This window comes from Anoplopoma fimbria, chromosome 22, assembly GCF_027596085.1.
Source record: "Anoplopoma fimbria isolate UVic2021 breed Golden Eagle Sablefish chromosome 22, Afim_UVic_2022, whole genome shotgun sequence".
Taxonomy (NCBI): domain Eukaryota; kingdom Metazoa; phylum Chordata; class Actinopteri; order Perciformes; family Anoplopomatidae; genus Anoplopoma; species Anoplopoma fimbria.
In genome coordinates, this window is record NC_072470.1 from 4,370,999 (window position 1) to 4,441,235 (window position 70,237).

The 70,237-nt window shown below is 40.6% G+C and overlaps 5 protein-coding genes and 1 non-coding gene across 8 annotated transcripts; 4 read left to right on the top strand and 2 right to left on the bottom strand.

Moving 5' to 3' along the window:
* The first annotated feature begins 4,282 nt into the window (after positions 1-4,282).
* LOC129111620 (sodium/myo-inositol cotransporter-like) lies at positions 4,283-10,771 on the top strand. The gene is made up of 6 exons (XM_054623643.1): positions 4,283-4,485; positions 6,165-6,341; positions 8,037-9,011; positions 9,128-9,323; positions 9,455-9,582; positions 9,670-10,771. The coding sequence occupies exons 3-6, from the start codon at positions 8,372-8,374 to the stop codon at positions 10,767-10,769; spliced, it is 2,064 nt and encodes a 687-aa protein (XP_054479618.1). The 5' UTR covers positions 4,283-4,485; positions 6,165-6,341; positions 8,037-8,371; the 3' UTR covers positions 10,770-10,771.
* A 5,963-nt stretch (positions 10,772-16,734) lies between these two features.
* On the top strand, positions 16,735-33,792 carry LOC129111619 (ATP-dependent RNA helicase DDX3X-like). Of its 2 annotated transcripts, none has more exons than XM_054623641.1 (18): positions 16,735-17,045; positions 18,193-18,244; positions 19,232-19,288; positions 19,573-19,776; positions 20,034-20,136; positions 20,404-20,532; positions 20,897-20,996; positions 21,101-21,236; positions 21,356-21,453; positions 22,163-22,261; positions 22,358-22,518; positions 22,679-22,823; positions 23,037-23,181; positions 24,749-24,930; positions 25,152-25,269; positions 25,381-25,534; positions 25,615-25,739; positions 25,856-33,792. In XM_054623641.1, exons 1-18 carry the CDS (start codon positions 17,001-17,003, stop codon positions 25,933-25,935), a joined length of 2,133 nt encoding a protein of 710 aa, XP_054479616.1. In that variant the 5' UTR covers positions 16,735-17,000; the 3' UTR covers positions 25,936-33,792. The 2 variants fall into 2 exon arrangements, with proteins under 2 accessions (XP_054479616.1, XP_054479617.1); XM_054623642.1 differs by having other exon boundaries at positions 20,040-20,136.
* A 53-nt stretch (positions 33,793-33,845) lies between these two features.
* LOC129111624 (dTDP-D-glucose 4,6-dehydratase-like) lies at positions 33,846-37,072 on the bottom strand. The gene is made up of 12 exons (XM_054623649.1): positions 36,884-37,072; positions 36,446-36,512; positions 36,275-36,343; positions 36,020-36,110; positions 35,768-35,916; positions 35,567-35,665; positions 35,419-35,478; positions 35,182-35,225; positions 34,907-35,072; positions 34,772-34,827; positions 34,582-34,679; positions 33,846-34,493 (listed from the first exon to the last, which is right to left on the bottom strand). Exons 1-12 carry the CDS (start codon positions 36,928-36,930, stop codon positions 34,399-34,401), a joined length of 1,041 nt encoding a protein of 346 aa, XP_054479624.1. The 5' UTR covers positions 36,931-37,072; the 3' UTR covers positions 33,846-34,398.
* A 1,223-nt stretch (positions 37,073-38,295) lies between these two features.
* Positions 38,296-44,247, top strand: gpr180 (G protein-coupled receptor 180). The gene is made up of 10 exons (XM_054623647.1): positions 38,296-38,522; positions 39,389-39,532; positions 39,638-39,732; positions 39,856-39,961; positions 40,326-40,506; positions 40,873-40,922; positions 41,030-41,187; positions 41,314-41,511; positions 41,610-41,687; positions 42,148-44,247. The coding sequence occupies exons 1-10, from the start codon at positions 38,381-38,383 to the stop codon at positions 42,301-42,303; spliced, it is 1,308 nt and encodes a 435-aa protein (XP_054479622.1). The 5' UTR covers positions 38,296-38,380; the 3' UTR covers positions 42,304-44,247.
* Positions 44,248-44,929: 682 nt separating this feature from the next.
* Positions 44,930-45,011, bottom strand: trnas-cga (transfer RNA serine (anticodon CGA)). The gene has a single exon. It is a non-coding gene; the product is annotated as a tRNA-Ser (tRNA).
* A 2,751-nt stretch (positions 45,012-47,762) lies between these two features.
* Positions 47,763-52,699, top strand: LOC129111823 (cyclin-Y-like protein 1). 2 transcript variants are annotated; one of them, XM_054623947.1, is made up of 10 exons: positions 47,763-48,574; positions 48,702-48,776; positions 48,893-48,927; positions 49,564-49,667; positions 50,068-50,103; positions 51,111-51,162; positions 51,255-51,374; positions 51,458-51,624; positions 51,712-51,874; positions 51,994-52,699. In XM_054623947.1, exons 1-10 carry the CDS (start codon positions 48,415-48,417, stop codon positions 52,108-52,110), a joined length of 1,029 nt encoding a protein of 342 aa, XP_054479922.1. In that variant the 5' UTR covers positions 47,763-48,414; the 3' UTR covers positions 52,111-52,699. The 2 variants fall into 2 exon arrangements, with proteins under 2 accessions (XP_054479922.1, XP_054479923.1); XM_054623948.1 differs by having other exon boundaries at positions 49,567-49,667.
* The last annotated feature ends 17,538 nt before the right edge of the window (positions 52,700-70,237 follow it).

The window sequence follows — 70,237 nt, forward strand, 5'->3', positions numbered from 1 at the left end:
GAATCTAAGAAAGAGAGAGAGAGGTCTGATTGAAGCGTCTCTCTCTTTTCAGTTCTCTTTACATTGGACAGAAATTCTGGACAACCCTTATCCCCTAGAAATGAAAAATAATTTGAGAGGAAGAGGATAAGTTTTACATTTAATCACGGTGTTTTCCGCAAAAACAGAGCCCTTCTATTCTATATTATTCTATTCTATTCTATTCTACCTCGCACCAGTCTTTGTAAACATTTTTACATTTAATTGCATACATATAAGAACTCTCCCCGATTAGGACACATTGCATTTATATAAATAAGGATAAAAATAAGAATTAGAATAATAAAATACAAAAAAAATAACTAAGAAGGTATTTAAACATAAAAGGACAAAACAGAAAAATATAATACACTAAAATACAGTCCGAGTATGGCTCAGATTCCTCACAATAAAACGTGTTAATGTCCTTCACCTTAGCCTCACACTTCCATTGTCTCTTCAATGTCACCGTTTTTAACACGTTTTCTTCCTCGTTATATAACGTACATTTTTCGGAGCCAAACTTGCTGTTAAATCTTTCAACTATCTTTCATTTTCTCCTAGATGATGTTAAACCCTTCAGGATTGTACATCATTTTAATCAACTAAAAGTTTAATTAAAGAGGGAACACTAAGCTAACAATCCTGCTAACTGACAGTTCCTCCAAATAGTGGTTTAGATAATCTGCCTGCTTGTGTTTCTTGACGCTCTTTTTGCTCCCAGATCTCTGCACAACGTAATCACACTGATGCAAATGACGGACAAAACTGTAAAAAGTAAGAAAGTGAAGTTATCCTTGGAGCTGATCTTTAAAGAACCTCCCTATCATCTTTATTCACAGCTCTGAGAGGAGCTTCAACCGCGCTCAGCTAAATATTTACTCTGAATCAGGGTTGTTATGACCATAAACAAGAGATAATCTCTGAGTGTGTCTGTCTGAGGCCAGACAGCGGAAGATTAGTGGTTTCCTTGAAAGAACCTCAATTTGAAGATCTGTTCTTTCCGCTTTGTTGATGAGGCCTAGACTCTTAACAGCTGGTTCCAGAGCAGTCCTTATGTGGAGCTTTTCAGGTATGTTCTTATAGAGCAGAATGAATGAACTATTACTGGATTACTTTCATACTGAAGAAAACTTAAAATGTGTTAATTTACAGGCAAGTTCTGCAGTTACTGTATGAGGAGGGACTTTGTTCTATTATGTCTAAACATGTGTTCCATGTCAACGTGTGCAGATTTGACAGAGTTATTACTTCAGAAATAACTATTTATAACAATCGAAGCATCTCGCTCTTTAATTCTCACTGTCTCTCAGCCAAACACACACACACACACGACACACACACACACACACACACACACACACACACACACACACACACACACACACACACACACACACACACACACACACCTAAACACACATTCATTCATCAGACCATGTGCTTCATCCTGTCAGCGGTGTGTTTGCAGAGGTCACAAAGCCATGTGTGGTTCTCAAGTTTCTCAGCCGCCTCTCTGCGCTCTCACATACATATCACCATAGCAACAGCTGTGATTTATTGCCCTTGGCAACATCAGACTGTACATATGCATTACAATATAAGCAGTTCAGGACGAGAATGGCTTAAAGTTGCTTGAAAACATTGCTGACTTAATCATATTTTAGCCGCCACGACATGATGTTATGGAGAAATATAGCAATATTGATTTTTGAGGTTTATTTTGCAGGATTTCTGTTGCATCAAACATCTAGAATGAACTTTTACATTCTGCTTTTAGTGAGCATTTTGCAGACATATTAAGTGTGATATATATTTTGCTGATATGCTTAATATAGCTTATCTCCCCTAAAATGTAGTTTACTCATGAAATGTAATTCTTAAATAGGTGCATACAAAAACAATGATATAGCATTTAGATAAATCAGTCTGTGAACAAAATATACATACTAACAATCAAACAGGATGTGTTTTGCACATTGCACTATTATGCTAAGATACATAATCAAAGCGATGTATAGCCTCTCTCTCACACCAGCGTGACTTTTGGTGTTTCTCAAAACTCAATCAAATTTTTCATTAACCCCGGGGGAATCACCTACACACACACACACACACACACACACACACACACACACACACACACACACACACACACACACACACACACACACACACACACACACCAATACACACTTCTTGATGATGATAAACATGTTGGAAGTGATTTTTCCATCTGCCTTTCCTTCCTTCCACCATCTGCCATCGCCAGCAACTCTGGGAGCTCCGGCTCTGTTTGCGTTAGAAGAATAGCGGCCTCTTCTCCTTCTGCTCCTCCTTCTCCGCTTTCTGCTCCTCCTCCTCCTCCTCCACCTCCTACTCCATCGTCTGTGTGCTGCAAAAACATATCCCTTAATCCAAATCTGGCAAAGTGGCACCAGGGCTTCCCCTCATACTCTATTTGCTTTGTACAAATACCTTGTTTGATTAAACATTTATATAGGAAAGTGCATCATGGAATCAGAATAAAGTGCAACAACATAGCAAGTTATGAACAAACCAATCCAAACTGGTGCTTCCAACCTTGTGTGGCAAAGACTTCCCTCTGCAAAATAAACTCTTCAGCCTCTAAATACTGTTTTAAAGCCCCAAAAGTCGTCGTGTTTGGCTGTTTGTCTCCATCTGTCAATCATCTGAACACAGAAGTGTGGTAAACTCACGGGCACGCTGAGGGATGAGATTAAACATAGTCTGTAAAAACTGCCTTTTATCTGATGTTCTGGTTTCCCTCAGTAGGGATACCCGTTTGTGTATATTTGATTGACAGTGTGGGTTCTTGAAATTTCAAGTTTCACGACAAAAGTGGTCTATTAATATTTGATGGGTGAAGAAAAGAGGCTCGCTTCTCTTTCGTAGTCTTTGTGAAGAGAGATTTTCAGTTTGAAGGGAAGAGGGAGAGCAGAAAAATGTTTTAGAGCCATGAAGACCAGAGAGGAAGAATTTACATTAAATCTGGTCATCATTTACATACATTAAATAAACTAAATAATGTACAGTACAACAGGACTGTTGTGTTGTAACATGTGTAACGTGACGCTGTCGGATTAGTTCGTGGAAGTTGATTGATGGAAGAGACACTTCAGCTCTTTAAATGAATGAAACAGGAGAATTCAGAGGAGAGAGATGGAGGTGATGTTTGTTCAGTGGAAGAGTGGCGCCATCCGCAGTTTAAGACTTTAAACAGCACTTTGTTCCACAATGAATGATGAGAAGCTGATATCTGACTTGTACTTCACAACTTATACTGTCTTTGTAAGAATCAAAACAGCTTCAATGCTCCTTCCTGATGTGGATTCTGCAAGTTTTGATTAAATAATGGTAAGAAATCCATGTTATCAAAAGCACAGCTAAAGGGGTTAGGTTTTCATTTCAATTTAAAGTTATAAAAACATCTAGCTCCTAACAGAATCATACAAATAATTTAGTCCATCACAAGGAAATGTAAATATGTGTTTGACGTGGCTCACATTAGTATACACAGATGTAAGAACACTGAGGCTGGTAATCCTAAATTTATCATTTTAGTTTATTGTGTTCAGTGACCAGCGGCTTCCTGGATGGCAGAAAAAATGTAATGTAGTATCTGAAACACTGCATTTAAAACAGTTTATGCAAAACATATTTGACTTGCAGTGAGATTGGAGAACTGTCTTTTGAAGACAACATTATATAAACAAGTCTCAGCTCCTCTTCCAGATCAGAAGACTCCCTGTCTGAGTGGAAGCAATAGGCCGTCAGTATTACCTCACGCTGCTACAACAGTTATCTGCAGCGCAGTGAGGACCCACATTGTGTCTTTATAAAAGAGATCTGGTGCAGTTAAGCTCCACATGTTGATCTGAGTTTGACATGCATGCAGTTTGAACATGAAGTCAGTTCCCGATCATCTGATCAGAAATGCCTTCAGATGAGCTCCTTCCCTGTTTTATGGGTAGAAGTGAATATAAGTCCTCTTTTCTTTCTGCTATGTTTAGTTTTTTCTTTAAATAGCAGAGTGAAAAGTGCCCCTCTGGATTGCAATGAGTTGTTTGATAGTGTGAACATGTTACTGTTCTGCTGTGGAGGTTAAGGGGAACCAGGTGACGCTGATACTCCTTGATTAGTAACTGCATGCAACTGAGAAACATCAGGACACCACTGAAAGCATAACAAAGCTTGCACTGTCATTGAGAAGAAATAATCAGAAGAGTTGACAAGTTTTATAATTATGTTTTTTTTTTTATAGCAGCAGCTGACGGAGGATTTGAGAGAAAGCAGCTGCTCAAAATGACTGAAAATAAACAGAAAGTAACGAGGAGCCACTGTCCTCCAGAGAGGAAGGACATTCAGCCTTAATGGAGTCTGGTGAAGGAACACAATGATGCTGTCACTTTGCCACCATGAAGGACAGTGGACTTCAAAAACATGGTGAGTACTTCAAAGAGTTTGGCCTCCATTCTGCTGCTTTGATTCCTGCACATTAGCCCCATCTAGTGGCTGAATAGAGTTACAGCAGCAATGTTCTGTAAAATACAGGACAGTCATTTTTAGAGCTTTAAAGGAGCTGTATTTGACAATTAAAGCATCAATAGAGCAGCAAACAACTATTGTCTATGTAAAGATAGCTGTTTGCACTGTTAGCACTGTTAGCTATGAGCAGCCAGCTCGCCGTCGACATGTTGAGAGCCGTTGAGAGGCAAACAAAATGCTCCCCGTCTCAGATCTTGCACCTTTAATAATAATAATAATAATATTAATAATAATTAAGCCTTTATTAGTCCCACAATGGGGAAATTCGGCTGCAATGAAGCGCCCGGGGAGCAATTAAATATATAAATATAAATAATAAATAATAATAAACTTTAAATATATGCTACAAAACACAAAGCATTGTTAAAACATTTATTAAAATCATATCACCAGAAACTAAGAGGGACAGCATCGAAAAATGTACACTGAAATGTCTCTGTAGAAATAAAAGAAAAGCAGGGTATTGTATATTGTATGTAAGCGGATCCGTCAGAAGCCCTCCAACTCAGGTTCACACAGTTTACGGCTCACAGTTAATGAGAAGTGCAAAATCATGTAGTGTTTGCAGAAAGTAGGATTCTGCTGTCGCTGTAAGGTCACCCCCTTCTTGGTAATGTGTAATGAGGTGTTCATGGTCAACATGCACACAAACACACACACTTAAACCCATGCATTTTTAATATTTTACAGGCATTCATATTTAAAAAGAACAGCAGGAACACAGTGCAGAGTCAGGCAGCGACCACGTTCTCATGACTCAGTTGAGTTTATAAGTAACTGTGTGTGTACTTCAGTGTGTGTGCACTTATATGTGTGTAAATATGTTGCATGGTGTTGTTTTTACCTGATTGGGAAAATGTAAGTGATCTTTGGTTTAATCAGCAATCCATGTGTTCAAAACTAATCGAGTGAACATGTTGAAGAATAACAGAAGACATTTTATCAGGAAGAGGTGACGAAGACTCCTTTTAGATATGCTTATTGGATATAAGTTTGTGTCTTATAAGTATAGTTACTTCTGAAGTGAGAAAAGTACTTTAAAGTGATTCATCTAACTTTTGCACTTAATGAAACAACTGAAGACATATGACTGAATAAAATTAAAATATGGTAAAACAAATATCCGGTTATTTTGAAATGATGAAGTGCAGACTCAGAGGCAGAGACATGCATTTCTTTCTTAGTCACCTGTTGGCTTAGTTTCACATTTTACAATCTTGCTGTGCAGTACAGTTTTAAGGAGTTTAATGTTTTTAGTTGATGCTGTGTTTTCATAGTAAATCCTAGAAAGAAAAAAAAAAACAGGGTCATGTGTTGCCCTGGCAACCCTCCCTGAAATCCACCTGTGCTCCCATCAAAAAGTGAGGACCCTTTTGTTCATAGCAAAACCACAAGCTCATATTATTGATATGAAATTCACTATTTAATGCAGGTTAAGATTCGTTTAAAATACTTTCACTAAGAACTAATAATATTTTTTTGGCATACATCAAGCTTAAATATGTGAAATGAAGTTAGATTTAGTATACGGCAGGTTTGTTAACCTGCATATCCTCCTCCTCCTCCTCCTTCCTCAGTGTGTTTTCCAGTCTCCACCCAGCAGTGATGATGCTGCTGGGGGTGGAGGATCCTGCTCCTTTTAATAGGCTGAGGAACCCGCCAGTTTCCAACAAGTCAGGGACTCAAATCAGTGTAAACGCACCTCTGCTGAGACAAACTGGGAGACAACATGCAGAGGATCAGCCGCCCGGCAGGTGAGTCTCTTGTTAGAGAGCTGCTTAAATATGGTGATAGACATTCAAACGGGCCAGTTTTTCTAAATGCAGTATTCAATTTGTGTCTCATGTGTTTGTGTAACTCTTGTCACTGCTATTGAATATTTTAGTAATTTTGAAAATGACAGTAATGTCGCTGATATTCAAGATTTTAAATAAATATTCTAAGAATATCATAAGAAGCTGAAAGAAATTGAATGGAAAACGTCACTATATGATTTCTAATTCAACAGCTTAAGCAAAGCAACCATATATTTTGCCATATTTTGCATAAAACATATTTTATATAAAAACCAAAGGAATGCCATAGAAATATCACACTTTGCATTATACATTCAGCACCACAAAAAGTATAAATATAAAAAAAATAAAAATGCCAGATGAATCACAAAAGAAAATGATAAAAAATACACAATTGAACTATAAGAATGTTCTAAGAATATGAAGGTATATTATCGCAAAAAAGTGAGCAGATTTCTAATGACTTCAGGACATTTAGAGTTCCTTAACAAGACAAAAAGTGTACAAAATGTTATAAAAATGCTTTCGAATTCCTTATTTTGCATTGAAACCGTATGGTTGAGAGAACATAGCAGTAGTGAATCCCTTTGTTAGGGAATAGTCATCTTTAACTGAACTCTTACAAAATCTCCCTCCAGGTCCAAAACTTGTTTGACAGGAGGGCCCAATAAATAATAGATTCTTTGACGAAAATAGAAATGACAAGACCTCTGTTTACCCAGCATTCCCCGCAAGAACTTAAATCAATATTGACTCTACAGTGTAGGTCCAATGTGTTCTGGTGAGAAACTGTCACTAATTCTATACCGTCCCAAACGGTTTACCCCTCGCTGCCTGCACTGAGCTAAAATAAAGCTGTGTGAGGTTTTTCCAAAGACGTGTACGCATTCATACAGTCGACCCCAGCTGTCCTCCAAAAGACCAGCACGCTGTGCTCAGCAACAAACACAAACACCAGCCCCGATGCTGGACCCTCATACTACCACGAGTCAATGAAGTTGTTACTACAGAGCAGCTGGGATCCTGTGATGCCCCACTTCTGCAGATATCAAAACACTTGCAGCCTTTCATTCTCAATAGTTTCCATTCCATATGTTTGGTTTACGAATGCATTTGGTGCCAGAAAAGCTATCAGCAACTATCGTTTTCTTAGTATTTTACAATAACAAACCAACTATGTTTGGGTCGGACGTAACAAGACATATAAAGATTCGACCTTTTGGTTTTTTGAAACTATGATTTTTCACACTTTCTTACATTTTTAGACGTACAGATAATCGATTTTAATTGAGAAGATAATTGTGATAGTTACCTGCAACCCTTCTCCTTCATAAAAAACAACAGCAGCACATACTTTCAAACATGCTCAGTGATAATAAGATAAGATAAAATAATCCTTTGTTAGTCCCGCAGTGGGGCAATTTAATCATGCTATAATTCTGATTTTAAAGGGGTAAATTGAAGCAGCAGAAGCCCCAGATATCCAGACTTTTAGTATGAGCCACTCCCCAATTATGCAACTTAATATCCTTTGGCTGATTGCCTACTAATGAGCAGTGACTGCAAAGGTATTCTACATGTACTTTCTAGACGCACTAGAGAACGGTATGCCTCAAACTTATTATTTTGTTTGTACATTTGTGTTTGTTGCAGGATCCAGATGAGCATTTTCTTTTGATGCATCCTCAATCGAAACGCAGCGATAATGCGACAGCCTGCAATGATCCCCAAAAGTGAGGGGAACAACAAAGGATCAAGGAACAACCATCTCAGATAACTGCTTTATACTGTATATATGACAAAGTTGCAGAGTTTGAATCTGTGAACGCGAGTTAGTGGAAATATCAGTGCTTCTTCACTTGCAATTCATATTTAGGGTCGTAGCTAGGTTTGTAGATATTGCACCTGGACAAAACACTGCTAGTCTTCAAATAAACGCAGAAGTTAGTTCGTTCTGTGCTGTTAAAGAGCAACAAAAGTGCTCCAACATGGCTGCAGCCGCCACCATGGAAGTGGCGGACATCACCATCGTAGTGATCTACTTCATCGTGGTGCTGGCGATCGGTTTCTTTGCCATGCGGAAAGCCAATAAGGGCTCAGTGAGCGGCTACTTCCTCGCCGGACGCTCCATGAATTGGGCGGCTGTGGGAGCGTCCCTATTCGTCAGCAACATAGGAAGCGAGCATTTCATTGGACTAGCTGGGTCAGGTGCTGCTAGCGGTTTAGGCGTGGCTGCGTGGGAATTAAACGCTCTACTGCTGCTCCAGTTGTTAGGCTGGGTGTTTATCCCTGTGTATATTCAGTGTGGCGTCTACACCATGCCGGAGTACCTGTCCAAACGGTTCGGCGGGATCCGACTCAAAGTGTATTTTGCAGCGTTGTCGCTCATCCTGTACATCTTCACCAAGCTGTCCGTAGATCTCTACGCTGGGGCCTTGTTCATTCAGGAGTCCTTAGGGTGGAACCTCTATCTGTCTATCATCATCCTCATCAGCATGACGGCTCTGCTGACAGTCACTGGAGGCCTGGTCGCCGTCATCTACACGGACACGGTCCAGGCTTTCCTCATGATCGCCGGAGCACTCTGCCTCACGGGCATCAGCCTCTACAAAGTGGGAGGACTAGAAGGTCTTTATTGATCTCTTTTATCTAATTAAGTTAAACCCTTAATACATAAATTAAACTGCTATTTGATCTGCATGCCAAGCCTTTTGCCAAACCGTGTCCTGTCGTGTCATTTTAAGGGGTGAGGACCAAGTACATGCAGGCTTCACCAAACATCACCGCCATCTTGATGTCTTCCCCCAACCTGACGTATTCTGAATCCTGCCACCTCCACCTCCATCCGAAGCCAAATGCTCTGAAGATGCTCCGAGGCCCGACGGATCCAGACCTGCCTTGGCCCGGTTTCCTGCTGGGCCAGACTCCTGCCTCTATTTGGTACTCGTCCAAGTCTTTCCACATAGACTGACTTCCTGTTCTGCTTCAGTTCCTTGTAGTCCAATCTAAAGAACAGTGAAAATGTAGTAAGATTGCTTATCATGTGTTAACGTCCTCCCTTTGTGTTGCAGGTACTGGTGTACAGATCAAGTGATTGTCCAGCGGGTTTTGGCAGCGAAGAACATTGCCCATGCCAAAGGTTCTACCATCATGGCTGGCTTTCTGAAAATCCTCCCCATGTTCATCATCGTCATCCCAGGTGGAGACATTCATTGCTTTTGAAGTATCTCGCATGCTTAGGATTGGGCTAATTGAATAACTGATTTGTGCATCATGATGATTCCAGGGATGATTTCCAGGATCCTCTTTGCCGATGAGTTGGCGTGCATCAGCCCGGAGCACTGCCTGGAAGTGTGCGGCTCCACGTCTGGCTGCAGCAACGTGGCTTACCCGCGGCTCGTCATGTCGGTGATGCCCGTCGGCCTCCGCGGCCTCATGATGGCCGTCATAATCGCAGCCCTGATGAGCGACCTGGACTCCATCTTCAACTCCGCCAGCACCATATTCACGTTGGACATTTACAAGATGCTACGAAAGCAGGTGTCGTCCCGGGAGCTGGTGTTGGTCGGCAGGTTGTTCGTGGTCTTCATGGTGATCGTCAGCATCGCCTGGGTGCCCGTCATCATCGAGATGCAGGGAGGCCAGATGTTCTATTACATCCAAGAAGTAACGGACTACCTGACCCCACCCATAGCTGCGACCTTCTTGCTTGCCGTGCTGTGGCATCGCTGCAATGAGACGGGGGCCTTCTGGGGCGGGGTGGTGGGGTTTGTCCTCGGAGCGGTGCGTCTGATTTTGGCGTTGGTTTACCGCGAGCCTCGCTGCGACCAACCAGACGAGCGGCCATCTTTCATCAAAGATGTTCATTTCATGTATGTGGCGGCCATTTTGTTCTGGGCGTCGGCTTTGGTGACTGTAGTTGTGAGTCTATGCACCCCTCCGCCCAGAAAAGAACAAATCAGAAACACCACCCTGTGGGGGTTAAACAAGAGGAAGAGACTAAAACATGGTGCTCATAAAAATGCTCAACCAAGCAATGAACACGCTATCGAAGCCAGTGACATAGAAACACATCTTCCAATCCACTCACCAATTACTGACCTCAAAATGGTAGCAGAGGGAGAAGGGAGAGGGGTGAGGGTTGAAAAGGAGGGAGAGGAAGCCGGCCTTGGAGGAGTGGAGGGTGGGAGGTTTATGAAGGCTATGGTGTTTCTCTGTGGCTTCCAGGAAACGCCGACTGAAGATCAGGTCATCACAGTCCAAGAACAGGAGAAGATCGTGGATGAGCTTCTCCATGAACCTCCTCGAACCAGAATCCTCCTGAACACAGCTCTGGTGGTGATCTGCTCCGTCGGCATCTTTCTCTTTATCTATTTCTCCGTATAGACCTGTTTTAATTCCACACAGAGGGACATGTTTGTCCATAAGCTGAAAGCAGGAATGGTCTGCAGGTAAGCTATCCATCAGTTTTAAGCTTTAGAATCAGCTTTAAGGCTTCTGTTGGTCCCTTATGTTTCTGTTTCCTGACAATTGAATCTAGAAGTAGATTTTAAATATGCTCAGGTTTAGGCTTAGGACCGAACTCCTGAAAAGAGGTTTGTTATTGTATATAATGAAATGTATTTTCTACACTGTATATGTCGTGCTGTTAGGTGTTCAGTATGCTTCAAACAAACTAGTTAACACAACTATTAATGCATATGAATTCACATTTTCTTTTGCATGTTCTCTTAAATTGTGCCACATTTGGATAGAAACCTGGCTACTTTGTGAACCGAGTTACAAAAATGGATACAGCCGCCCAAATTCAGACACAGGATGCAATACTTTGTTTGAAGCATACTGACACCTTTCTAGGAGACACTTGATGTGAAGATAGTCTTTACTACTACAGATACAATGGCATTTTAAGTTCCACTTCATTAAATAAAGTATTCCTCTTTTTTATAGGGGACAATCGGGAACCTGGTCAGAGGTCCACAAACCCCTTCCTTTAGGAGATGAGTGCAAATGTTTGGTGGCGGTACGGCACGTTATGGTGCTGGTAGTTATTAACATTTACCTACAGATTGGGAAAACACCCAAACGGAAAATCGGCCGCAGTTAAACTTGCATTTCATCATCGTTAATAATCACATCTTCTCAGAGACTTCTCACCCATGACGTTACAGACTTTTTGTACTCCACATCAGTTAGTCTGTAATACAACAGAGTGTCGCTTAAAACCTTTTTTATATATTTTGTACAACACAGCGCCATCTGTCGTATCTCCTCTTTCTAAGTGGGATGGGAAAATACACCTCTTCTTTTTATATTTCAATGGGTAGCTATTCTCAACACAACAGAGAGTGTTTGAGAGTAACGCTGTGTTATTATAACGTATGGTGCATATGTGCTGCTCAAACAATGGGTTGAAATGTAACATTGTCTGAGCTGCACACAAGGATGTGATGGGAAAAATAAGCATTTAATGACCTGTTCTAGAACTCAAAAGGTGTCTTTCACATATATGGTTCTTTTTTTAACGTCATTTTTTTAACGTAATTGTGAATAATGATGCTACTGTGTTGATTAAGAAGTAAGAACTGATGTTAAGCCTGATTTCAGGGCTTTGAGTAAGTTCTCATCTTCTGGAATGATCCAGTTGAATTATTGTAATTGTTTTCATACATTCTCTGCAAGAGAAGCGCTCAATGTGGTTATGGTGAGGATTTCCATTTTAGTGTCATTGTCTGTAAAGTGCTTGTAGAAATATGCTCTTGCTAACTGATACTTTTATGGTGCAATCTTTTTTCCACTACCCAGATAACACCAAATAAATTGCTGCTGAACTTGACGCTGTTAATCTCGCAATTACATCTGGTCATTCTGGTCCACTGACGTCCTGCCATCATCTTTATCTCTATAAAAAAAAACACCAATATCTCAACATCTACAAGACTGATTGGAATAAATGTTAGTACAGACATTCACGGTTCCCAGAGGATAAACCCTATTAATGTAGTTGATCCTCTGACTGTTGAGTTGCTTAACAACTATTGGACTGATTGCCAAGAAGTTTGGTACAAACATTCTCCACAGTATGAATTTTCATTGCTTCAGTCATCAATTGACTTTTTCATCTATCCATCGTCAATTTCAGTTTGCACAATAGTTTGGTTTATGACTGATGACATTACCATCAGCTGTACTTTGAGTTGAGTGCTAAAAAGCAAATGTTAGCAGAATAACACGCCAAACATGAACGGTGAAAATGGTTTCTTTTTTTTTAATACTGGTTTTCTTTTATGAAACTTTCCCAGATGCAAATTTTGGTTTCCTATCAATGCTGCCCGACCTATTTACCTCTTTCCCATGGAAGCATGCAGTTTTAGTTATTCACAAACAGCCGAGGCAGAATTGGGGATTAACGACAAATCTGAACAAGTCAGTAAGGTAGTCTTTAAAATGTAGTATTCTTTATAAGAGAATGCTTGATTCTGATTGGACAAAAAGTGTGCATTATTGCCGACATAATTGCTCAGATGGAGTGCATGTTATAAACACTTATATGTGAGATTACTTATAACACAATCCCTCATATATTCAGTACTGATTCTCTTTACTCTTTACAGTCACTTGCGATTTAAAAGACATATTTTGGACTTGCACCCATGCAGCTGGATGTGTTGTGGTAGTTTCACTCATTGGAAAATCTCTATATGAGCTTTAATGAAATGCAGCAAAAGAAGATTAATAAGAAAACAAGTAAATGTGTAAGGCAAGGACATGTAATGACCCAGCAGTCATGGTATGTGAGGCAGACTTCACATCCTCTCGTAAAAAGACAACACATCAAGCAAACATGCCACCACTCAACTCTGTCAGTTTAGATGACATTATCAACAGACTCTGCCACAGTGGAAAGTTACAGCCTTGAAGTGGAAAGTTACCGAGGAGACACATACCGCTCATATGTTTTTCTTTTTTTCTTTGCCGTATACAAGTTCAGAGTCGTACGATTCAGGCTGCTGCAGTAAATGCCTTTCAGTAAATGTCACTTTCTTTCTTCATGCATTTATAATCAGCAAACAAGACGATCAAAGTAAATAAAGGTGCAAAAGCAATGGAAGCAGTTGATTGTGAATCAATGTCTGTAGAGCTTTTCTCTTTTTATCCCTTTTGCAATAAGGTAAATTTCTTGTTTGACCAATTTGAATATACAATAATCAATGTTACGCTGGTTGTCTCATAGCTTTACAGAATGGTTTTATGGAAGGTAACAGCTTTTCTAGCGTTGTTGCTTGTTGCAACAAAAATTTACATGTTTCCAAAACCATTGGTGGATATATTCACATGAGAATGGTAAGCAGGGTAACGTGTGAGCTGTATAAACACAAACCTGCTCTTCAACAGCAGCATACTTTGAGTATGCTGCTGTTGAGACTAAGCCACTGAATAAACGTTATTTGTGTGTGTAAGGAAGGGAGAGAGGATAAAATAAACGACCCAATGGGAACTGACTATAAACCATAGAGAACATGTATATGTGGTTGTGGGTTCTGGTTTAAAACCAACAACGTGCTCAGAATTCATATAGTGTTACATTTTGGTAGACCACCACCTCAACCAATATGGTAAGACAGTTGATGAGAAAAAAAAAAACGTTTCGGAAAATGTTGAAAGTTGTTCAGTTTTAATCACAGCCTTTATAGTTTCAATTTGTAGTGTGCAGCCTTGATGATATCATGAGAAGTTCTCCTCCTGTCAGTTAACTGATTTATGAGTCAAATTAGAGTGGAACATTACATTACAGTCATTTAGCAGACGCTTTTATCCAAAGCAACTTACAATCTACATATTACACATACATACATAGTATATTACATATCATTCACCCATTCACACACTGATGGGGGCAACCATGCAAGGTGCCACCATCAGACTCTACCTAACATTCATGCAACATCCAGTCCACACCGATGGCAAGCCTTCGGGAGCAACTTGGGGTTAAGTGTCTTGCCCAATCTTGCCCCAAGGACACATCGACTGCCGAAGCCGGGTATCGAACCACCGACCTTCTGATTGGAGAACTACCTTGCTCTCCACTACGCCACAGCCGCCTCACCTCAACCTTACCACTGTATGATAACAGATAACACTCAAACGTGATGCAGCGTTTATCTGCTTTTCATCTATCTTCTTTATAAAAAAGAAATGCCAAACACGTAAGCTGTCAAAAAACAAGTGGTGTCACACATTCTTTAAACTGGTTCTGATTTGTTTGGTAAATGAATTGAAATGTAAAACAAAATAACTGAACGCAAAGCAGGTCGAGACTGTAGCTATTTGTTTCCACCACAAGTGGGAAGCCTTTCTCCAAACCCACACACAAACACTGACAGAGTTGAGGCTCTGACATGAACATGGAGTTTCCTTTTATAAATACCCAACAAACATTCAGTAGATACCTCTGTTATAAATCCTATGAATGGAGAGTTGTTGCCCGAGTAAGGGAAAAAAAAACCCACAAGCTGACTGGGGTCAAAAATTGGAGCATACCTGTACCTAAAATGAGAATATCACAGCCAGAGAGGCCATTTAATTCAATGTCATGTTAAGAAGCTTTAATGGTTTTATACCAAAAGGGATGGCTCAAGAATTCTCAAAGTATCTGCACTGTCAGTTTCAGTCTCACCTTTGATCTGTTTTCTACTGGTTAGCTTCCAAAAATTACCCACATATTTCAGTGGGCCATAATAATGTATATTTGCAGCGCCTTTGGCCAATTTTGCTCCAATGAGACAAACACAATTTGCTCTCTTTTAAACCATTACTTTGTTGCCTGAAGTCAGTACCTAAATACAAACCTGTTTTACAGCCGAAGTTAAATATAATGTACTTCCAACTTTGAAAGCACCGACAGACTGTGCTGCATGGTATGCATTCTATTATACTGGACTCTGTCAGGACATGTTTTAAGTTATTTTTGCAAACAGATAGTCAACTGTGTATCCAGGAGTCCCGTGTTTGTTCAGCTCATCCCCATCCCCATGTGGAGCGTCAAAGCAGATTCAAATGTCTTCACTAAGATCTTCTAAATATCTATCTATCTAAAGTGTTTCTGTTGGACATCTCCTATTTACTTTAGTTTACATTTCCCATTAACTTTGTCTCTGTTTTTCCAATTCTTAGTGGTCAGCAATGGAGGGTACGAGCCTAGTTTACCCCACTGGAGGCATCACATTATATTCACAAACTCTAATATAGTTATACATAAACAATGTATAAATATCTTAAATATAGAGTACTTTTATTTGGGCTTGTAATACAATGTACAGTATAGGAAATTCCATATAAATATTGTTTTATTTGTCATCAATATACAGTACCAGTCAAAAGTTTGGACACACTTTCTCATTCAATGGTTTTTCTTTATTTTTATTTTTTTCTACATTGTAGATTAATATTGAAGACATCCAAACTATGAAGGAACACATATGGAATTATGTGGTAAACAAACAAATGCTCAACAAACCAGAATATGTTTTATATTTTACATTCTTCAAAGTAGTTGAATGAGAAGGTGTGTCCAAACTTTTGACTGGTACTGTATATAAATGTATGTCTTCTTTTGTATATATATATAAATGCATGTCTTCTTTTATATATATATAAATGTATATCTTCTTTTGTATATATATATAAATGCATGTCTTCTTTTATATATATATAAATGTATATCTTCTTTTGTATATATATATAAATGTATATCTTCTTTTATACAGTACCAGTCAAAAGTTTGGACACACCTTCTCATTCAATGGTTTATCTTTATTTTTATTTGTTATTTCTTTTTACATTGTAGATTAATATTGAAGACATCCAAACTATGAAGGAACACATATGGAATTATGTGGTAAACAAACAAATGCTCAACAAACCAGAATATGTTTTATATTTTAGATATAACAAATTTAGAGGCAAGTAAAAAAAAGAAAGAAGGAAAATGACAATGTACACTTTACTGTACTGCGTTATCGCGACAACCTATGATTAAAATCTCGCGAGATCTGGATTAATAACATTTCCGATGCGTCAATCAAGCTAGGGAGTGTTAGCGAGCAGCGAACCGGAAGTGAGGAAGTTCAAATACATTATGGTTCTATTTAAAAGCACCTGTTACCTTAAATATTTTCCATTTCACTTACTCAAATACGTATTTATTTAAACAGACATTTGGTACACATATAACAATATATTTACACTGACTTGTGTTCGTTGACTTTTATTTTGGCGCTTTTATTTTGGCGCTACCGGATGTGTCCTCCTTCGTGTTTCGCAGCGCGCTTCACCAAGTGCATGACGGGACTTCATCGCAGCCCTCAGCTAAAAAAGAGAGCCGAGCCCGACACCAAGCTGGAGTTTTGCATGAAAAGTACCGAGCTTGTAGCTAAAATACAGGAATTTATCATCACGTAAAATTCAAGATTAGCATTTTTGCCAAGTCGTCGAGCCAATGAGATAAGCTGTCAGGTGACGTCACCGCAGAAACAAAGAGAAATAACACACCAAAAACCCGGCTAACAAAGAGGTCCTTTTTTCAGCGACAACATTTTTCCTCCATATTCTATAGTTATGAGTCATGTGGCCGTCGAAAATGTCCACGGGCTAGAGCAGCAGGTGAGCTGGGTCGGTGTCTGTGCGACGTATCTCGCAGGGTCCGCTGTTGAAACGTGTTTAGAGCCGCAGCGGTGAGAGTTAGCTCACCGGCTAGCTAACGAGATGCTAACTAGCTAGCTGGCGTTGGGTGCGCTTGAATTCGACACCCCGCGTGGCCTGCCGGGGCGGGGACTAACCCACGCGATGGTGTTTGGGGGGGGGTTTCTTAATTTTTCCTGCGTTGTTGTTGTTTTATGTTGTATTTAATTGAAGAATAACAATTATTGTTTTGGGAGGGTTTTCCTTGAGGCTATCGAGGCAGAGTGCCGCCGTCGGGTCGCACCGGTGCTCACATTTAACGCACCCCCGTCAACTATTATCTTCACTGCGTTTGTCTTGCAGCTTCGATGCAAGAGTAAAATGGAGGTGCAGGGATGGAGCTGCACAGAAACAATGCGGTGTATCACAGCTGTTTCTTTCAGATTAAACGCAGTATTGTTGCACAGTTATATAATAATAATAATAATAATAATAGTGCTCATTTCTTCTGCGTCACTTGCAACGTCAGAGAGAAAAGTACTGTATGTTCTCAATAGGTATTTATGGGGAAGGTTTAATTATCAAAATGCCAACGAGAGCTCTGAGTGCATAATATTTAAACACAATTCATATTGTCAGGATGCAAGAAAATGCTGCTATGGAGAAATCAATCAATCATATTAGCTGCAGAAGAGCCTCCTGCCTCCAAGACTGAAATTCAGTTCCTGGGAATAAAAGCATCCATTTACAGTTGTTTTATTGAAGTTTCTTCTGTGTTCAGAGAAAGCTGGATACACCAACATCAAATCCTTTTCCTCTCATCCCTTTGCTTTGTTTTGAAGTGTCTCACAGACCAGCTGTTTGCAATCTGCTGACATCACCGTAATAGCACATCTGCACGATGAAGTTATAATATTTTTCAAACTAGCGTCTGCCGAGTGTCTGTAATCAAAGCGTTCACATTGCTTATTCTGAACCAGGTCAGAACCAGGTTTTGGTTTCACCTGCTTCAAGAAGAATCATTCTCTTGTCTCCAACGTGTATAACGAGGCCAGATAATTTGTTCTGCTCAAGATGATTGGTTGTGTATGTTGTTTTTCTGAATATTTGTGTGTCTTTTTTTCTCCAGCTCGCTGTCCTAGACTTGAGTGCGGCAGACGGACAAGGTGGAGGCCCAAACCGTAAGCAGCCGCCAGAACTTCCAATGTTTTCTAGACACTCACAAACCTGAACATTTTACCTCCACACGTAATAAACTATGGTAAAAAGGCTGCAAACAAGGAAGTACTCCACAGAGAAAATACTGGGAAGCACAGGAAAGCAACCAAGGGAATGTTTTAAATTTCCTTTCTTTTTCCTTTACAACAATGTAAACCTCCTTTTTAAAACTAAAACTAATCTGCTCACTGACGATTTACAGTTTAAATGTGTCATTGACACAAGAAAAACTAGGGGATGATGTCGGAAATATATACTAGATTTCCATGGTTTCTAGTTCCAGGTGTGCTCCACAGATCAGTGAATGTTGGGGTGCTTCAAAAGTTTTGAATAATTTAAAATTAAGTCCTTAAAGTCTATAATTCAACATATGACAATGGACACTGTCTCTCTCTGTCTGCAGGGCGATACATTCCTCCACATTTACGGATCAAAGGCGCTTCTAAAAATGGTGTGTAGCATCAAGTTTAAGCTGTCCTGTGGAGTTTTCTAGTAAACAAACATAAACGTAAAGTTATGTTTACATTTAGTTTTGATCACCAAAATACATTGTGTGAATCATTGAGTCTATTTCCTTCCTCCTAAAACAATTGCAACCAGATTTATTCTGGATATTAAGCATTGTTCACATCCATGTTAGCTAGCTAGCTAGCTAGCAGTCGCCTTCTTATGTGCCTTTTGCTGGTGCAACGCTACGCTCCTTTGCACACATACACGACTGCCGTCAACAGTTGATCAGTGTGAAACCGGTTGCAGAATGTGAGTCGCGTCGCCTGCACGCTGGTGTGTTGAAGTTCGCCTGCACGAAACAAACAAAATGGGGACCCGCTTGGAGAAACATTGCTCCATAATGCTATCAGGGGTCAAAAACTCCACAGGGTACCTTTTTATTAACTGCATTTGTTTCCAGATAAAAACCTCAGCTGAAACACTGTCTCCCTGTCAAGCAGGAAATGCCTTTGCTCCAGGTCGACAGGGTGGCTACACTATAGCGCCCGCAGCCAACTGTAAGTTCCTCTCTGAACTTTTACTAATCAAGTATTTGCATTTTGCGACCATGTACTGCTTTTTATTTTGTTATTACTGTACACGTAAATCCATACTATTCCTTGCTTAAGCCTCGCGCATCAGTACGTTTTCTGGTTTGTTATCTCCTCAGTGAATTTCAAGAAAGGGTTATTAAGTAATCTGCATCACAGCAGCGATGAGTAATAATCTGATGTTCTTGGATACTAGGATCATTTAAATTAAATTTTAGTTGTTTAATGATTGTCCTTTTCTCCGTCTGCAGATGGTTGGGATGGAGGGCGTAACAACTTTGTTAATGGCTACCATGACAACCGCATGGCCGGCGGCAACACGTTTACCCGTGGCCCGCCTCGCATGGAGCGGGGCAGAGGTGGCGTCGGAGGGGGTTACCGTGGCAACAGGGGCGGAGCCTTCAACCCCATCAACCCGGTGCCTCAAATGGCTTTTGGTGGCTACGAAAATAAAGGTGGGTTTTGATTTTACTGCCTGAAAACCTTTTATCTTTTATGGTGGAAGATCTGCTCTGCATATAACAACAAAAACTACAATATCTGTTGCACCCTGTTTGTCCATATCTCACTCATCTTGCAGTTCATCTCTGCAAATCCTATATTTCAGTCCAAATACCAGCTGTAGTTGTCCCCTCGCCCTGTTTAATACTTTTCTAATAATACTATATGTATGAAAGTGTCTTATAATAGTTTTGTGTTCATTGTCCGTCAGATGCAGGCGGCTGGAATACCACCAAAGACGCCTATGGCAGTTTTGGCAACAACCGTGGGAAGTCTGCTTTCTTCAATGACAGAGGCAACGCTAACAGAGGGAGGTGAGGAGATGAGACTCGGTGACAGGCTGAATGACTTCTGTCACTTTACTGAAACAGCTTCAGGTTAAGGCGACATGTTCAACATTAAAGCAAAACGTTAAGCTCTAGTGATCCTTGGTATGTGTCTGTGTGTGGCCATTCCAAAAATGCTAAATACTGAAATGAAATTATAAACGGCAGTCGTCTAGAGAAGTGTGATTTGTAGAATTTGCTTGACATGGTAGCAGCATCCCACATCTTGTTTCATTGTCTCCGTATTGTGCTCAGGTTTGATCATGGCGGATTTGGTGGTGGCGGTGGTGGTGGAGGAGGAGGAGGAAACAGCCGCTGGGTGGAGGAGCCCAGAGAGGAGGGAGACTGGTCCAAACCAACACCACGTAACGAACGCCTTGAACAGTGAGTCTGTTTTTTTACTTTTACTACAGGAAATATGAGAGAAACTATTGTCATGTTCTAAATTCATTAGTTCAAGCTTCCCATAAGTGAGGATATCCTGCTTTTCTTTGTCTTAGATGTTGTATTTTCTTTTCTAATATAAACTGATTATCTTCAGGGTTTTGTTGGTGAGCTTTTTTTGTATTTTTCGGACCAAGTGATTAATTGAGAAAATGATTGGCAGATTCATTGATAGTAATCACTTGTTTAAAGTTCTCCCAAAAACATTTACATTCATTGAAGATCATAAAAAATTATACAAAGAAAGATTTACTTATATATATATATTGTAAATCATCATCTTTTCTGCATTGTTCCTCTCTAGTGAATTGTTCTCCGCCAGTAACACTGGGATAAACTTTGAGAAGTACGATGACATTCCCGTTGAGGCCACAGGACAGAACTGCCCTCACCACATCGAGAGTGTAAGCTGCTGTTGCTAACTAGGGATCCAACATTCTAACATTAATTATCAGCTGTATGATTACTTTCAACTTGTTTTAAATGTGTTTGGCTTTCTGCTCTGTAGTTCCAGGATGTGGACATGGGTGAGATTGTCATGGGTAACATTGCTCTGTGTCGGTACACCAGACCGACTCCAGTCCAGAAATATGCCATTCCTATTGTCAAATCAAAGCGAGACCTCATGGCCTGCGCACAGACAGGTAGGACACGCACACGCACACACACAGTGATATATGTGAGTTGAATTCTTGAGATAATACTATTCAATGATTCTGCTGGATGCCCGAGGAGATGGTTGAGGTTGGCTTTGTGTCCGTAGGTTCCGGGAAGACTGCAGCGTTCCTGCTGCCGATTCTCAGCCAGATTTACAACGATGGACCAGGAGAAGCTCTCAACGCAGCTAAAGCATCTGGACAGGTCAGGAAAAAACAACACACAATGATGCACTTTATTTCCTCAAGGATCAATTGCTAGGGGAAATTTAAAAATGGTAAAGCATTTGTACGTATCTGTAATGTGCTGAAGGTCGAATAAGTCTTTTAGATTAGATAAACCACCAGACAAACAAACTTAGTAAGTAATTGGCAAATTGTAGATAATAGAAGACAAGACCACAACTGCACAAGACGAAACTTAGCTTCTTATGAAGACTGTCAACCTTTTAAGAGGGACTGTTTCCTAACACTTTGTTAGAGTGAGCAGTAGCTCTGTGTCTGGTCAATTATATTGCTTATCCCCCACATTTTCAACAAAAAAAAAGAAAAGCTCTTAAGAGTCTATTGTCTTCATTAAGCTGTTAAACATCCTAAAAGGCCCAACTGATTTTAATGTGAGCCTAATCTGGATTTAGTGTGCTGTGTAAAGCTGTTATGTGGGGTTAAATAAATAATGATTAGTCCGGAAGTATTTCGCAAAAACAAGCAGCATAAAGATCCTTTTTTTGTTTGGAAGAGTGAGTTTAGTTTTGTCTTCGGTTTATATTGTGACCTCTCAGGTAGAGATCTACTGGCCTAGTAAGTCCTGTTATGTGGTCACCTGTTCTGTCAAATTTAGAGCTCACATTTTACCGTGAACTCTCGTATGAATCCTTGACTTCAACTGGAAATGTTTTTTTCTTTCATTACAGGATAATGGAAAGTATGGCCGTCGTAAGCACTACCCCATCTCACTGGTGTTGGCTCCAACCAGAGAGCTGGCACTGCAGATCTATGATGAAGCCCGGAAGGTATAAAAAAAACAAACACATTAGCATGAAATGTGAACAAACATTTTATCCATGTGTTTCTTGAACCTTTTTCTTTTTGTTTTTTTTTGTCTGTAGTTTTCTTACCGCTCCAGAGTGCGTCCCTGTGTGGTGTACGGAGGAGCAGACATTGGCCAGCAGATAAGAGATCTGGAGAGAGGATGCCACCTGCTCGTGGCCACACCTGGACGACTGGTGGACATGATGGAGAGGGGCAAGATTGGACTGGACTTCTGCAAGTAAGACAGGAGGGAGTGCTGGGTTCAGTTAGGGTTCAGTTATCTCTCAGGATGGTAAATTTAACGATATCCCTCATATTTTTAATCATCACTTTCAAGTTTTGGCTTAATTTTAAAGATTACAACCTCCTCATCCTCCTCTGTGTCCTCTTCACTTCAGCTACCTGGTCCTGGATGAGGCAGATCGTATGTTGGACATGGGATTCGAACCACAGATTAGACGCATCGTTGAGCAGGACACCATGCCGCACAAAGGCATCCGACAGACCATGATGTTCAGCGCAACCTTCCCCAAAGAGATCCAGGTACGTTTGCTGTTACATTTGCTGTGTGTTTTCCCCTTGCAGATGCTTTAGATAAGCCCTTGTTTTGCACTATTGTAGTTTTAAAAGAGTATTTTTTTCAGTTGCTATTGACAGAATATATGGGTGTTTATTATAAAGTAAAGCAATCAATGGGTTTAACACATCAATGTCCTTAAAATGTATTAATAAGCACATTTTCTGCTCCACTTCCAGATCCTGGCCAGGGATTTCCTGGAGGAGTACATCTTCCTGGCAGTGGGCAGAGTGGGTTCCACCTCAGAGAACATCACCCAGAAGGTTGTGTGGGTGGAGGAGAGCGATAAGAGGTCTTTCCTCTTGGACCTGCTCAGCGCTACAGGTGAGACAGTCGCATAACGGTAACGGCTCATTGCCTTCAGACGTGTCCTAACACTGCAGAACTACGACACACAAAACATAAACATTGGTTTAGAGATACTGCTGACACACATACACACAAACGATGCGGTTTTATTTCCCCAATCCTTTTGCCATTATCATATTGTCGTCCTCCCATCTCAGCCAGCACATACCTGTGTCCTCATGTTTAGCTGAACACATTTTCTTAACTGAGGCAAACCTTTGGGAACATCAGGAACATACAGAGTTGGTTTTCTACTGCTGATTGAGTGCAGTTGACATGTTGGTGGTTTGGTGTGGTTTTATCCTAAGTCATCCCCAGCGAGGTACAGGACAATGCTGGAGACAACATAGAGAAACCTGGTAAGATCCTCAATGGGAAAACTTGTAATTGTCATTTCATATTTTAAATAATTTTGCCTGCCCTTTTTGATGTTCTTCTCTGTGGATGGAGACTCCTTTGTTTATTCCGTTATTTTTGGTTCTGTGTACCATTTCATGGGTCCAGTTTGCTCAGCCGTAAATCAAACGTGCTTGTTGTACTTTTTTTTTTTCTCAGTTGTCGAGTTTTTCGTGGCATCTTTACGTACAGTATGTTGCTGTGGTGTCTTCATGTCAGACCCAGAGCCTTGATGGAGAGAGTCTGGTTATGTTGTATTCTCCACAGCTAACGGGTGGATACACATGTAGGCAAATGCCTTTTACTTTATCATCAGGATGTAATGTTCATGGAGGAAGAGCTTTGACCAAACTCTTTCCATCAGTGGCTCAATTCACAACAACAGTGCTGCTGATACTGTTAGCTATTGTTTCTTGTAATTATTTCTTTTTTATTTCCACACTGTACTCCCTGCTGCCTGTTGCACTATTCTCTTCATTGAAAAATGTTTTGTAATGTGATGTGAACATTTTAAGCTATTAAGGTGCATGTTATCAATATTTATGTGTCACATCAGGAACTGAAACAGCCTCACCAGTAGATGTAGAACCTGTCAGTCGGACTGAAAGAGTAGCTGATATGATTTATTTATACATCGTCAGTATAATGGGACATATTTTGTATCTTGCAGCACTTTTTTAAAATTGCTAATGAATTAATGAGATACAGTAAAATGTGGAATTTCCTCTCAAATTTTACATTTTGACAGAAATATGTTTTGTGTTTGCCAGCTGTAGGAATCTAGATTTTATTTATTGTGACTTTTGTGTCAAAAACTTTTGATACAAAGGATTGTGTCACATCAAAATGTCACAAAAACTACTTGCAAGCTGACATAAATTAGTTGGTTGTCCTTTCAGGCGTGGTTTGATCCACAACATGAAGTGAAATGGGAAGTCTTACACTTATATTTTGAAGATTATTCCTCATGATTTTACTGACTCCCTGACTTTTCTACTTTTCAGTATTCAAAATCAGAGGCTTTAAAACAGAAACCTTTGCAGCTACTTAATTCCTCATCACATCAGCGCCTGTCTTTATAAATCCAGCGAATATCCACTAAACCTTTAACGATTAACCTCGGGTGTCTTTTCTCTCGGCTCATCAGGAAAGGACTCGTTGACTCTGGTGTTTGTGGAGACCAAGAAAGGTGCCGACGCCTTGGAGGACTTCCTGTATCGGGAGGGCTACGCCTGCACCAGTATCCACGGCGACCGCTCCCAGAGAGACCGAGAGGAGGCCCTGAGCCAGTTCAGATCAGGAAAATGCCCCATTCTGGTGGCCACAGCGGTCAGTAAAAATAAAATCCTCTGAGAAACACTGAATACATTTCTTCATTATATATTGTTAAACTTGCTATCAGCCATAAATCACAGCAAATATCAGAAATGTACTGTTCTCGGCATTTAAAAACTCCTCTGTTACAGCCTAAGTGAATAGTATCACTGAATGTATTTTAACAGAAGTGTGAGTGACCTTTTTTTTTCTTCTTTTTTTTTTGTACAATTCAGGTAGCAGCTCGCGGTCTGGACATCTCCAATGTGAAACATGTGATCAACTTTGACCTGCCCAGCGACATAGAGGAGTATGTCCACCGTATCGGACGTACAGGACGAGTCGGAAACCTGGGTAAGACCACAGCTGAAGTCAGTCCGTGGCATTAGGCCCATATCAAGTGTGTTACATAATATGGGCTGAGGATACTGCTGCTATTACTTACGTACCACTTTCTACCTGTAGGATTGGCCACATCGTTCTTCAACGATAAGAATGGGAACATCACTAAAGACCTGCTGGACATCCTGGTAGAGGCCAAACAGGAAGTGCCCTCATGGCTCGAGAGCCTGGCCTATGAACACCAGCATAAGAGCACCAACAGAGGACGCTCTAAGAGGTATTCATACAACACTGACTCCTCTTAATTGATTTTGTTTTGTCCAAATGCAGTTAAGTTCACTGTGTATTTGCCGCCAGGTTCTCTGGAGGTTTTGGAGCTCGTGATTACCGTCAGACGGCCGCCGGAGGCACCGCTGGAGGGTTCGGAGGACGTGGAGGTCGCAACCAGGCAGCACATGGAGGAACCCGCGGGTTTGGAGGAGGTGAGGAGAAGGGACAATGAACTGCAGCTCAACTTTGAAGTTTCTTGTTACTTTAGTTTCATTTGGAGCCTTTACGTTGTTGACTTTGCGGTTTCCTCCTGTTTCCTCTCTCTCAGGTGGCTTCGGTAACTTCTATACCAGCGACGGCTACGGAGGAAACTACTCACACTCTCAAGTCGACTGGTGGGGCAACTAGGTTCCTCCTCCTCTCTTTACTCATCCCCCTCTCTTCTTCTCACTCATCCTCCTTCCTTTCTCCACACTGTTGTCTGCACCCCATCCACCTTCTCCCCTTCATTAACCCCAGGAACCCACGTGCATGTTATTAAACTATTTATACTCATTTATATAGCCCTCTTTCCATCCCTAAGCACTCAGATCTTTTTAATTCTATTCCTTTTCTCGTTCTCTCCATCTCCACCTTTGTCTTTATGTCCCCCATCTTTTTCTTCTAATTTCTGGTAAATGTCACCTCTTACAATAGGCCACATTCTAAAGGGATCCTTCAGTTTTAGTTGGTTTCTTTTCAGCAGCAGCTAGCTACCAGCTAGCGACATCCTTTAGTGTCAGTGAAGACATTTTGAGCTATTTTCCCTCTGTGGCAAGTGCTTGAAGAAAAATAACCAATTGACTTAAAGTTGTAGGTGTTCCTTTAACCCCCTAAGATTAGATGGACATTTAATATTTACAGTGAGGTAGTTCTCCAAAACAGCTTGAAGAGCAGGGGGAAATCTGTTTTTTTCACTTTAGATTTGAGTTTTGGCTTCATGTGTTTTTGTCTGCATTCACCCAAAGCCAGCCAGGCGTCCTGTGTACCTTCACACGTCATCTTTGTATGTAACGCATGGCCATGTTGTAAATCGCCAGGCCAAAAACTTTTCTAAAATATAAAGCAGAGATAGGCAAGATGTCAAATCTGAGCAAAACATGTCTGCATATAAATTCCAAAACAGGAACTGGCTGAAGTCTCCTTCACTCACATGATAGATACTTAAAAGAAGTCACAGAAAATAGAAAAATGTTTTAGTTTTTTTCACCTTTTTAAAACGTAATGAATTCTTGATTTCCTGAGATCAGAGAAGGATGTTTAACAGAGACAAGGGAAGAAGGGACAAGGGGCTGGACAAACTGAGACACCCAGCCAGTGGGACGCCAGCACACGTTGTTGCCCATTAGCAACGATGCTAGCAAAAAGCATTTTCTTTGTTTGAAACAAAACATAATGGAGGATCATTTGTTTCTGTACTGTGCCTTTAAGAATTTGAACTTTGTCTCTTATTTCCGTTGTTTTAATTGCCATAATAGGTAAGTGGCTACAAGTATTGGCCAACTGTGACTCAAAAAAAATGTGTATTTAATGTCATGTATGGGTTTAAACATGTTTTTCTTTATTTATATTTGGAAGGAAACAAACTAGGCTTGAACTAAATCAAACCTTGGCAAAAAAAAAACTAAACAAAAACCGCGATGAGGAAGCTCAAAACAATTCCTTATCTGTCTATTGGAGTTCAAATTTGTCAGAAGGTCTCTGATGAGTTGATTCCCAAAAGCAAATGACCACTGTAACCATATTTATAGATTCCTTTTGATATTCCCTCATTCAGAGTGACTAAAATGGGTCCAAGACAAGACATTACATTTGTCTTATTCAAGAAAAGAAGACTTCTTTGCTTTGCTATCCGGTGAGCAGAGATAACAACAGTGGTTTTATGCTTTTGGGAAACGGAGTCCTACTTATTGACCTCTATGTCACATCTACAGCTCTGGTTTGAGCTTGAGTTTGAGTTTCTCAAAGGCATCTTGTCACTAATTATTGGGTCTTATTACGTCAGTTACAGAGCGACGGAGAGAGAATTTGGCCTCGTTGTGCAGCAGCAGTCATGTTTGGTTACTTCTCTTACCGTTCAGACGTGGTCGTAATTAAGAGCCACCCTGAAGTCATTGTAAGCTTACAATAACTGGTTAAACCGCTCTTTCGTCACTCTTTAACCTTATACACGAGGCAGAAGTCTTCTGTACAAGTTATTTATGCTATGAAATAGGAAAGAGTATTGTGACCACATCCAGCAGTGATGTGAGCAATGCTGCAACATTTTTTTTTGGGTGCTTTAAACTTTAAAACCACTACATGGCTGCTGCTGAAAACAACAGTTATTAAGTGTAACCTCTGGCTGTTCAGCTGACTCTTAGTGCCACCATGCGTTTGGGAAACGTGCTCCGCTTCCACCACAAACATTGAAACCCTTGTTTGCCAAAAGCTTCTTTCAAGGGGATACACAACTAAAAAGGCTTAAAAGAGTTCAAAAAATTTCTCGCTCACTCTATCCTGGAGAGTTACATGAAGAGTCTTCTCTAAAATAAGTCATTCCAGTTTATTTGTTAGGTCCTTAAGATCCGTTGAGGTCGGGGATAAAAGAAAAAGAAAAAAATGATCTAGCCTAACTGTTTTCACAGCAAGGACTGCTGGGGCTCTCCAGAGGACATAATGCCACATCTCCGTTCCACATTTTAGCCACGTCCTGTCTTACTGTTATACGAGCAGATGTGATCACAAATCCAGCTGTGCCCATAGAACTGGCAGAGAAAAGACATTGCTCACTTGGATCGTTTGTTAGAGGTTTGAGATCTTCCCCAAACTCTGCTTGCACCTCTTGATAAGTTCACTTTTGGCTACGTCTTTTTTTTAGTCCAATTTAAGCACTTCTCTCTCTCTCACACCAAATACGGCTTCTGCTTCAGATTATTCTCGCTATTCATTCAGCAGATACAAGTCTGTGTGTCTATGTGCGATACAGCTGGTGTGAGTTAAAAAAGACAGCTAGCAGCGCAGCATAGCACAGTAAGATACAGGACGGAGGAAATATGCTAGTGGAAAAGTGGCACAACAGAGCTGAGAGGCTACAACATGTGATGTATTGAATGTCTTCGTGGTTAGCCCCACTCGGCCCTCGCTGTGGAAACGGACGTCCACGTTTCATCCCTGATTGAACTTTTAAAAGGAACGCCACTGTATATTTGAACAGCTCAGTGGTAGAGGTCCAATCTCCCACTGTGTTAATCAGCTGCAGAATAAGCCAAAAATCGCTCTGTTGCGATCTGGTGGGGAAAAATTGTTGATTTCCATCAGGGTCTTAATTTGTTTTGTTTACATGAAACAACTCTGGTGAAGTGAAAATATAGATTAAATGTAAATAGTTGGACTCTTCTTAAAACAAAAAGAGAAGAATCTCCAGTGAGAAAGAATGTGAATTACAAGTGAAACAACACTTGTTGTGTAGAAAAATCACGTTTGATCACTCGACGTTGGGCCAGGCGGTGTCTGGTTACCTCAGCTCAGTGGGCAATTTGAACACGGTCAGCAGATTATTCTTTAGAAGTATTATTTACGGAAATGTTTACACAAATCTAAACCGATAATGGGAATTAATTTACCAATTTGTTGTTCCCGAGGCGGATTCCCTCAAATTGCCCACTGGCTTTGACAAATGACAAGGCTGGACCAAGACAATAAAACATATGCAAGTGTTGTTGTTTTTTGGTCAAGGAGTTAAAAAATGCCAAGCAAATAGATACAATTCTACAGCAGGCTTTAGTTTTGTTACAACTCTGATTTTATTTTTTCCCGTCATCTATGATTTATTTTCGAACACTTCTTAATCAGAGCTGGTGTTCAGGTCAGTGTATTTCCCTCGAGTACAGTTGGTAGGGAGGTTCGAGAAACTAGTTGGCTTTTTACATAATTTGTTGAAGCGTTTCAGGCTGAGTAATGCTGGAGGACTCAGGATTCAAGCAGACAGTGCTATGCTATATCTCACTAAACCTGGTTCTCCTTCTCCTGGTGTAAAAGAGGGGCCAAGTTTAACGGACAGTCGTCATAGGATGCAATGTTAGAAACAAAAAGGAAACTCCACCATGTCCAACTGCTCCCCCCAAAAACAGCAAAGCAGTGAATAAGTTTGCATTATCTTTCTGCTACTTGTGGTTCATGTGTTGTCGCTATTGTTCAACTTGCAGTCAAATTCAGGCTGAACTTCTATGAGCACCAGTTAAAAACGGCGATAGAATAGTTTGAGGTGTCCCACTAGATGGTTTTAGCACCTGTTAACCAATCAGAGAGTTTATCTGAGCTCGTGATATGAACACCACACTTTCATTTCTGCTGCAGCTGGCGGTTAAAGGGAGCTGTTGCTGTTCAGTAAGAAGGAACAACCAGCAGGGAGATAGAAATCAGCAACAGGACAATAAGTTGAAGATAACATTGCATTTGACAATCAGATATGAAGGATTTTCTTAGTTTACAACTCACTTAACACATCAACGTAACTCTTAAAGTAACATTTTTTTATTTTTTGGACTAGCCTTGGGAACACCTTAACATGTAGAAGTTTTCTTAATCAGCTGTGTTGTTGGCAGCTGTTTCTTAACTGTCAAATTTTAAACCTCCAGCGTGTCTCCTCCGTCATGGAGCAGACAGGTCTGCACAGGCAGACGAATGCCAAGCTGAAGCTCATGACCTTTACAGTTGAATATATAAGCTCTCGGATTTTGTTTTAAAAAAAAAAGAAGAAAAACAGAGTCCACCTTTAAATATTGACTGAATGATACAGTTTTAATGCCAGACTGAAGAGTCAGCTGACACTGTCATATTCCCCGTGTGAGAGGAGATGTTGTCAGCATTTGTTACTTGAATCCGTGGCTGTTGCCAACCAGAAACTTAGTACGTAGCTAGCGCAGTCTCTTGTGTTTTAGTAATAATGCTAAGTATGCTGTTCTTGCTGCCTAAATTCAAAGGTGTACTTTTTTAAAGGAAGGACATAAAGTCAATGAATCTGGTTCAGTTTGTAGATGTTGCGGTGCCTTCTAACAGCCACTAGGGGGCAGGTAGAATAAATGAAGGAACGACTGAGCATTTCATGTGCAGTGATGGTAAGATGTGAGGAACGGCTGATATGATACAGACGTGAGCTGCTGCTGATAGTGCAGATGGGAATTTGTGAATTATACGTAACGGTGACATGGAAGGTAACACTTCAGTTTACCTCACTTTTCATCTTTGTAGAAAAAAATCTTGTCAAGTAGTGTTGTTCAGAGTACGCACATATATATGCAATGTATTTAGGTCTCTTTCTAAGGCCGACAGATGACTTCTGTCAGCTGTAATTACCATTGAACTGTGTTTTGAGCAACACGTAACTACCACTGTGCCCCAGACCCCCATCCCACCACCTCTGCAGTACGTGCAATAGATCAATTACTTTGCTGTCACCCAGATTCTCTGCATGAGTTTTGTTAGGGCCGTTCGGATTGGAGCAGAAACTGGCACAAGCGAAAAGCAGCCCAAAGTCTGAAGCGCTCACGGTGCCTTGAAGTGACTGAATCACTGATTGACTTTAGACTGAAACCTGCTGGTTAGGGCTGGGTATTTTTTCAATACATTAACAGTTTATGTGGTACATCCTGTATAGTCTCCAGCTGTTAGTCTTTGTTTAAGTTATTTGTTACCCTCTGCAGTGAATGAGCTTAAATGTAACATTTGTTTGGACCACCAGCTTTTTGAATCAAAAGTAGATGATACTCTGAAAGAACCGCTCTCGTTTAGAAACTCTGCACTTTTCATTTTTTGGCTTTTTAAATATTTTTAAAAACCTTCTTGATGCCTTAAATTCAAGGGTGATACCCAGCCCTAAAGGAGGAGATGGTAGCTGGTTTACACTGCATACAGCATTACCATGGCAACGGACACTGACAGTGTCCCCATGGCAATCGATTCCGCGTCACCACGGTAACTGACTTTCCAGCAGGAGTGCTTTGATTGTCGGTGAACAATTAATGGTGCTACGCTCCCATTGCTGCGGCCTGCAGGCCCCTCTGTCGTAGAAATCCCATCGCGTTTGACAGACAATACTTCGGTTACTTAGTTTGATGGTCGACTAAAGTCTTCTGTAGTACATGTACTTCAAAACCTCAGAGAGGTGTGAAGGAGTGAGTGAGCGTGTTTGAAGTGTAGCACAACCAGGTCAAAAAGAGAGGTTTCTCCAGTTAGTGTGTGTGAGTGTGTGAGAGAGAGAGAGAGAGAGAGTGTGTGTGTGTGTGTGTGTGTTGTATGTGTTGTGTGGAAAGGTTCTTCCAGGCATGAAACCGTTTTTTGTTTTTTTTTGGGACCAGGTGGAGTTGTAGTTAACAGCAACCGTAGGAATCAGCTGTTTGCACACAGAGTTCTCGAGTCTACTTTCGCTGCTAGTTTGTGTAATTTATCAAGCATTTTTGAGAAATATTTATTTTTATAAGCCTAATACAAAAGTTGATATTTTACAAAGTGACTTGACCAAAAGACAGTAAACAAAAACACTGGCACTTGAATGTTGAATGTCATTGGTATGAGTGAAAATTTCTATTTTTCTGGGGTAGTGTGAGCTTTTTAATGTTAAAGACGCAACGTGTAGGGATTTCTCCTAAAATATGTCGCCGCAGCAACCTGTGATTATGTGCGAACGCAAAAAGGTTTTAAGCATCCAAAGTCTGTTATCGGTGCCAAAACTGATTTGAATCATGTTTTTCAGAAATCCCCAAAACACTGATTCTCCGTTTACGGCCAATACAAAGCAACCCATGCTGCGTAAACCAGTTGTGTAGAACCAGACCCCGTTACCAGAACAGTGGAGTGGTACTTCTCCGAGACAGTACTCCTCCTATTCCTTCCTTGTCCTTACCAGTAGAAGTATATTGTTTAAAAGTAGCATGCAACGTGTACTTCCCACTTGCACAAAGAATACTTTACCCCTCTGTGTCCGTTACAACTATAACATAAGAGAAGATAATCCTTTATAAGTCCCACTGGGGACATTTGCAATATGTAAAGATGTGAAGCCCTGACAGTTCGTGGCTGTTGATGCGTTCGACATATAAGGAGAAACGTCCTACACGGGTTACCTTTAAAGTCACATTGGACTCAGTATCAGATCCACAAACCTGTTTGTGCGACAGGTTCCATTGCCAACAATGATAATCAACCATAAACAGCCATTTTTAATTGGCAGACAAAATTTGAGACAATACCACCATATATGCCAAGGTTTGGATTAAAAATAAATAAAAAATTTAACAAAACGTTATGATCAAAGACCATTTTGTAAAAAAAAAAAACATGCAGTACAAAAAACAAGTGTCCAGATTCTCTCCAAGTCAGATGTTTTTTTTTTGTTTTGTTTTGTTCATTTGAGTCTTTACACTTTTCCTTCCCGTTAATACCCTTGTTGTGAATGTCTGGCAAGTGGTGATCTTTAAAAGTCTTCATAACACAGAATTAACTGTGGTTCTATTGCTATGTTGTTGTGATTTGCATATTTTCAGGCGTCAGTGTGTTGATGCTCATGTGTGGGAGCTTCTGGCCAATCAGAAATGGGGGAAAATATGACCTGACTTCCATCCAGGTGTCTTTTACATACAGAGTTTTTATTGAAACCTGTACCATAGAACAGGACATTGCAGTTATACAGGGACAAATCTATTGTCCATTAACCGTAGCCTCAATGGACCAGAATGCAATGCGGCCTCAGCAAAGCCTCCATCATGACAGAGATGGTGCGTGGTTGAATTATCACACGTTACCACCTTTTTGTATGCACGTTAAAACATTTAGCAACAATAAGCTCATGGCTTTTCTCTAGTTTATGACCCCAAGGCATTCTGGGGGGGAAAAAAAAGTGGGGACACCAAACAAATGCAATACTTTGCAGCTTTATTTTACTTTCAATTCAATAAACTTTAGAGGGTTATCACAAAAAAAGAAGTGTGTAGTTGTATTTAGGAATGATTGCTGTTTAGGGACTGAATTGAAATGAGGTAAAGCCCAGTGTTGTTGTCGCCATTACCGACTGGCCAGACCCCTCAGTGTGAGCACACAGCACCTCCAGCCTGGTAGTTAGTATTTGCTTTATGTATTAGTTTAGCAGTTGTGCACGAAGAGGAGCACTGCACGAATAAAAGAAGAAAAAAAAGAAGTGCATCTATTCTGATTTTACCACAAATAAAGGTTTGGATTTGCAAATGTAAACAGTGTGTTGAACTTCCTCTTTTTCTGTGTCTTTTTAAAAGTGTAGGATTTTTGATGTTTGAGAAAAGCACGTAAAACACCTTGAAGTTATTAAAATAATCAAGTTTATTGCAGTTAAATACAGAAATATATGAAAAATGTCTCTGTAGAATGTGTATAAAACAAATGATTGGGATGAATTGACTTTGCTACAGTTCCCTTCTCATCCCTTTGAGGCTACTGGTGTGTTTACATGCACTTAAGCAGCTGATTTACTGCCTTATTTCTCATTTCTCTGAGTAACCTCGTTACTTGAGTGCATGTAAATGTAAAACCTGTGATTTCAATGTTTCGAGCCGACCACCAGAATATCTGATGATTTGATTTAAGAGCTACGTGCTACGACTCTTAATTTAACAAACGTCAACATACATTCAGGATCTGTCACAAGTATGATGCTCGTCAGCTGAATCAGTAATTAATATTATAATAAAGTGCATCACTTCCAGGTGAAACTTTGCTTTGGTTGAAGGGAGGCTCTGCCTTCCCGTTGGTCCAACAATAAAGTAAATAACTACTTCCTACAGCGAGGATGACGTCTGTCCTGTCTTCAGCAGGTGAGCCCACTTATTCATCTGTGTCTTTTCCAAGCCTGCTTCTGATCTGTTCTTGGTCCTCTCTTGCATCTAACCAGAAGTCTGGGTTGTCATGGTACCATTTGACTAAAAGACACACATGCAGAACACAGGAGTTATTAAGTTATGTATTGTTAACATGGAACATGAATTTATATTGCGTGTGTTTCTGTACCGGTCTGTCTGATGCCTTCAGCCCAGGACACCTCCGCCCTCCAGCCCAGCTGCTGCAGCTTCTCACATTGGATGGGGTAGCGCAGGTCGACACGCGGCCTATAGAGCAGAGGTCAAAGGTCAATTGGCTCACTGTCCTGATTCAGGTTTATGAAAAAAGAATGGACTTTTTTTCCCCCAGGTTTACTCACCTGTCAGGCACAAACTCGAGCCAATCGTTCACCTCGGAGTCTGGAACATTCTTGACCTAAAAAACAAACACACTTCAGTTTTCTGAACATCTGTCACCTCCTGCTATCTGTTGAAATGATGAGAACGGTTCTCACCATCTTAACAAGCTCCCTGGCCAGTTGCATGATGGGAATCTCGCAGCTTGTTCCCACGTTGTAGATTTCTCCCACAATCCCTTTCTCCAGAACCAGCAGGAAGGCGTCGATGGCGTCATCGACAAACAGGAAATGCCGCGATTTAGGGAGCGTTCCCTGGATGGTGCTGCGGCAGATTTGAAACCAGATTTACTCTACTTATTTTTTCTCTTAACAAATACTGAAATCAGTTTTTTTAATGACACCTTTTCAAAATAAAGGTCAAACAAACCAACCATTTCTTGTTCATTTGCAGGAGGCTGAGAAACCTCGGAATGACCTGAAAGCAAATTCATTGTTGATTTTAAAATGTCAGTGAGAGGCAGATAATATCTTTATCACCGTGCTGACTTTGTTTTAACGAGTGCGTTTTGATCCAGCAAAATGTTAACTGGTTCACACTCAGTAAAAAAATCCTTTTGAAGTTGCACATTTGCAGTATCGAATCGCATAGGAAAGTCAGGGTGCTGTACCTTCTCAGTGAACTGTCTGGGCCCATAGATGTTGTTGCTCCTGGTGATGATGATGGGAAACTGGTAATAAAAACAGCAGTTTTTAACATACACAAAACTGTAAAAGCTTGATTATTGTCCCTGTTTGTGTGTGTGTGTGTGTGTGTACCTTATGTTTGTCCCAGTAGGATATGACCAGGTACTCGGCAGCGGCTTTGGTGGCAGAATACGGGTTGGAGGGCCTCACTGGACTGCTCTCATCAAACACCTGCAGACAACATAAGTATCCAGGTCATTAAATTACCAAAAAAAACCCATAAAGTCTACATATCCACCCAACAATCCATCAATTGAATCCTTGTCCACTGACCTGGTCCAGACTGGCTCCGTACACCTCGTCAGTGCTGACGTAGATGAAGCGCTGTGGCTGGTGTCGAGCCTGATGGGCGGCTCCCAGTAAAACTCTGGTCCCATCGATGTTAACCCGCTGGAAAACAGACGGAGTTTCAAACGACGACTCTGGGCGAAGGAAGCAAATTTAAAAAGAAGCTTATTATTAACATAACAGTAAAATCAGCCTGTTAGATGAGTGAAACCTCAGTATGATTAACTGCTTGCTCACCGACGTGCGTTTTGGCCGCCAGGTGAAAGATCACATCGATGTTTTCTGTGTTGAAAATGTGATTTACCAGCTGTGAGTTACACACATCTCCCTGTTGAAGAAAGGAGTGGATTTAAATAGAGAAACTTCTAATTATTGCAATAGAACAAATGTGAATGGACCTAAACTAAACCTTTTGTTACTGCCTGATGCTATTTGTTACATCTGAGGCTCTTAAACATCTCTAGTTTTATAGAACTACTGTAAGCAGCTCACCCTGATAAAAGTGTAGTTTGCTCTGTCTTCAACACTCTCCAGACTCCTGGGGCTGCAGCAGTAATCCAGCTGGCAGAGATCCGACAAAGAGAACATAGAACATACTGAAATATGTGCAGCTATATATCCATCCAAGAAAACTGTCAGCCCTAGCACGGAGTAAATACTTACAATATCCAGGTTGATGATTCTCCAGTCAGGGTGTCTGATGACCAGCGAGCACACAAGATGGGAGCCACTGGAGAGAGAGAGAGATGGGGAGGTGGAGATACACTTAATAAAACTTACTCAAATACAGTACTTAAGAGGAGTGCTTGAGTATTTTGATTACCTCCTACTTTATACTTCTAATTGGTACAGAAGATTATAAAATATATAATATCACATGCTTTGCAAATGCTGCACACTGCTCATTAAACCTTTTTCAATACAATGTCTTGTTAAACAGTAAATAAAACCACACAGTAGTATGCAAAGTATGCAGCATCAGCACCACCCTGAAAAGGAAACTGCTGCTTACATGTCAATGCACCAGTGATATGAATGTAATGGTTTGCTCATGGTATAACTTTACTTTCTTATAAGTTTGAATGAATAACATTAACTCACATGAATCCAGAGCCTCCAGTCACCAGAACAGTCCTGCTCAAGTCCATCTTCTGGTATCACAACACTGAACACCAGCAGCTGTTCATGTTAGGGTCTCCTACAGACATAATAACGACATGTTTATTGGTTTTATATTTCGTTATGACACATGCTATCTAACAGGAAACAGAGAAGTTCTTTATTTGCGTGCTTTGCGACAGTCACTGCTCGTTTTACGACTGTGTTGACACGTTGAGAAGGGGGCGGGGTGTTGACTTGGTTCTACGCTCTGATTGGTCGTCTGCTCTGACGTGGAGTAATATGCGCAGTTTGATTGGGTGAATCACACATCAGTCAAACTGCCAACAGTGCCGACATGGCAAGGCAATAATGTCAAGTGAGTCACAATGGCTATGCAAATATTTTCAAAATAAAAGTTATTGGTTAAAATTAATATCACTTGTTTTTCTGAGGGGTTACATAGTTTGTATTACACGTCAAGTCCTACCGTTTAAAACATTGACATATACAGAAGTACAAAGCATACTTTCAGGAGATACACTGCTATTGTTTTGTAATTTGGTGATATAGTATTAAGATAAGATAAAATAAGATAATCCTTTATTTGCAGGATTACAGCAGCATAGGGTAATGTGCACACAAGAGACATAGTAAAAGAAAGACAAGATACAAATAAAATGAAATAAAAAACAAGTATTATAAATTAGCAATATTATTATTATATTCCTTTATTGATCCCCATGGGGAAATTCAAGTGTTGCAGCAGCTCAACTACACAGACACAGACAATAAATACACATACTATACAACTACACAGACAATAAATACACATACTATACAACTACACAGACAATAAATACACATACTATACAACTACACAGACAATAAATACACATACTATACAACTACACAGACACAGACAATAAATACACATACTATACAACTACACAGACAATAAATACACATACTATACAACTACACAGACACAGACAATACTATACAACTACACAGACACAGAATACACATACTATACAACTACACAGACAATAAATACACATACTATACAACTACACAGACAATAAATACACATACTATACAACTACACAGACAATAAATAAATACATACTATACAACTACACAGACAATAAATACACATACTATACAAATAAAAAACAGTAAAATAAAAAACAGTAAAATCCACAATAATTGAAATATTACATGCACAGACAGAACAACTATTACAGCTATAATTACAGTCCATTATAGACCAATTTAACACCTAATTCATAATAAATTCCAAGGTGTTTTTTTCCCCACTGTACACCATTTACTGATGAATTATTCTCATCCACTTACAGGGCTTTTATTTGCGTGCAGAAACACCTCACTTCTGGTCTCACTCTGCAGAACTTGACGCACCTGGTTCTCTTCTGGCGTCGTGGCTCATTGAACTCATCAGCTCTGCGTTGTGTGGATGGTGTTGACGTGCAGGAGGTGATGATGTCGTGCGTGTCAGTGGGTCTTGTGGTGGTGGTGCTGCTCGGCTCGGAGGCCTTGGGGAAAAGTGTGACAGGACTTTTTAAAAGCGAGGTGGCGAGACAGCAGAACGGCCAGTTCATCACCACATTCATGTACCAAGGTAATGACATGATGAGGGAGAGCTCATACTCCAGTATGCATTTGAAACATGACGTGGCAAGAGGGTGTAGTAAGTTTTTTGTTTTTTTGTTGCATATCCTCTGTTTTATTCTTTGCACCTGCAGTATTTTTTGCATATTTTTCCTATTTAATGTGACTTTCTTGCTGCAGGACACTTAATGTGTTGTTGTTTTTTTTTGAGATTGTGCATATAAATCATCAAATTACAGCCTGGTTAACCACTACAAGTAGAATCTAGACTGTCTGCCCCTAACCACACACACACACACACACACACACACACACACACACACACACACACACACACACACACCAAGAGGGAGGTCAAAGGTCAGCTACAGGCTCCACTGAGCTGGTTTGTCTGTCTTCCTCCAGCAGGGGGTAAACTTACTAAAGAAATCTGGAGCTTCTAAGACCATTTTATATTACATTACATTACATTACAGTCATTTAGCAGACGCTTTTATCCAAAGCGACTTACAGTCAGTAGTATATTACATATCATTCACCCATTCACACACTGATGACAGGCTACCATGCAAGGTGCCACCATCAGACTCTAACTAACATTCATGCAACATCCAGTCCACACCGATGGCAAGCCTTCGGGAGCAACTTGGGGTTAAGTGTCTTGCCCAAGGACACATCGACTGCCGAAGCCGGGTATCGAACCACCGACCCTCTGATTGGAGAACTACCTTGCTCTCCACTAGTATGCTTGTGCATGTGCTTTAGAATATGCACTACGGCGACAAGCATCTGTTGTTCCTTTTATATAATAGTCTATCGAGCATATTTATGATTTATTGATTTGTCGACCCCTGTCCCGTGTCTGTGCCCCAGCAGGTGATAATGGTCTGTTGGTGTGCCGGCTGGAGAACTCCGCTCTGGCCATAGAGCAGGAGTCCAGATTGCTGCTGTATCAGGGCATGGGCTCTTACCTGGACAACCTCAGCTGCCCCGAGAGGCTCTCCATAGCTCGGTTCACCAGTAAGAACCAGCGTTCACTAATACAGACAGCTGATATTTATGGATGTGATGTGATTCATCCGCACACCGTCGCCTCACCTCACCGTGTTTGTCCTCCTGCCACAGTTTTATTCAACGAGGAAGAACACAACCAGTCGATCCCTCGTCAGTCCTCTCCTACCACCTGGCAGGTCCTGTATGCTGACAGATATACGTGTCAGGTAACATGATCTAACCTCACCTTCAAAAACACCGACATGGACATTAAATCTGAACTGAATCAAGAGAGCAGTCGTTTTATTTTTCTTCCTCTCTCTCTCTCTGTTTTCTGTCTGTGTGTCCAGGAAAATGCAGTGATTCCTCATCACCCTGATCTCAGTTTTACTATCTTGCTGTTGAACCCTGACTCGGCTGGAAATCCTCTGGAGCACTTCAGCGCAGAGGGAGCAGGTCAGACATCCGAAAAAAAACTCCCGTCACCGCAGCTGATAGGCTGTCGGGACAATTTGTATTTAATTATTAATGCAACAAAGTAGGGGATCCCAAATCGGCTTGAATTGAGAGTTCTATCCACGCGTTTTCTGTCTATATACAGTTTTCCACATCCACTGCTTTATGTGTGGTGCTAATAAAAAGTTGTTAAATATTAAAATGGGGGGGGAAAGTGCTTCATGGTTTGACCACATGCTATGTCAAATCTTTGAAACTCCGAGTCTTTGGAGGACGCAGGGATTGGTCCTGAGTGATCTGCATCATTCATGCGGGACAAAATGTTTCCTCTTGACTCGTTTTTTGTGTTTTCTCTCTCTCCCAGGTCTCCATACCTTTTACTTCCTGCTGCTGCTGGCCTACTTCATCGCCTGCTGTATCTACTTAAAGCCTCTGTCCCAGGCTCTGAGGAAAGGAGGCCCCATGCACACCGTCCTCAAAGTGCTGACCACGGCGCTGGCCCTCCAGGGCTGCTCCGCTCTCTGCAACTACATCCACTTGGCCAGGTGGAATCTAAGCAGTCTATATTATACCATTTTTTTTAATATTAGCTTAATGGTTTCCAATCTATTTAGCTTGTGAGCAAATTCAACCGAGAAGTTTCCTTCTCAGATTGTCTTTCCATGAAATAGTTTTTAGTCACAAAGAGCAAAAAAAACTCTCAAAATAAACATACTTTTGTGTGCATGACGAGATGTTTTGTAATGCATTTATTTATGTTTTCATTACCAATTCAGCATAAAGGTTTTAAGTAAGTAGCCTTTGATTGTTTTTAGCTTTGTGATTAAGTGGTTTTTTTTCCTCTTTCTTTCAGTTATGTATTAAACTAATGTACTAATGTGTTTTCTATTCCCTCCCATGGTGTTCTGCAGGTATTCCAGAGATGGGACAGGTATTCCTCTGATGGGCAGCCTGGCAGAATGTATGTTCCTCTCTCTTAAATATGCCTGATACGTATATTTCTAAATGCATTTGAGGCTTGATTTAGTTAACGTAACGGACTTATTCCACTTCCTGTTCCCCGTGCAGTCTGGGACATGGTGTCCCAGGTGTCCATGCTGTACATGTTGCTGAGTCTGTGCGTGGGCTGGACTCTGGGCCGCGGCAGGAAGCCTCAGTCCAGGCCTCTGCAGTGGGAGCAGTCTAAAGCTTCAACGGCCGTCGCTGTAGGTGGAGGCGTCGTACAGGTACAAAGAATACACCGAAACGTTCTTGAACTCATCTGTTAGGCTGATAATGATTTTAGTAAGTTATGAATTTGGTAAAAAGCCAAATAAAAGCAGAGCTATTGCGAGTTAAACTGTTGTTTTCAGGCGGCGTTGCTGCTGTGGGAGCAGTGCTCAGATACAGAGAGTCAGCATCACAGCTACCACGCCCAGCAGAGTCTACCGGGTCTCCTCCTCATGGCTCTGAGAGTGGGCCTGGCCCTGCTGCTGGCCTCCGTCCTCTACCAGATCATCTCCACGGAGAGGAGCACCCTGAAGAGAGACTTCTACCTCTGCTTCGCCAAGGTAACGTTCACAGTGCACTCGTGCAAACACACACTCGTATATTTTACCCACAGTTCTTCAGGGGGGGGTCACATGGTGTTCGTTGTGTTTCTCTGCAGGGATGCTTCCTGTGGTTCCTCTGTCATCCCGTCCTCTTCCTCCTGTCGGTCGTCTTCTACGAGCACCAGAGGGCGAAGGTTCGAACTCGCGAAACAAATCACATTTTTAGCAAAGCGAAGTGACTTTTACTGATCAGTTAGTCTGAGAGAGAGTTTTTCAGGCTGGGGAATGTGACCTTTGGCACCATATTGGAGGTCTATAGCATTTTGGAGGACAGTAACCTTATACCTAAACCCTCATTTTACCTATTTAAAATAACTGTAATATATTCTATATAATCTTCTAGTGCAGTAAAACGCTGTAGTTGCTAACAGTTAACAGGTTTGTGCAGTTGTTTTTCTAGTTGAATCACTGCAGTTTTGGTCCAATTATCAGACTTAAGCTAGTAATTCTTGCATTATTTAGTAATTTAAAGTACTTTCTAGAGCTAGAGAGTAGTGAATTACAAATGTTTTTAAGGGTGAGAGTTTAACTTCTAGCTGCAGTAAAAGCTTACTTCCTCCTCTGTCTCTAACTGTCTCCCTTCTCTCTCTGCAGGTGGTGACTATCGGTGTCATCCTCTGCCAGTCCATCTCCATGGTGATCCTCTACCAGCTCTTCCTGTCCCGCTCTCTCTACTGGGAGGTCTCCTCTCTGTCCTCCGTGTCTCTGCCCCTCACCATGTCCCGGACTAACCACAGGGGGCGCTACTGAGCACTGTCCACTCTCACGCCAACGAGCGAGGCCGCACCTCCCTTCAGGAGGGAGAGCTCCCGAGCCTGAAGACAGGAGGTGATGTAACGCTGCAGGGACTGTTCTCCTTTGCTGTTACTGTTTCATGGGGGAATAGGAACGGCCGTTAGCAAGAAAGCAGGTTACCAGGGAACTATAGCACGGGTCACAAAATGACCAGAGGACAATATTTACCGCAACACCCTACCTCTATTTCCCTGAATCCACATTTCTAAGCAGGAGGGAAGATATTTAATGCAGCACAACCCGGAGGAGGGACATTTCCACGACCAGCTGGAGAACAATTCAGAACAAAAGACGATTTTTAGATGTGCAAAATAGGAGAATATTTACTTGTGATGGAATTGTACTTGCATGCCGGAGGTTAAAGATAAAAGGACACAAGATCGGCATGCTGATCAGAGGTTTGTTGTGTTCAAGGAAACTTCTCTGCAAGGACACAAATGCAGTCGTTTGATAATCACTACCACCGCAAAGGAAAAAATACAAAGCACAGGGAGGCGTTACACCACTGCTCAGCTGAGGTGTTAGGTTTAGGGACGCAGTGTTACTGAACAGATCATTGTTATTGAACTGGACTTGGATCAGATTTCCAAAGAGAGAGCTTGTTAGATAGATTTAAGTGTTTGGGGATTTTATAGTCTTAAAGATTAAGGCTGGTTTTATTCTTTAATTTTCTTATTGGCAACAAATCCCATGAAAAGATAAAAGAACAATACAGCCCTCTCTGTTGCCATGGTCCCTGCCAAAATATGTAAAAAATGTAGTTCAGTTTTCTTTAATTTCTGAACTGTTTTGAGCAAATGTGGCTCAAACAGCAGGAAATCTTTGGGGACTATTTTCAGCTGCGGATTAATCCATATTTGGAGCATTTATTTCATCACATATTTCCATCAGCAGGCCAATGCATGTGTGATTAAGTCAAAATATACCACAGTGTGTGTTAATGCTAATGAAGGAGCATGTCATTCATGCAACTATGTGGCTAATTGATGGTCTTTTCATGGAGTTTATTTACAACAAGAGAATAGATCAATATGTGTAGATCAATGGATCTGTATGTGGTAAGATTGATACGTTACTACGGATGAACAGGTGGAGGTGGAGAGACGACTGGGAAACAAGAACAGGTGTAAAAAAAAAAATGCATTAAGTTTGGACAGATGGTTCTAGTATGTAGACGGGTAAAGAAATGGATTCTATCACCTTTATATAAAAGGATAAGCGTACTTTTATCTTTGCACATCCTAAGTGAGCCTAAAGATCCGTGTTGTACTTTAAGTTATTCCTTCACTCTGGACGTGAATGTCTGAGCGGACAGCATGTGAACCTTTTTAAATCATATAACTGTAAGTATCTGGAAACACACTGCATGACTTATCTTTGTTTTTTCTATTATTTTGCCTTCATTTTCCCTTCACTTCACATTGAGCTGGTGCACACTACTTTGCCTCTTACCTTTTTCAAGTCATTCATCTCTGGTCTGAGCCCTCTGTGACTTCCTGTGAGTGAGGCTCATTAAAACGAGCCTGTGGCTTCATGAAACACTTTGACACATTTCATATGGTGGGGAATTAAAACCCACTGGACGAACCTGACGGCTGACGTGCAGCGTTGACATATTTATTCATTGCGTGTTTATTTTGTAGTGAATATTTGGTAAGAGAATGTTGGCGCGCATTAAAGCAGTAGGTATTGTACTGTATATCTTGTCCCGCTGTGAAAATCTTATTCTAATTAGAAAGCGACACAATATGAGGTCTAAAGTGTCCAATCATGGCTTTTTTTCCCTTTTTTTTTCAGCATTCACACTCCAGTTTTCATATATTACATGTATTTATTTTCTGTGCAGCACAACTTGTCAAAATGCGGGGATCTGTGATCATACAACTATAATACAATAAATGGAACTTTGCTCATCAGAAATGCTTTGGCCACTTACTAAAACTAGTTTCCCTTTGAGGTTCGGTGCACTCTTGATGCAAAGCAGCTCACTGAAGCCGTGGTCCACATTTACACTGCCTGCTTAAAGTAACCCAGCTGGCACAAATCATATATGTGTTTTTAGGCACACGGAATCGGATATTTTCAGGTCTGTTTAATTATGTGAAAATAAAAATGACCTACATGATATATGAAGCTCCTGGAGCTGCACAATGCCACATGCCACATTATAATAAAAGCTAAGAATTGTAAACTAAATGCAGTTATTTATGTGAGGGCGAGGCAATCTCTTGATTGTTGTTTTATCAGTCTGTGGAGCCCTATTTTAGGAGATTAAAACATATTTGGAGCAGCCATGTTCAACATTTAACTAGTTTACAGAGACCACAATTTTTGGATCAATTAATATATTTGAATTTCAAGTAAGTTGGGAAGCCTATATGATAGAAGGTGGTTAGATTTAACCCACTATACTTGAGGAAATGCATGTAATTAATCTTGTCTGGGATGCACTATGCTTAGAGTAATTCTAAAACCGTATATAAGTCATATACGAGTCTTACAACACATAATACAAAATACATTTTTGCTATGGCTTCCTGTCAAAGCAACTTTTTCCATTGGAAAAAAATAAACCAAAAGACGTCACGAACAGGATTCGAACCTGTGCGGGGAAACCCCATTGGATTTCGAGTCCAACGCCTTAACCTCTCGGCCACCGTGACTACGCATGCTCGATGTGAGCACAGAGATGTATTTATCGTTAAGGAATCTATCTATGTTGAATTATGTTATGTGCCATAGATGCCAGTAAACATTGAGTTTTTATAAGTTTACAGACAGTTGTTGGCATTATGTTTTAACTGTTTTATTATGAGTCTTATCTCTTTTTACTTTTAAAGAAAGCTTATCTGTTAAATGTTGACTAGTACAAATCAAATGTTTGCTATTCATGCAATTAAGACTAGTGAAAAATGCCTTTTGTTAATATCTATTATTTAACAAGTAATTAAATGTAAAAATACTCCCAGCCTACGTCATTGAGCCACTTCATCCAATTACGTAACAGCTTGGCTAAACGCACCAATAGGAACGCTTGGATTAAAAGTGGGCGTGTCTAAGAAGGTTTTTCTCAACGGCTGTGTTTTCTATATGATTGAGGGGGCGGTGCCTGCGGGTGAAGCGCTCAACACATAGCAGCAACAGAGCTTCCGTTTCACATGCGTTCTTCAAAATAAAAGCACAGAAATTTTAATTTTATGGACCTTGGCACAGAGATTGATAATGACTGTGTTTCTGCTCAAAGCATGAGGTTAAATTATAGTTATATATATATATATATAGTTATAAAACAAACAATAAAAAACAACCAAATAAAGAGAGACAATTCAGATTTGTTTTTAAGATAAGATAAGATAAGATAATCCTTTATTAGTCCCGCAGCGGGAAATTTGCAGGCTGAAAGACAAGACACAGTAAAGAAAGACAAGAAAAAATAAAAAATGAAAAATAAAAAAAAACAAGTATTATAAATAAGCAATAAAAACAGTAGAAAAACAACAATAACTGAAATATAATATTTACAGACAGAAAAAACTATTTTAACTATTATTGCACAGTGTAATGTATTGCACAGGTTTTTATTGTCATGTTTATTGTTTAATATGTGCATTACAAAATATCAAAACTTGACTTGATTTTCATATTTGAATCCCTTACTCGGCGTGTGATTCTATTCTCACAAGTCTGACATTGTCCATATTTATTTTAGTATTAAATACCATCTTTGATCATCTTTATTTTTTTTTTTACTATTTATATTTTTACTCAGATTTTTTTGCATAAATTCAGGCTGAACAGTTGCATTTTAATTTTATTTTCAGATTTTACCACCCACCTTATCTTGTTCACTGTTTCATTTTTTTTTTCATAATGTACATAATTGTTTGCCCCTGTAATGACATGCAATTATGATGCATGATGTGTGAGATACAATGTATGATAATAGTTGATAAAAACAAGATAAGATAAGATAAGATAAGATAATCCTTTATTAGTCCTGCAGTGGGGAAATGTACAGGATTACAGCAGCATAGATATAGTGTAAACAAGGTACATAGTAGAAAAAAACCCAAGTATTTTAAAGAAGTAAAGAAGTAAGAAAAATAAAAAATCCACAATAACTAAAAAAAAATCTTATAAATACAGACAGAATATAATAGTTATAATATTGCACAGTGTATTTGTATTGCACAGATTTATTAGTGTTTTGTTTTGTGGTCTACTGGGATGGCAGACAGCAGCAGAAATATGACCAATTTATGATTACAGTACAACTCACTATCACTTAGATCAGTGGTTCTCAACCTTTTTTCAGTGATGTACCCCCTGTGAAATACTTTTTAGCCAAGTACCCCCTAACCAGTGCAAAGCATTTTTGGTTGAAAAAAAGGTGTAATACACAGCGCTCTGCCATCAGTGTCTGATTTATTAAACTGTCAACACTGACGATTGCATTGTTGCATTAAATTCAGTTTATGAACTTACACTTATATTTTATTGAATATTTATTAAATAACTATTTTTAAAGGATTTTTGAATGGATGCTAATTTTAAATATATATTTTTTTTAAATCTCACGTACCCCCTGGAGTGCCTTCACGTACCCCCATTTGAGAACCACTGACTTAGATAACTGAGCATGTTTGATAATCTACAATATATTAATACATTTATATTACATTACATTATTATATAACACTCGAATTTCCCCCATGGGGATCAATAAAGGAATATATATACTGTACATTTTTATTCCTGTTCTATCTTTATTTTGTTGTATAGTATGTGTATTTATTGTCTGTGTCTGTGTAGTTGTATAGTATGTGTATTTATTGTCTGTGTAGTTGTATAGTATGTGTATTTATTGTCTGTGTAGTTGTATAGTATGTGTATTTATTGTGTAGTTGTATAGTATGTGTATTTATTGTCTGTGTTGTGTAGTTGTATAGTATGTGTATTTATTGTCTGTGTAGTTGTATAGTATGTGTATTTATTGTCTGTGTAGTTGTATAGTATGTGTATTTATTGTCTGTGTAGTTGTATAGTATGTGTATTTATTGTGTAGTTGTATAGTATGTGTATTTATTGTCTGTGTAGTTGTATAGTATGTGTATTTATTGTCTGTGTAGTTGTATAGTATGTGTATTTATTGTCTGTGTCTGTGTAGTTGAGCTGCTGCAACACTTGAATTTCCCCCATGGGGATCAATAAAGGAATATAATAATAATAATAATAATAATAATAATAATAATAATAATAATAATAATAATAATAATAATAATAATAATAATAATAATAATAATAATAATAATAATAATATATTGCACTACAAATTCCACTGTTAGTCAACTCCACAATGAGGACTTTTAGTTTGAAAAGCAGCCGCCGGAAGTTACCTCTGAACTTAACTTCTTCGGTGGTTTTGACATCCAAGACGTGTCTCCTGTAAATGCGACGATATGAAAGCTAGCTCTGGCTCTCTGTTCTAACAATGACAATCCTCTCGACCTGTCCGCGTCTTTAGTCATCTCCACATCTGTGTGCATTCAGGGAGTTTGCACGTTTTCCATTTAACTGTGACAGAGGCTTCATTTTCCCGGGAAAACGGACTGAAGAGCCCATGCTGCAGGAAGGTGCGGAAGCTAAGCGTTAGCCGGCCAGCCATGGAGGGAGCTGGACGACTTGACTTTGTATTGTTGGCCTCTGGTCCCTGAAATAAGCTGCTATCAGACACCCCACCGTGCAAAAAAAGCATCCAAATCCACGTGTTTCATTCCTATCAGAGGTGCCCGAGTGCTATGCTGCGCACACGCCCTGCAGATGTCAGCTGTCCTGCACATGCCGCAGTCGGCTGTCATTGCATAGATCTCATTCTGCAGGATTTTTCACTTTGCATGCAAAAAAAAAAGATTTAAATCATCTTGAAAGCAGATCAGATTTGGTGCATTGCTTTTTGATTCGCTCTGCAGTGTTGTCAGTCCGACTAAAGTAGGTGATCCCCCCCCTCCTCCTGAGGTTTATGGGAAACGGTTCTGGCTGCAGCAGGACTGTTGTTGTAGGTCAACGATGGGAGGCTCGGTGTCTTGCTGCATCTCCCCCGGAGAGAGTCCCAAGATCCGCAGGAGAGAGGTGGAGCTGGAGGAGTGTCCCATCACCACCGCCGAGGACGTGAGTGAGGACACTGGGACCTACCTGCAGCACATCAGCGACAGGGAGCTCCCAGACGGTGGGTGGTGGTGGAGGTGGTGGTGGTTAATCTCACTGCTGTTTTTTGTCTTTGTGGAAATGACCCCTTCATAGACTAATGGGTCCAACTCAGTTTTAATGCATGTTTTTATTCTTGCATATTCCAGAACTGGCCCATGAGTCCAACCCATCAGACCACCCCAGAGCCAGCACTCTCTTCCTCAACAAGTCGCAGACAGACGGTCAGTATTTCTCTGATAAAGATGTGACAATTTGATTTTTAATCTCTCCCTCTGAATCTCCTGAACTCATTGATTTATTATTATTTTTTTTTCTCTCTCACCTTTTCTCATTTCAGTGCGTGAGAAAAGGAAGAGCAACTACTTGAATCATGTAAGTGACAGGTCTGTGTATGTGTGTGTGTGTGTGTGTGTGTGTAGTGTGTGTGTAGGTAGGTGTGTGTAGGTGTAGGTGTAGGTAGGTAGGTGTGTGTGTGTGGTAGGTAGGTAGTAGGTAGGTAGGTAGGTAGGTAGGTAGGTAGGTAGGTAGGTGTGTGTGTAGGTAGGTAGGTGTGTGTGTGTGTAGGTAGGTGTGTGTGTGTGTAGTAGGTAGGTAGGTAGGTGTGTGGTAGGTGTGTAGGTAGGTAGGTGTGTGTGTGTAGGTAGGTAGGTAGGTAGGTAGGTGTGTGTGGTGTAGGTAGTAGGTGTGTGTAGGTAGGTAGGTAGGTAGGTAGGTGTGTAGGTAGTGTGTGTAGGTAGGTGTGTGTGTAGGTATGTGTGTGTGTAGGTAGGTAGGTAGTAGTGTGTGTGTGTGGTGTGTAGTGTGTGTAGGTATGTGTGTATGTATGTATGTATGTGTGTGTGTATGTATGTATGTATGATGCTGTTTTTCAGTCAGGGAGATTGAGAAAGATGCACTCACACACACACAACAAATTGGACCCAAACAAGCCAATAGCTGTCTTTTTAAATGTTTCAGTTCAAACTGGTATCCCTCCCTCCATTCATGAGCTTTATCTTCTCCCTCTAGCAGATGTCTCCGGGGGTCCTGACCAAAAAGTACAGTTCCTGCTCAACGATATTCCTCGATGATAGCACAGTCAGCCAGCCCAACCTCAAGAGCACGATCAAATGGTAAGTGACCTCACTAGGTCTTCTAAATATCCTGAATGGTTTTAGTGTGCATGTTTGCTTTTGAGGGAGGGAAGAGTTAAGGCATTTTTCCTTCACTTCTCAAAAAACCTATTTTCATTTAAATTTTCTGCTGCAAGCTAACCCGTAGTTAGCACTGTCCAATGGTTTGAGTCAGGAGTGTTAACAAACCAAACGCGTGATTTTTCTCAACTGCGGACATCAAGACCTCCTTCACAACAGACGTGATCTACATACAAGCCCGTAAAACTTCAGGGGGGAAAAAGGAAGACAGGAAATGCAGAATGCTAACGCAACATAGGAGCTCTTGTTTTGTGAGAAAAGATTGAAATCACAGCCAGTGGTTCACTTTTGTGTCTGTGTCGGTTTCTCTTTGTTCCAGCGTCACATTGGCCATATACTACCACATAAAAAACAGGTAGGAAAAGTTTTAAATATTGTTGTAGGTTTCACCTCATACATTGTTGTGATACTGTTTTTCTTGTGTTTGGTACTTGGGAATTTACATAGGAAAGAAACTAATGATTGAATAGGATTTGTTTTGGGATTATGCAACTCTGTCATAATAGCAGCAAGTTGGTGGGAGTTAGTTAGTTGGTCAGTCAGTTGGAAACAAACAAATGGCATCACAACAACATTTTGAGATAGATAGATAGATCTATAGATAGGTAGGTAGATATGTAGCTAGATAGATAGAAAGGTAGATATGTATGTAGATCTGTAGAAAGGTAATTATGTAGATAGATAGATAGATAGATAGATAGATAGATAGAAAGGTAGATATGTAGATAGATAGAAAGGTAGATAGATAGATAGATAGATAGAAAGGTAGATATGTAGATAGATAGATAGGTAGGTAGATCTATAGATAGAAAGGTATATATGTATGTAGCTAGATAGAAAGGTAGATAGTTAGATAGATACAGATGTGTAGGTAGATTGATAGATAGATATGTAGATAGATAAAAAGGTAAATGTGTTGATAGATAGATATATTATTTTTGGTTGGCGGTCAATAGGTAGTAAGGAAACAGTCAACTTATTGAAAATCTTGGGAGTCTGTCACCTTTTCATAGCATCATAGAAACATTTTTGGCCATTATTTGGGAAATAGAAACATTTTTGTATGCTTTAGGGTTTCATTTTTCAACCTCTATTGGTATCATAACTGTTTAACCAGTAGTAAGTTAGACAGTCAGTCAGTTTAAAACCTATATTGGAATCATAGCAACTTTTTTTTATGATGGTAAAAAGTAGTGGTAGTCAGTTATGTGGTATTTAGTTAGTTGGTTAATTAGTCAGGAAACCGAGTAATGAACTTTCATAGTAATGAGCTATGAAATCAAAGCATCATTTTGTACAATGTGTGAAATCTCATACAGTTTGCACGTTTAACACGGTCTCCTCAATGTTCTGCTCCTGCAGAGATTCAAACCGCTCGGTGGATATATTCGACGAGAAGAAGCACCCTCTGTCGGTGAGTCGAGCTGTTTGATTACATGAAGAAGCCATGTTTACTGTATTCGCTCTGTGCCGATTCACAAATGGCGGCGATTCTCTGCCCGACAGAGAGAGAAGGTTCCAGATGACTACTCTGTGGTGGACCCAGAACACAAACTCATCTACCGCTTCATACGGACGCTCTTCAGCTCCGCTCAGCTCACGGCCGAGTGCGCCATCGTCACTCTGGTGAGTTCACAACAACATGTCGAGACCCTCTTATCTCTATCACTGCTATGTGTGTGTATCCTGACGTTTGGGTGCGTTGTCAGGTGTACCTGGAAAGGCTGTTGACGTATGCTGAGATGGACATCTGTCCCTGTAACTGGAAGCGAATTGTTCTCGGTGCCATTCTGCTGGCCTCCAAGGTGTGGGACGACCAGGCTGTGTGGAACGTCGACTACTGCCAGATCCTCAAAGAGATGACAGTGGAGGACATGTGAGTGTCGCCTTACTGCTCATTGAACTAAAAGCAGCCCAAATGTTGCAACTAAGCCCGATTTGACGGATTTGTGTTTTCCTGCAGGAATGAGATGGAGCGTCACTTCCTGGAGCTGCTCCAGTTCAACATCAACGTCCCAGGAAGTGTTTACGCCAAGTATTACTTTGACCTGCGCTCGCTGGCTGACGACAACAACCTCAGTTTCCCTCTGGAGCCGCTCAGCAACAAGCGCGCCCAAAAACTGGAGGTGAGTACGCTGCATTCATGCTGTATTTAAAAAAAAGAAAAACTAAAAAAAACATGGCATCTCTCCTTGTTTTGTTGGTTAGGTAGTAACAGTTTTTATGCTCATGGTTCTGTCTGCAGGCCATCTCCAGGCTGTGCGAGGACAAGTACAAGGACCTGTGTAAATCCACTATGAGGAAGTCCGTCAGTGTGGACAACCTGGCTGGCATCAAGACCTCCCAGGCTGTGCTGTCTTAAGCCTGCGGAGGAGGTGGTGCAGCAGGCCGAGAGCGAAGCTGCAGGATGGGACATTAAGGAAGTCAGACAGGATTCTCCAAGAGACATTTCCAAAGTAGATTATGATAATATCAGTAACTAAAAAGTTCCATTACAAAATGTTAAATCATGACTTTTTGAGTGGAACAAAAGAGCAGTTTACCGTACAATAACTCTAAAGTATCATGAATCCAGTCTCTATGTGTTCATTACAAAGAACTTCAGCTATCCGCCTTTAACGCATGATGATTTGGTGAAATATTTTGCAGACTGTAAATTTTTTTTGTTTAAATGGATGTGTAACTTTGGAAAGGAATCAGCATGAAAATGCTTCCTGAAGTCACACAAACTGAGGACTTTTATCTTTTTTTCTCATCAGCCGATCTCTTGAGGAGTCACTTCTCTTCCCTCCACCAGCCGCGTCCCCTCACCTTTATTCACACACTGACGGACTGTCTTGAACTACCCTGTGGTGTAGTTCTGCACATGGACAAAGAGTAGACTTTGTTTTGCTTACTATGTAGGCCCCTATAGCTGTGAAATGTACAAGACTTTATTTAATTCAAATAAATTTCAGTCGCTGTTTAAAGTTGAAGCTGCTTAGGTGGGACATGTGTCGGGGTGGTTTGTGTTTCGTTTTAGAAAGTTACCTTGTTTGTTTCAAACCCAGAGCACGGTGTTACCTTTGCAGAGCAGTAATGCTGAAAGAGGATTAATGTTTGTTCTTTGCTTAATACTTTTTTAGAAAGGAAAGGAGGGCTTTAACATTTATACAACGGGGGCCGAAAAAGGAAAGAAACCTACGGGAGAGCAACAGAGGAGGGATCCTTCTCCTAGCATGAAAAGAAATGTAATAGATGTCACGTTACAACTCATTAAATTCATATAATAAGAGTAGTAAGCAGAATAATGGTGGAAAAATTACGACTCAATAACAGCAGCAGTGACTATAATAGAATAATAATTCAAAAGTATTAATGGCATCAGTAATAGGAGTAGTAATGTGACTCATAATAATAATAATTGTAGTAGCAGTGGATGTCATAACATGCCACAGCAGGAGACCTGACCTCGGTCCAGATATATCCAAGATCCATGGAAACCTGCGGACCTGAAAGCATAATGAATCCTGGGAATTTAAATGATATTTTTGATTGACCAGGGAGCCAAAGCAGAGACGCTAATACAGGAGTAACATGATCTCTTCCTAGTTTTAGTTAGTACACATGCTGCAGCGTTCTGGATCAATGGATAGATTGAAGAGACTTAATTAGAGCAGCCTGAAAATAAGGGATTGCAGTAATCTAGTCGAGAAGTAATAAATGCATGAACTAATATTTCTGCATCGCTTTGAGACAGGATGTGCCTGATACGTAGAATATTACGTAGGTGAAAAAAGGCACTCCACGAAATTTGTTTTGTCTGGGAGTAAAAGGACAGATCCTGATCAAAGATAACTACAAGGCTCTTTATGGTAGTGCTGGATGCCAGGGCAATTCCATCTAGAATAAATATAACCTTAGATAATTCATTTTGGAGATGTTAATGGCCTGGTAGAAATACTTCAGGTTTGTCTGAGTTTAACATCAGGAAGTTGCAGGTCATCCAGGTTTTTATGTCCTTAAGGCTGCTTGAAGTTTAACGAATTGGTTGGTTTCGTCCGGCTTGATCGATAGATATAATTGGGTATCATCTGCATAACAATGAAAGTTTATGGAGAGTTTTCTGATGTTATTGCCTAATGGAAGCATATACAGCGGGTAAAATAAGTATTGAACACGTCACCATTTTTCTCAGTAAATATATTTCTAAAGGTGCTATTGACATGAAATTTTCACCAGATGTCGGTAACAACCCAAGTAATCCATACATACAAAGAAAACCAAACAAATAAGTTCAGATTTGGAATGACTCAGGGAAAAAGTATTGAACACGCTTACTGAAATTTATTTAATACTTCGTACAAAAGCCTTTGTTGGTAATGACAGCTTCAAGTCGCATGCATTGCTCAGGTGTGATTTTGGCCCATTCTTCCACACAAACAGTCTTCAAATCTTGTAGGTTCTATGGGCCTCTTCTATGAACTCTGATCTTTAGTTCTTTCCATAGATTTTCTATTGGATTCAAGTCAGGTGATTGGCTGGGCCATTCTAGCAGCTTTATGTTCTTTCTCTGAAACCAATTGAGAGTTCCCTTGGCTGTGTGTTCGGGATCATTGTCTTGCTGAAATGTCCACCCTCGTTTCATCTTCATCATCCTGCTAGATGGCAGCAGATTTTTATCCTTCCTTCAATTATATGAAGTTTGCCAGTGCCGTATGCTGAAAAACAGCCCCACACCGTGATGTTCCCACCTCCAAACTTCACTGTTGGTATGGTGTTTTTGGGGTGATGTGCAGTGCCATTTGACCTCCAAACATGGTGTGTATTATGGCATCCAAAGAGTTCAATTTTGGTCTCATCTGACCAGACTCTCCCAGTATTTCACATGCTTTTTCTTCAGCAATGGAGTCTTGCGTGGTGAGCGTGCATACGGGCCACGGCGGTCGAGTGCATTACTTATTGTTTTCTTTGAAACAATTGTACCTGCTAATTCCAGGTCTTTCTGAAGCTCTCCACAAGTGGTCCTTGGCTCTCGGACAACTTTTCTGATAATTCTTTTCACTCCTCTGTCAGAAATCTTGCAAGGAGCACCTGGTCGTGGCCGGTTTATGGTGAAATGATGTTCTTTCCACTTCTGGATTATGGCCCCAACGGCGCTCAATGGAACATTCAGAAGTTTAGAAATCCTTCTGTAACCAATGCCATCAGTATGTTTTGCAACAATAAGGTCTTGAGAGAGCTCTTTGCTTTTACCCATCATGAGATGTTTCTTGTGTGACACCTTGGTAATGAGACACCTTTTTATAGGCCATCAGTTGGGACTGAACCAGCTGATATTAATTTGCACTGACAAGGGGCAGGATTGCTTTCTAATTACTGATAGATTTCAGCCGGTGTCTTGGCTTTCCGTGCCTTTTTGCACCTCCCTTTCTTCATGTGTTCAATACTTTTTCCCTGTGTCGTTCCATTTGATTACACATCACCTAATTTCTGAACATATTTGTTTGGTTTTCTTTGTGTGTATGGATTACTTGGGTTGTTACCGACATCTGGTGAAAATAGCAATCATGTCAATAGCACCTTTTAGAAATATATTTACTGAGAAAAATGGTGACGTGTTCAATACTTATTTCACCCGCTGTATATAAGGTGAATCAAATGTTCTAGTCTATTAAAAAGCTTGAGATGGTCAATGATTTCAAATGCAGCACTAAGGTCTTACAAGACAAGTACAGAGCCAAGTTCTTTGTCTGATGCACTGAGAAGTTCATTCGTAATTTTCACCAGTGCTGAAAAGTACTTTAATTACCAGTTTAGATGCAGCTCATTCTTTTGCACCTCAACCTATTCAGAGTGAATGGCAGTTGTGCGTCTAAATAATTACCCTTAATTTAATCCCACTGTGAAGGGCTTCCATTACTAGAATAGATTGTGAACCAAGTGAAGTGACATTTCCACGAAGTCGGACAAATAATATCAATGTTCACAGCACCTAGGGTTTAATGTTGAGGGAATGGCATTTTGTAGCTTTCTGAAACTCTGAAAAAGGAAAATTCATCAAAATACATCAAACATTTGAATCAAAAATGAAATAAGATAAAATGCAAATGCATATACAATTGTACAGCATTTTCCAATTTTTTTATTCAATATGATTTTGACATTAATGCACTTAAAGCGCAGAATAGACTTAATTAGAATAAAGTATAAGAATCCTATAACAAATATCCTGCTGTTTTAGTGCTGAGCAGGTAGTGAACAGTGAAGAACTGCAGCAGTATTACTCTCATGTAGTAGCCAGGTAACCTATATGCCAACGTGAATATATACATAGCTTTTTTTAAAAATATATTGCATACTTCTCTATTTAACTAATGGATGAAACATGTAGATATATGAATATGATTGGATATATGATAGATATGCTGTGAGCAGCAACACATTAACATCTTGGAGTATACCTTTTTCATCTCTCCGCGTCTCCTGGTAACCACCTATTCATTCGTGGCCCCTCCTCTCCACATATATCCTGACCCAACACTTTTCTTAACCAGACAGAGAACAGTCTTCTCTGCTCGAGGATGAATGTGCAAAATGTGCATTTGAGTCCCTCAAACAACGCTCTTTCAATTTCATCCAACATGACAACTACAGGCGACTGTAATGAACGTGTGGATAAAATGTCCTGCTGTCTTTCCTGGGACTTTTTTTACTCCGAGAAAACTTTCCTGGCATTATTTCTCGTGTTTCTTGGCTGTGTCCTTTTTTCATCTACAGGAAATGGATTTCTCTTTTTTCTGACTGTCAGATTTAAACAGCTACTGTGGCAACCACAATACATTCTGCTGAAAAATATCTCAGCTTGTGGTGTTGGGATGAGTTTTGTATCTGCTTTGGTTGTATTGTCTTCTATAGTGCGTAAGCAAACTCAGATCTATGGAGGCTGGTGCATAGCACAGTTTTGCATATTACGCTGTTTTTTTCTGACGTCTCAAATGACTTTGGCTCTAATGGCTGTGGAACGCTACACATTCATTTGTCGCGGCATCCACTACCTCCGGATGATCAATACCCGCAGTGTCCACATCAGCATGGGACTGATTTGGCTGGTCAGTGGGGCAGTGAGCCTCCATGGGGGGTTGGTGCTGAGCCAGATCCAGTGTGGCTCCCAGCAGCCAATCACCGGGCTCCTGTGCAACGCTTTTACCATCAAGGAGCACATCACATTTTCCTGGGAGGACGATATGCTGGTGTTTGTTCCCCCATCTGTCATAATGACTTTTTGCATATTGTCCATCTGCTACTGCTACGGGTGCATGTACCATGCGGCTCCCAGGGTGAGCATGACCCTTAAGTGTGATAACCACCGAGCCAACCGCACTGTGGGGTTCTACCTTTTGATGTTTTTGCTCCAGCTGGCACCGAGCATATTTTTTATCATCCTTACACGGATGGGGACCAGAAAGGCATCCTCGTGCATGACCATCACTGCCATAGTGACGCCGCTTCTTATAATCACACCTTCGTGCATCAACGCGGCTTTCCATCTGATCCGGAACCCGAGGATCAAGCGACTGGTTTTGTCTGCATTGCATCCGAAGCGCCAGTCTACAGTCAGTGCAGAGGTGGAGGTGTTAGAGCAGAGCAGGAGCGCTGATGGGAAAGGAGGGCTTGTATGTCAGGTTGATCACAAAAGGCTTGTGGAGATGGAGAACACAGTGACTGCACCTCCTCCTCTACCTGGTTATGTTTCTCCTTCTATTTGTTAGTAGTCTCAAGTGGCCTAATGACTTTCACCAGAAATGCTAATTTAGTAAGAGGTTTGTTTAGAATGTTTTCTCAAAATTCGTTTCCAAATTCTGGTAATTTACATTTCATGGTTGTGAAAATGGTTATGAGTAAGTTGTTAGGTTCAAAAGAGATGTGCTCCAACAAACTGTGCTAACTGTATTTTGAATATATTGTTATATTTGTTGGATTTCTGTGATATATTGATTCACAATATAATACTAAGATCTTTTTTTAAGCTCCTCCTAAGGTGAACACGTTGTTATTTGGCATTTCAGAAGTTAAAGAGTACGGATTTTTATTTTTTGTCATTGTTTCTCGTTACTGTATTTTGTATGTATTGTTATTTTTATTGATTGATTTCTTCGATATTCAGCCTATGCCATCGATTTAGAAACTGTATTCATATTTTGCATTTGTTCTTTTAAAGAGTACTGATTTAACATTTTTGTCAATGTTACTTGACAAAATGTTGTCAAGGTTGTGTTGTGACTTTAATGCAGATACTTGTACATAATTAGAGGTAAATAAAAAAACATAAAAGTCTACGGATGATGACCATGAGTTGTAACATAAGTTAAAAGTTATGGACCAAGAAACAAGCCTTGTGCCTTATACACATTTTCTTTTGTCAGAGTAATTTGAAATGTTCTAGGTTATAATGATCTGACTGACAAAGCTGCATTTAGTATCAGAAATGGCATGAATGAAAAACAAACCTATATCCAAGTATTTTGTTTCTTTACATTTCAAACTCACTAGAGATGGTTGCCATGTTACCAGCACAACCAATGGGCATAGTGCTTTGAACACAATCTGCTTCACTGTCATCTCAATTATGTTTCCAAGGTTAAATGCTTTCTCTTGTTTTCTACTTCTTTTTCTGTTGAACTGCAGCACAACACATATATGGACATAACAATAGATTATTTTTTATAGAAAATGGCACATCATGATTTATTTTCTCCCTGTACTTGGCGACGGATCACCTTGAAAAGCTTTTCGGTGAAAAACAGTAATACATACAAGACATACTGTACTTTTTTTGTGAGGGATGCACTTCTTTTTTTAACTTTTAACTGCAAAGATATCATTTACACTGTGCCACCTATAAAGTATTTTTTTGTCGTTGAAGAAAAGAGTGTTACACTTAATTTACATAAGTGTTACTGCAATCCCACCTGTTGTTAGCCACACCTACATTTACTGATATGTCAAATGCACCCATCATAGCAGAAGTGTTTTGGCAATTGTTGGCCTAAAATAATAAAAAAATATCCAGTGTCCTCTTTTTCTAATCTTGAATACTTTTAAGTCGTATACATCCTCGTGGACTGTCTTACCTCAGTGTAATTTATTTTCATTTTTTACAGCTGAGCCAAGCTAAGGGCTTGCTGCTGTATTTGCAGCATTGCAGTACCCATTAGTGACCACAGGGAGGCAGTGCTGCAGTATGTAAGACAGCCGGCCTCACTGCAGGTGTGAGATTAGTCCAAGTGTTAATGCGACATCCTCTCGACTCTCCCCAGCTCTGGTGCAGCTTGCTTGTATCACTGCCGGACTGGAGGATGGAGATGGACAAAAGCAGGCCTGTTTCATCTGAGCTTTTTAGATGAAGACTCAGATCCTGAGGATGATGAATCCATGAGCATTATTTACAACATACACGCTGAAAGGTGGCATTAAAAAGCCATGTTACATATTACCTTTTTAAAATTCTACCTGAAGCTAGAATTCTCTGATGGGAGAGAAAGGCTTGTTGGAAAAGGAAATTAGTGTCTTACTTGACGTACTCAAGTGCAGGTCTGTTTGTGAGGATATTTGATGTCTGCAGAGTGTGTGTGTGTACCACCCTCAGTGTGTACCTGAAATCGTGTAAAGCTCATATCAGTGCAGGTACATGAAAACTGTCATAAGGTGAAGCGGATAGTGTGTGTGTGCATGTGCGCCGGTGACTGTGCGTGTATCCTGTTGGGATCACAGTGTCAGTGCAGCTTCATTAATCTCCCAGCATCGTGGGACTTGTCTGAACTCTAAAAGAGGGCTACAGAGAACAAGCTGCCCCCCCGGGGATTCACTCCGTTTACCCTCCGCACACTCAGGTCACTCCTCATATCACACACTCTTCAACTATACAATGTCAAACCCTCCAGTAGGCCTGAAAACACAGAACTGACGCTGCAGAACGCGTACGTATTTGCGTGTGCATATCTGCGTTTGTCCATGCATGAAGAGTGGTAGAAGGTGAGAGGTGCGTATTAGACAGTGAGACCTCTCTAGCAGTATGTGGGTCATACTGGATGTGCATGACTTTTTCAAGTAGCAGAAGGCAAAACTGTGCCACCACGACTGTATCATAAATATTTATTTCCCCTCAATAATGCATAGGAAAGCACATATACTGATTACATTACAAAACATACCACTATAAATATCTCAGGACTCTCACACAGGGATAAGATTCACACTCTGTTACTATAGTCAAGCTGATTAGAGTTAGATCATAATGATTATAGTATATTTGCCTTTTAATAAAACTTTATGTCTTTCAATGTCACCTTGATCAAAAACAATGAAAGGAAATATTTATAGCAGCTTCGAACACGATGGCTGACAAAAGGGAATACATCAGTAGCTGCAGTAGTCCTGAAACATGATCAGGATCAAATCAAATCAAATCACCTGTTTGACTTCCCCTTTTAAAGCGTTGAATTGTCCCAAGTGGATTCCCCACAAACGTGTCTCCCAAAAGAAAAGTTCATTGTATGCAAGATGAATGTGAAAACAAATGGCACCTATAATTAAATGAGTCTGGGAGGATGTAACACGTTTGGCTTCCATGCTGCTCTGATCCACTAGCTAGTCCCCCCCAAAAAAGGCTCCTCTGTGTGTCACTTGGTGTAAACTGAAAGCTTTGTTTAATGACATTTACATCACAGCTGCATGTGGTTTGAGTGTCAAATGCTTTTTAGTTAGTTTCCCTTGGTCCACATGTTTTAGAGACTCTATCGCCAAACAAAAAATAACCCCGGATCACGTACGTTAATAGAAAACACGTCATGTTGCTGCAAGTGTTGGTGCTCTCTTTCTATTTGAGTCTGTTTGAATCAATTTTGTTTGAATCAATCAACTTTTTGCGTCGGGTTGGTTTTCCACTGGTCCTTTTTTAATTTTGGCCAAAGAGCTCAATGTTTCAGACGCTTTTCTCCCTCTGTTTTGCATGGAATTAGTTGAATTTACAGCTAGAAATGGTGTAGCACACAAAAATATGCTGGTTCATCTTATCATCTGCATAGCTAAATTAGAGACGTAGAAATAAAGATCTGAATTTGAAAGACTTTGCTGCATGTCCATGCCTGGGCCCCTTATCCGAGCTCCTGCCGTTTCATGGCACGGCTTCCATCTCAACTTCTCCGCCCCACTGTCGCTACTGCTGAGTTGGCACAAAAATAGTGGTCGACTGCTGCTGGTTCATCTCTCCTCTAATGAGCGTGGTGTAAGATTTAAACCTTGTTTTGCACCCCTGGCTTCTGGCATCGGGTAAAAATACCAGGACAACCAGTCTGTCTGTGTTAAACCAGACATTAGGTGGATTAGCCTACTTGGTTCAAAGAGGGTCAAATGCACTTTGACCTTTAATGGGAGTAGGCTTCACCATTACACTAGTATTAGGTACAGGACACATGGTGAATCGTGATCATGGACCTTTAGGATTGAAAACTTCATACATGACTAGGTCAACGTTCTGTTCACATTAGCTCTCATCAAAAACACAAAACTGCTAATCCACGTACATGTTTTTATTTGCACAGCAAATGAGAAAACGTTTGCTGCGCTGAACCAGGATCATATTTTTTTTGTCCTGCAAGCTGAAGGCATTCAGATGGGATTTGTCCTGAGTTTTGCTTTTTATGGTGCAGAGCGTTCAATATGCAGTCATGCAGTGTTCTCTGGCCCAAGGCAAGTGTAATAGCACTATACTGTGCAGTGATGGTATTGAATTTAGACAAGTCACAAGAAGTGCGACATAGCGTTTAGAGAAATGTGGTTATTTAGTGTGAATTCAAGCAACGGCCCTTTTTTATAAGATATCAGAAAGGAGCTAATGTGTTCACTTTTTTTTCTGTTTCCTATAACGTTGCGTTGGACAATAGGTGTGAATTGGGAGTTAGAAAGGGAGGAGGTTCAGGAGGCTTGTGATGAGGCCGAGGCCCTGTGTTCCCCTGGTGACCGGTGGAGCCTGTGTTTTAATGTTCCTCTGCGCGGTGCGATCAGCGGATGCATCAGAGTGATGATGACGCGCTGAGTAGAACAAAACTGTGTTTAATGGGCTACAGGCCCGGCTGCTGTGCAGAGCTGGCACACAGCAGAAAAAAAAACAGGAGGTGGGGAGTGAGGAGAGCTATGTGTGTGTACTCTTGTGTGTTTGAGAGAGGTTAAAGGAGCAGTACTCAGAGTTTGCTTTTCAAAATCAGTTTGTTCCTAATGGAGAGTTTGATTCATGCATGAGAAATGGTTGGATTTTATGTATGGAGGAAGTCACACATAAAACCTTTGTAATGTCATCAGGGCTTGGACACTTTTAAAGCTGCAGAAAGGAGTTAATAAAATGCATGCGTTTATCAGGTAGGGTAAACATTTTTGAGGTATTTCAGTCTAGACCAAAGTGGTGGAACGACCAAATGTGCCAAGTCTAACAATCTACCTCAGCCTGAATGGATTACTATAGATTCTTTTTGTAGTTAATTATTTTTATTTTTGTTTTACAACACACATTTATTGTACTTGATGTAGCTAAAAGCTCATCCTCATCTGCGGTCCCTCGGTAGGGGCCACCAATGGCTTCGGGACAACCCTAGTACTCACTGCAGGACAGAATCAAAGCCACAATGGATCTTCTGTTGACCTTCATGATCAAGTAGCTGTACAATAGCCCAATTCCTCAGCCAGGAGACTGATACTAATAAAGCTAATGGAGCAAGAGAGAGTGGAGAGAATGGGGGGAGGAGAGCAGCAATGCATAGGTTCCCTGTTCAATCTCCTTTGTGAGGCGGGTACGCTGCATGTATGTGACTTCCCATCAGCCACGTCGGCTTCTACATGAGCTCTCCCATTTCTTCGTCGCTCCGTTCCTCTCCCACTCTCTCCTCTTTCATGTCTGTATAATCCTCTTTTGTACGACTCGTTCATACTCTCTGCTTTTTAATCGGGATAATTAGGCTCAGACTTCTCCCTGGCTGTTCCTTTCCTGCAGAAGATGGTGGAATACCTAAATCATGCACCTATTGTTGAAGGGTAGTCATGTAAAAATATTTAAAGGTTATGTTTTATGACAGAGGTGAAGGTTGAAGATAAGACAGTGAGGTGGGGGTTTGTAGTGCATGATGCTTTAGATTGTCCTGATTTTTTGTTACAACCCTACCGTAGTAAAATGAGATGCTGCACCACTTCTACCTTGACTCTTCTCTTCGTCTTCTCTATTCCAGACATAAAGATGACCTTGAACCATCAGACATGTAGGTCAATAGTTATAAAGTATAAGTTATAAAGAAATGTCTGGAATATATATTTTTTTCAGAAATCTTTTGGGGGATGTTTCCAAAAACAAGTCAAAAAAACATGATGATCTTATTTCTTTGTAAATAGTTTGAATTAAAAAAAAAAGCAGAATGATGAGATTTTTTTATTAATCTTTGCCAAAATTGTTCTCCTCCCAGTTTCACTTGTTTCAGGACAAAAATAAAACTCTGCACTCAATGGAAAGACTTAAGATAGACATTTTTTTTTTTTGCAGTGCAGCATTGCCGAACTGCTCAGCAGCCGCAGTAACAGTTAACAGGATTAGGCATGGCTTACATAAACATCTCCCATGGCAACAGTGCACCGGCGCCAGGCAAAGGCAGGGACGAGGAGCCGTCACCGGAAAACATCATCGGTCTGGTCAGCTGAGTGTCAGCTGGCTTTGATGCGTGCTGTTTACCGCCATGTGTTTCCTGTGCATGCCTGTGTCCATCTTAGCTGCTGCAGTCAGCTATTGAGCATCAAAGTCTTGTTTTTCAGCCTTACACCATCAATTCTGGTCACTAAAAAGTAATCCTACAAATGTAGTTATTTATATTTGATTTATTTTGTCAAATTCAAATTTTAACTTTACTGATTCAAGCCAAACGACCACAGCTTGGATGCTCCTTGTGTGTTTTTGTAGCATCTGCGCAGTCTGCTTGGTCGGTGTGTCTTTGTTTGTGCGTGTCAGTGTTTTGTGGCCTGCCAGTGTTGTGACACTTTGGCAGCGATGCCTGAAGTTGTGTCCCGTTGGATATGCTAGGCCTTTAGAACGGTTCATTTCCCATAATTCCCTCAGGAGGGACGCATTGCTCACTGCCTCTCATGGCTTTGGCTCTGAAGGAGAGTAGAGGTCTCTGCGTCTCTCGCTGTTTTCCTCGGAATGCCTCCGCTAATATGTGGTCGACATTTTCTGTCCAAGAGGGACGGATGAGAATTTGGCATTTCCACCTCTACGTCAAGGGCGTAGGTTTGCATATGGACGGTAGGGACATGTCCCTAACAATATTTTGGGAGGACAGAATTGTCCCTACAAAACGTTTGCTGCTCACTGCAGCGATTTTACACACAAAGCTATATGAAAAAATACTTGGTGATATAGGCACAGTATAAGAAGATGTTATCTTAAACTATTTCTACGGCAAAGTACCGTTTGAAAACGATATTAACTTTGTGGAGTTCATCAGTGATGATAAATAATATAAAGTCTATAGTTTATGAACGTTTAAAGTCATTAATATGTGATCTGACTCAGTAACCTAGAATTTCTTTGATTCTATTGGTCTGTAATTTGCAAGGTTTGCCAGATGCCCGAACCACCTCAGCTGACTCCTTTCTAAGTAAAGGAGCAGCGGCTCTAATCCGAGTTCCTCACGGATGGCTGAGCTTCTCACCTTTAATTCATCTTTTAATATTTATGAGGGCGTTCCTTTTTTTGTCGAGTTTTTACCCGTTTCAGACAGCAACACCAAATTGTTATTTTAAATTACATTTTTAAATTAAAACAAATGTCCCATTCCCTCTGTCAAAGTCGATCAAATGTGCTGATAACACCAATTGTTTCATTCACGTTTTTTTGTGCTTACTGAGAAATAAAGGGTAAATGTATGTTTGTTAGAACAGATTATCTGCAGAGTAATGAGTCCCCTTTTATTTCAGTTTAGGCTAAAACTTGTTATTAAAATGATGAAAAGATCTGCTGATAACCTCATTTCATTCTCTATCAACAAAGTTAAAATGTGGAGCAATTGTTCGGCAGACTAGGCGAGTGTTAAATGTAGGAAATTCATAATATTCCCGTCAAAACAGCCCGAAATATCAGCTGGTAACATTGTTTGATCCTAAAGTTTATGTAAAGGAACTAAATAGGATCGACACATTATGTGGAAATATTTATATTTTACCTGCCAGGATTTTCCTCCCCCTGTTTTTTAAGCCAAGATTAATGTTCCCTCAAAACAACTATCTATATATAGTGTTTCTTTGTTTTGGAGTACTGTGAGTTTCCTTTCTCCCTGCTCCTCGTTGACCAGCAGGTGATAATGATTTGAGTTGATTACTGCCTCTACAAGAAGTGCCTGTTTTCTCTTACACATTAGCCTGAGGAAGATCTTTGTAGATTGATACGTCGCTGTGACAGAGAAAGAGAAATAGACTATTTATTTGGAGCCCAACAGTGCGGAGACCTCCTCTGTGCCATACAGCAGTTTTTTTGCACATACATTAGTGGAGCAGCACACAGGGACAATAACAAGGTAACAACATGGACATTTAACATCTTTCCTCCTTCACCGTGACCGTCTCAGCGTCCCTCTTTCCTTGTATTCGTCTCACTTCATCCACCTCCAGTCTCTGCTGTTAATGTGACCCGCTCCCTCCTCTCTCTCAGTGTTGCTGTCTCTGTTCCTCTGTCTGCTTCGCTCTGTCTGTCCTTTCCCATTTGTCCCTCTCCCCCTTCTCTCTGCCTTTCAGCAGAGATAAGGAGATTTAGTAGGAAGGGAACTGCTCCATTGCCTGACAAGTGGGAAGTGTTTTGCCTTTGCTCATTTTTTTCTGTCCGTTTCCCGAATGTTCTCATTTGCTTAAGAAACAGGCCGACTTCAGTGTCACCATGTGAATTTAATGTCACTCATTGTGACAATTTAGTATTGGCCATATACAGTATGTCCTCTTTCTCATTCAAGGCCACAGTGAACTTGCTGTTGAAACAAATTCAGGGTCTGTGTGTCCAGAAAAAGGACATATTTGAGGAAAAACTTGAGGCAGCACCTTGGCTTTCAAATCATCATTGTGTAGTGCACAAGCTTTAATGCTGCAGTAGCATGGATGGATTTCTGAATGGGCCTACTGGACACAGGCCCAGAGGCCCAACTGTCCTTCACCTACAGAATGTGACTCAAAGAGACACAAAAATACTACCTAGGGACTCAAGACAACTACAAAGAGACTCAAAATGACCACAAAGAGACACATAACAACCACAGAGACACGAAACAACTACAAAGAGACATAACTTCACCATGAAGATGCACAAAACTGCTAGAAAATGGACATGAAATGACCATAAAGACACACAAAAACAATACCTAAAGGAGGCTAAACAACTTTAAAGGCTGTGTGTCTTACTCCTATGTACGAGACCTGTTGGGGTCTTTTACATGTCCGTGCCCAGGAGCCCATTGTCTCTTAATCCTCCCGTGGTCAGTATCATTCATTATCAGACTTCAGCCCTGTGTAAATACGTTGAATCACCTTTTGGGGCTCTGAAACAAAAGGTCTGCACTTGTTAAGGTTTAGTTCATAGCAACTAGGTATTAGCTATAGATCCATTGTCTCAGATCTTTGTCTCTAAAAGCCCAATAAGTTGAGTCCAGATTGGTCCAGACAGATCTTTGCATCTTCCGGCTGCCCAGTAATTGCTGGAATTAAAGCATTTTCTTGTGAACGGCTTTAATTGTGCTTCTCTGCTCTGCCTGGTCTCACACAATCTGAAATGTTGTGTTATTATCCAGAAGACACTCAGCTTCTATGCTGCATTCTTTCCATTTTGGTTTCATGGTTATTTCCTCTCATCTTTATCCTGATATCACATATTTGAGTCTTGCTTTACGGATGAACTGGATTGTAGTCGGACTGTCACTTTGTCCTACAGTACCACAAAGTCTCAGCGGTCAGTATTCAAATCCAAGGCTGTGATTGGTGATAAATATGTTTAATTAGACTAAGTAAGGGCCCCTAGTTATCCTATTGATTTCTTGGCTCATTTAGGGAATTAAGGGGTCTGCAGATTCCTAAGCACAGCAGACAGGACTGGGGGGTTTAACGGGAGAAGGTCCCATCTTTCAGATCGCAAAACTCACTTTCCTGCACGTTCTCACAGATATTTTAGAAATCGTGAGTGAGATGCACATGAGCTGCCAGACCAGTTGCAATAAGCGATCTTATTCAAGCTTTTTGCTATATATAAATAAATGCTTCTCTTTGGAGAACACCCAATTTGCTTTTTTCTAAGACTATTTGTCACGGCTCAGTTTTTTATCTGTGCGGAGTAAATCGGAAATATGTCTCTCTGACATTGTTGTTCCTGTCCTATTTATTGTCGACGCCACCTCCGAAGGGAGAGTGTATGATCTGAACACTGTGTTCACCTTGAGATGTCTCCCCCGGCTCTGGTGTGTTTGTCGACCACGAGGGGGTCTTTAACCTACATAGGTAGCTACATTAGCGGGGCTAAAAGCACGCCACAAACCTTACTGGAAAACAGCCAACTCAGCAGCAGGACATGAGCTATAGCTGGATGTGCGGACATAAGGGGGTGGGGGTGGGGGGATAGCTTCCCTCAGGCTCTTTCCGAGCTTGTCCCAAATGAAAATAGCCACAATCCTGCTGCTGTGTTCCAGGCATGCATCCTGTGATAACCAGAAGGAGGTCAATAAATTAGATTTTTATAAATATCTGGATTTTTCATTTTGCAGAAACAGAAATCAGAAACAGTCCCATAACAAAATGATGATCATTTTACTGCTCTGTTCTTGCCTTTTTTATGTGGCTATTCCCAGCTCAGTTGATAGAAGTGACAATTACCTTCAAATGCAGCATGATTCGAAGCAGTGAAGGTGGTTTTCGAAGCAGCATGAATCTAGTTGTGAAGTAGTTAAACAAGTATTTGTCCCATGTGTGATCTAAGCAGCATTGTTGAGTTTAAAGTGTATCTCACTGTGCCGTCTGTGTTTTAGTTCATGTCCGTTCCACAAAAGCCAAACAAGAATCAACCTTCCCCTCTTTCTTGTGGCTGGAGAAGGTGAAAGCCGCACAGCGCGAATGATTTAAAGGAACGGAGTGGAGAGTCAGGGGTCGATTCTAATTTGGCCTCGGACTGCAGCTGATTGCTGATAACGGTGCTGTTGAGTTGCATTACGCTGCTGTCATCTGGCTGATACCTGATTGCGGCTTATCAGGGGCATTTACATCGCTGATTACCTTCTGCCTGCTGCGGCTGAACCCGGATCGGCTGTCCTTATCCAGACTGTGAGACAGTAAAACTGACAACAGAAAACATGGAAATCATGATAATGACAATTATGTCAAAACACAGAAATGTAATCTATAGGGATTTGCAAAATGGGTCAATGAGCATGAGACTACAATTAGTTTCTAAAAAGAAACTTAATGTAAGAGAAACAGAAGCTAATATTGTGATGCCCAAATGCTCTTGCTACTGAAAAACAGCACTTCTTACCTGTGGCTATCGACCAGTGACACATTTTGCAATTTAAACCATTACATTTGCACAATTAAAGGAATACTTAATTTTCCATAATGAGCAATTGTACTTCCATTTAACACCCTGAGTTGGAAGGAAAACCTAGTTCTTCCCTCATGCATCCACGGTGAACGGGGAATTGATAAAGTGAGAAAAGTCTTGATGAAATGGAGTAAATAGGTCCGTGTTTGACAACAGAAAAACCTTACTATTAAAAAACGCAGGCGTGCAACTCATCCTTGCGAGTGCTGTTTACTTCAGTAACATGAAGCAGAGATCTCAGACCACAGCGACATCTTTTAAAGGGGCAAGAAACATGAGCCATAAGACAGACAGGCAGATTTGAAACCAAAACCAATACTGTCTGTTGTAAACATCCGTCAAAGTTTACCCTCACTTTCGGTCTAAATAACCCGACTAATCTGGGAGTCTGTTTCCAACCTGTCTGACATTTGTATAAGCATGTCCCGTGTTTCCAAATCTCTCTCGAAATGACTTAAACAACACCCTATTCTGTAATTGTCCTTTTAACTACAGCTTGAAATTTTGCAAATAAAAAGTGAGCGCAAATTGATCATGTTGTCGCAAATGTCCCTGAGAGAGTGGAGATCCACTTCTCTGTCAATAGCATCATCATCACCCGTTCCCTTCCTGTCTGTCCTTATCCCTTGGGGTCGTAGGAAAGGTTGGAAGTCACCATGTGTGTGTGTGTGTGTGTGTGGGGGAGGGGAGCAGACATCACTGGATAACTGAGTTTCCCTTGGCAGCAGGCCCCAGAAGTGTCACCGCTCATAGAGCTCCACTCTAAGTGCATCCAAGAGCTTCCCTGTCCCCGCACATAATTTGCTCCCGCTAAAGATGAACCTGTCACCTGGAGGTTTTCCCCGCGCAGAGATGGACTCCTTACGAGTGTCCTACAAAATAAACCTTTATCTTACCTTTTCTTCAATTCATGAGAGCCGTTTATTTAAATAAATAATACTGGTTACGATTATAAAACTTAGCTTCAGACAGTTCAAATAATGAATGATTTGGAGATCACTGAAGTTCAATGATCCCGTGTCATTGAGAATCACTGATCAAAGCACCTTCACTTAATAGACTGACTCATTGATCACAGGCCACAAGGGTCACCTCTGTCTCTGCAGTGCTTTCTCTTGGATTAGATGTGATGAAAAGGGACGTTTCTGAAACAATGAGGTGTCGTCATTATTATGCATTATTATGTATTATGGATGGCACCCTGCACCCAGGAGTCAGGACTGGCATGGCTGCAGTGCGAGTGCATGGGGGGGGCTTGTATTCTGTGTGCTGATGATCCATGTATGTACTTTCACTGCAGAGTATTCAAGCTAGCAAGTCTAAAAATGATTGACGCTCAATTATCTAAAGGTTTTTGGATTGGTATGTGTCTTAAATAAGTTGAATTCCAATCTGTTCTGTTTAGATTTTGCATGTGCAATAAAGTGAAGAATAGTAAAGAGGGTACAGAGACCAAACTGTGTCTTTTTGCTGTAAAGAGCGAGGCTAATACTAATAAAATGAGAAAAGGGCAAGAAGGGATGTCGAGGAGAAAGTGAAAAAGAAGGGAATATAAGGGAGGGTGGGAGAGAAGTGGAAGGCAGATGAGTCTGTGTGTTAGTGAATGATGAGGTGTGTGATGGGACCTAATCTGCTGTCTGCTCAGTACAGTGCACACTCTGTGCTCTGAATGTGAATGGGATGCTGGTGCAGAAAACTAAACTCTGCACCCACTTCTGTGTCACAACGTATGCCATCGCTGCAGGCCGGCACACTGTGGCGGTGAGCTGCTTTTAGTATTTTGATGATGGGTGGGACAGACTTTCTCACTCCTGGAAGGTCACATTTTCTGGCTTGTGCCACTCTCGTGTTT

What these genes read in the sequence shown, in the direction of transcription:
- LOC129111624 (XM_054623649.1), bottom strand. Translation starts at nt 36,930, where the DNA reads ATGGACTTGAGCAGGACTGTTCTGGTGACTGGAGGCTCTGGATTCAT. An exon ending in CAAACTACACTTTTATCAGG is followed by an intron (nt 36,111 to 36,274) that starts GTGAGCTGCTTA and finishes TTTCTTCAACAG; the next exon opens with GGAGATGTGTGTAACTCACA. An exon ending in CCAGACAGTTCACTGAGAAG is followed by an intron (nt 35,226 to 35,418) that starts GTACAGCACCCT and finishes ATTTGCTTTCAG; the next exon opens with GTCATTCCGAGGTTTCTCAG.
- LOC129111620 (XM_054623643.1), top strand. Translation starts at nt 8,372, where the DNA reads ATGGCTGCAGCCGCCACCATGGAAGTGGCGGACATCACCATCGTAGTG. An exon ending in CAAAGTGGGAGGACTAGAAG is followed by an intron (nt 9,012 to 9,127) that starts GTCTTTATTGAT and finishes TGTCATTTTAAG; the next exon opens with GGGTGAGGACCAAGTACATG. An exon ending in CAGACTCCTGCCTCTATTTG is followed by an intron (nt 9,324 to 9,454) that starts GTACTCGTCCAA and finishes TTTGTGTTGCAG; the next exon opens with GTACTGGTGTACAGATCAAG.
- LOC129111823 (XM_054623947.1), top strand. Translation starts at nt 48,415, where the DNA reads ATGGGAGGCTCGGTGTCTTGCTGCATCTCCCCCGGAGAGAGTCCCAAG. An exon ending in CAACAAGTCGCAGACAGACG is followed by an intron (nt 48,777 to 48,892) that starts GTCAGTATTTCT and finishes TTCTCATTTCAG; the next exon opens with TGCGTGAGAAAAGGAAGAGC. An exon ending in TACTACCACATAAAAAACAG is followed by an intron (nt 50,104 to 51,110) that starts GTAGGAAAAGTT and finishes CTGCTCCTGCAG; the next exon opens with AGATTCAAACCGCTCGGTGG.
- gpr180 (XM_054623647.1), top strand. Translation starts at nt 38,381, where the DNA reads ATGATGTCGTGCGTGTCAGTGGGTCTTGTGGTGGTGGTGCTGCTCGGC. An exon ending in CACCACATTCATGTACCAAG is followed by an intron (nt 38,523 to 39,388) that starts GTAATGACATGA and finishes GTGCCCCAGCAG; the next exon opens with GTGATAATGGTCTGTTGGTG. An exon ending in TCTACCTCTGCTTCGCCAAG is followed by an intron (nt 41,512 to 41,609) that starts GTAACGTTCACA and finishes GTTTCTCTGCAG; the next exon opens with GGATGCTTCCTGTGGTTCCT.
- LOC129111619 (XM_054623641.1), top strand. Translation starts at nt 17,001, where the DNA reads ATGAGTCATGTGGCCGTCGAAAATGTCCACGGGCTAGAGCAGCAG. An exon ending in ACAAGGTGGAGGCCCAAACC is followed by an intron (nt 18,245 to 19,231) that starts GTAAGCAGCCGC and finishes CCTGTCAAGCAG; the next exon opens with GAAATGCCTTTGCTCCAGGT. An exon ending in CAGCTAAAGCATCTGGACAG is followed by an intron (nt 21,454 to 22,162) that starts GTCAGGAAAAAA and finishes CTTTCATTACAG; the next exon opens with GATAATGGAAAGTATGGCCG.